Here is a 71,456-nt window from a genome sequence, read left to right as displayed (position 1 = left end):
TTATTAATTGCCGCAATGTTTGCATAAGTAAAACTTAGAAGTAACCCAAGAGCCCATCAATAGGATATTGGTTACATAATTCATGGTATATCCCCAGTATGGAAAGCTATGGTGAGGTTTTAAAAATTATAGGAACTGACTTGGAAAGACATCCAAGAGTATTATTTAAAAAAACACAGCAAGTTTCAGAACAGTTGTAAAAAACGTATGTTACAGCATAATTCCATTTTTATAAAGTAATATACATACATTACATAGAAAGTAATATAAAAATGATAGAAAGAATACGCATCATACTGTTAACGTTGGCCATCTCTGACTCAGGTCTGTGTGAGGTTTGCAAGGGACGTTTGCTTTCTAAAATAAATATTTTTGTGCTCTTTGATTTTTTGCATTGATTTTTGAAATCAGGAAAAACAAAAAACAAAGAAAGAAATGTTAAGAGTGTGTTGGCTCATACGAAGGGGGCAGGGGGAAGTACACTGGCACCTGGTTTAGCCTGACACCTCCCCCTCCTCCTTCTTTCTAACCAAAGTCAAGGGGGCCTCCCCTCCCTAAGGTTTGTGAAACGCCGACTGCTGAGCAGTACCCCCAGGATTTCTGATTCAATCCCTAAGGATTCCTAAAGGGTTTCAGTTTCTGACCTCTGGGCTCTGTGGACCCTGAATCACAACGACCTCCCTTTGATTACAGGCTCTTTATTGTTTATCAGCTGATTGTACCGAGCAAGGCGTGCACGTCCTCCTGACCACAGAGCTGAATGATTAGAAGGGAGTGGAGCCACCTGATACGATGAAGGGACACATACCCCTTGAGATCCCAGGTCAGGCCAAGGCAGACAGGCCCCCTGTCCCGCCCAAGGAGGGAGACTCAGGGGAGGGGGAACTCATGATCTGGGCCCTGGCTGTTAGCTGCCTCTGCCTGTCTGGACTGATGGCACTCTGTCCCTGCTGGACAGCTCCCACCTCAGCCACTGCTTGGGTGCCCCCCTCAACCACTGGAGGACTTTCCCCAACACCTGCAAGGCTCAGGGAAGCTTCCCTGGAGGCCTGGAGTTTAGATTGAGCTCAGCACACAGGGCAGTGGCTGAAAGATGAGATCAGTGGTTAGAGTGTCGTCGGCCGCACAGACGGGTCTCAGGTTTGATTCAGGTCAAGGGCACGGAACTGGGTTGCAGGTTTGATTCCCTGTGTGTGGGAGGCAACCAATCGATGATGTTTTTCTCTCCCTCCCTCCCTTCCACTCTCTAAAACCAATGGAAGAAATATCCTCGGGTGAGGATTCACAAAACAAAAGGATGAGGAAGAACACATCAGGATAGCTACAGTGTCCCTTTTCTAAGGGGACCAGCGCAAGCCCTCAGGTAAAGCCTTCCCTAATCCTCCCCCTGGGTTCTCTCAGCAGTGGGCACACCGTATCCACACCTCCGCCCTGCTCAGTCCTCAGTTACTGGGGAAGACAGACCAGCACCAAGCCAATGCTCCAGGACTCCCAACCAGCCAGAACTCCCACGCCGTGTCCCCAAAGTGGGTGCAGCTGTGCCTGGTCTGGTGCAAGCCCAGGACAGCTAAAAGCTGGAGGGAAATGCCATCCATGCCTGGAGAAGAAACCCCGTGTCCTACCCACCTGCTGCCCTCACACAAGCTCCTAAGCCCTGACTGAGGCCCTTGGGGTCCCAGGGCACCTTCAGCAGGTGCCCAATGCCTGCTACTTCCAGGAAGGGTAGACGTCCTGAGCCCCTGGCTGGGGGAGGTTTGTGAAACACAGATAACTGAGCTGTACTCCCAGGATTTCTGAGAATCTGTATTTCTTTTTTTAAAATTTTATTTTATTTTATTTTATTTTTTAAATATATTTTATTGATTTTTTTACAGAGAGAAAGGGAGAGAGATAGAGAGTTAGAAACATCGATGAGAGAGAAACACCGATCAGCTGCCTCCTGCACATCTCCCACTGGGGATATGCCCGCAACCCAGGTACATGCCCCTGACCGGAATCGAACCTGGGACCCCCCAGTCCGCAGGCCGACGCTCTATCCACTGAGCCAAACCGGTTTCGGCTTTCTTTTTTATTAATATTAATATGTTCTTATTGATTTCAGAGAGGGAGAGAGATAGAAACATCAATGATGAGAGAGAATCATTGATCAGCTGCCTCCTACATGCCCCCTGCTGGGATCAAGCCCGAAACCCAGGCATGTGCCTCTGACTGGAATCGAACCCAGGACCCTTCAGTCCCTAGGCTGACACTCCATCCACTGAGCCAAACCAGCCAGGGCCTGAGGATCTGTATTTCTAACAGGGTCCCAAGTCTTGCTGATGCTACCGTCCAGTGTGCCTGGTGACCAGACTTTGGGAACCACTGGGTTTGAAGATGGGGCAGGGGCAGGAAGGCTGGTCAGGGAGCTATGGCGGCTCCAGGCCAGACAGGACCAGAGCTTAAAGCAGGACAACGCCAGCAGGATGGACCGGAGGGGCCAGAGGAGGACACAGGCTGAGAGGCATTTCGGAGGAGGGCCACCAGGAGAGTGCCCAGGTGGTTGTGGAGCATGACGGGGAGCAAGGAATCAGACTGACTCGGGGGTTTCTAGCTTAAAGGCCGAGGGGAAGGACTCGGGGGTGGGGCACCCAGGAGGCACACCGGCACTGATGGGAGGGCAGGGCTCCATTTTGGAGCATCCTCTGCATGGGGGTGTCCAATGGGCAATTGGTCATTTTAGTCTGGGTGGGGCCTGAGGTACTGGGACTGTGGGAATGTGGAGGTGAAGGTAATTCCCACAGAGCTGGCAGCTGGTGGAGTGCAAAATGCAACAACTACCTGGGGAGAGTACATGAATTACAGACAAACAAACAAACAGAAGCAAGAACCACAGGACGGGGGAAAATTCTACAAGCTGTGAGTCTTGTTAGTTGTGCCTTAGCCCTAAGACAGCTCCCTTGGTCTGTAACTCCCAATATTCAGGGACTGGTAGGGGGTCCAGTAAGGAAAGGTGGAAGGCAGGGGACAGTGAAGCTCTGGGGGCAGCTGAAGGTGTCCTGGGGCCCAGGTGCCTTAGCCCTGGGCTGGGAGCTTGTGTGAGGGGCAGCGGGTGAACAGGACCCAGGGGATTTCTCCTTCAGGCATGGACAGCATTTCCCTTCGGCTTTGAGCTGCCCTGGGCTTGCACCAGGCCAGGCGCAATTGCACCCACCTTGAGGACACTGCATGGGTGTCCCGGCCGACCCAGAATGGCAGGCAGCAGGGCCCGAGGAGGAGGCCTGGAGGGAGGAGGCCCACTGCCATTCTTGGTATGGTTCTCCCTCCAGGAGCTGAGCTGCATCTGGCCTCACTCAGGGCAGCTTATAAGGCCTGGTGTGAGTTCTGTTTATGTGAGTACAGCATAAAAGGAACAAATCCACCAGCACCAGGGATGTTGCCACTCAAGTCCTTTTGCATACATTTTTCAAATGATAATTCACTCTTACCCAACCCTCCGTCCCCACCTCCCCAAGGCCGATTTATTGAAAAAAGCGCCTTATATGGTAATATTGCTAACACACCGTCAGCTGGCCTTTTTAGGGACTCTGTTTAAAGAAGATCCGCCTCTGGGGTTTTATATTGCTCTGGTGTTTATGCCAAAGACACACCAGCCCTCAGCCATTGGAAGACGGACCTCTCCTACTTTCGGTGAGTACTGTACAGCGTCGCAGGCTCTGCCTCCTGCAGCTGCCTGGCCCCCTGGGTGCAGGCGGCGCCTCCAGATTGGCCTGGCATCCATGACGCTGGCCCCGGTCGCACACGTCAAGGCCCTCGGTGGGCCTGCGAGCGCTCTGCTGACTGCTTCTGGCCATGGGACGTCCCGGGGCAGGGCTATTCCAGCCTGGATGGGTGCTCCCTGTCCTCGTAACGGGGTGATGGGTGGGATAGAACATCTGCGGTCTCTGCTCATCCTGCTGGCCAGGGCAGCGCAGGCCTACACTCTCCTGTCCTTTGTCACAGCTCCGAATGGCTGGGAGACTGTCTTAGGCGAGCAGATGCTTTTCAGAAAACCTGCTTCTTCTCAGGGTGTTTAAATCAGAGCTAATGATGACCCCTGTGTCTATGAGATGTCTGTGTTGGGAATAAGAATGTATTTACTTCAGTCCTCTGTGGGTCTCACTACCCTCTCTTGAGCTGGGTTGAGGAGAACAGAACATTTTATCCATCCCTGAAGGCTGTCGGGTCACTGGGAGAGGTGGAGAGTCAGGGGTGGGTAGGAACAAGTGTTCCATGGCATCGAGTAGTTTTAGGGCAGCGGTTCTCAACCTGTGGGTCGCCAACCTGGGGGTCGCCAACCTGGGGGTCGAACGACCCTTTCACAGGGGTTGCCTAAGACCCTCGGAAAACACATATATAATTACATACTGTTTTTGTGACTAATCACTAGCTTTAATTATGTTCAATTTATAACAATGAAAATACATCCTGCATATCAGATATTTACGTTACGATTCATAACAGTAGCAACATTACAGTTATGAAGTAGCAACGAAAATAATTTTACGGTTGGGGGTCACCACAACACGAGGAACTGTATTAAAGGGTCGCGGCATTAGGAAGGTTGAGAACCACTATTTTAGGGGGTGGAAGGAACATAGGGGCCCTCTAATTCATTCTCTGATAAGGACGCTGAGAAATTGAGCAACTTGTCCCAAAGACACACCCAGCTGTGAAACCACCTGCCAATGCTGTTATCCACCCCCACACGCACACGAAGATACACGTGTGCAAGTAATTAAGAGGAAAATGAGACCGAGGGGCTAGGGGCCGAGGGGTAGGGCTCTGGGGTAAGGAACCCAGGAGGCACACCAGGACTGAAGGTAGGGCAGGGTTCAGTTTTGGAGCGTCCTCTGTGTGGGGAGGTCCAACGGGCAGTCATTCATTTTAGTCTGGTAATTTTCCACTTTGCGTTCAGAGTCTGCTAACATCTCTTTATGGCTGAGGCAGAAGGCGTAGTGGTGCAGGCCGTGGATGCGGACGGCGGGCTACCAAAGTTACTGAATGACCGCAACGTGCTGTCCTGTAAAATGGGAGCAATAGCAATACTACCTACTTGGCAGTGCTGTTGTGAGGATTAAATGAGATAATACATGTATAAAGTGCTCAGCTCAGTGCTATCAGGGCCTGACCCTGATTGCTCAAACTTTAAAAATCACCTGGAGGGCTTATTACACTACAGACTGCACTTCACCCCAGTTTCTGATTCAGGAGGCTCGGGCAGGGCCTGCTAATTTGCATTCCTAATAAGCTCCCAGGTGGCGTTGAGCTGTAGGTTTGGGCTGCATTTTGCATAGGGAGGCTCCCAGGGTTTGCGTTTATGATTTGAATGGGTTATCGTATCCCCTGGGCTGAAAAGAGAGCTCCCCACCTCATAGCAGAGATGAATGGGCGCTGGAGAAACTAATGAGCAGGGAGAGTCTACATGCCAGGCCTGGGAAACCAAGGTGGGCAGCCTGACATCCTAACCTCGAGGCACGATTTCTTTCCTCCTGCCCTTTGTTGACTCCATCAATATTTATTGAGCGCTCATTAAGTGCCAGACACTCTCCTGGATCCTTAGAGACAGCGTAGGGACTTCTGCAATCACTGGGAGAGGCAGAAAAACAGATGAGAATGTTGGAGTGAATAAATATATAAAAGGGCTCCAGGAGGAGCCCCTCACTTGGCCCAGGAGTTATCAGGGAAGACTTCCTGGAGGAGGGATACCTGAGCTAGTTCCTGCAGTTGGGGTAGTCCTGGTAGAGAGGAAGCATGTTCTTTGGGATCTTTAAGTGGCTCAGCTCTACTGAATTTAGACTTCAAGGCAGAAAGCAGGGACAGCTAAGGTCAGAGGGGTGGGCAGGGCTGGATGATCAGGGCTTTCTATATTACACTAAAGCAGCGGTTCTCAACCTGTGGGTCGCGACCCCTTTGGCGGTCGAACGACCCTTTCACAGGAGTCACCTAAGACCATCCCGCATATCAGATATTTACATTACGATTTATAACAGTAGCAACATTACAGTTATGAAGTAGCAACGAAAATAATTTGATGGTTGGGTCACAACATGAGGAACTGTATTTAAAGGGCCAGAAGGAGGAGGAAAAGTAAGAGTGAAGTTGGCCTCACAGTGCTTACAGTCTGTGGGCTAGTTTCAAACAAGGAAAAAATAAAATAAAGGGCCAGAAGGTTGAGAACCACTGCTCTAAAAGATTGGGCAAAGGGGGACGGGAGAAGGGTGACAGCGAGAGATCTGCTCTTTGAAAGGGCTGCTCTGGCCGCTGTGAGGAGAGTGGACTGGAACAGGGCAAGAGTGCTACCGCCTTGTAAAGTGTCCGGGGTTGCTGGTGCAGGGTGGCATGGAGATAGAATCAAGACATCCTGGGGATTGGCTGGGAGGGAGGAGGGAGGAGTTGGGGTGTAGGGCATAGACTCCAGGGTGGGTGGTGCAATTCACTGAGGGACAACTGCAGTTTAGAGAGCAGTCCTGGAGGTAGAATTGAGGTGCCTGGGGGAGGGCATGGGGTGTCGATGCCCACAGTCAGCTGGCTCTGTGCATCTGGAGCCCTGGAGGCCCAGGTAAAAGCCTGCAGAGCAGGTCCAAGCCACAGAATCTGAGGATCCGAAATACCGCTAACCAGGAGTCGTTTTAAACTGAATGAACATATATCAACCACGTCCAGATACCCTGCACTTAATTAGAGGTGCTGCTAGGATTTTTCATGGAAGGAATGTTTTTCCTGGAGTGATTTCTCTCTGCCAGGCTCTTTGGTCATAGGAATGTGCATGTGCGGGCAAATTATGACAGGCAGCTGCTTACATGTCTTTTAAAGCTCCTACCCCCAAATATTTCCCCAACTATTCTTGGAAGTCTCACCTTCTCGGAGACCTTCCTTTAAGGATTTAAACTTGCCGCTAATTTCTAAAATGTCTTTGGAAACCTGTGTGAATTCAACTTTTGATAACCATTGATTTGTGAAGGGGATCATTCAACTCCTTCCAATATTCCACAGACTTCATCCAGGGAGCCAGTGCTGCTGGAGAAGGGTAGGAGAGAGAAGAAGAATGATGTTAGCAGCCCTTTAAAAACAGGGATGAGCAAACTTTTCCTGTAGAGGGTGAGGTAGTAAATATTTTAGGCTTTGTGAGCCTAAAAGTCTTTTGTAGCAACTACTCAACTCTGCCCCTATGGTAGCAATAGCAGCCATAGGCAGTAAGTGAGCAAACACAGGCATGGCTCTGTTCCAATAAAACCTTATTTACAGACACTGAAATCTGAATTTCCTATAACAATTCTCTTTGGCTTTTTGGCAACCATTTTAAAATGTCAAAACTGCCCGACTGGTGGCTCAGTGGTTGAACATTGGCCTATGAACCAGGAGTTCCTGGTTTGATTCCTGGTCAGGGCATTGCTTGATCCCCAGTAGGGGGCGTGCAGGAGGCAGCCAATCAATGATTTTCTCTCATCATCGATGTTTCTCTCTCTTCCTCTCCCTTCCTTTCTGAAATCAATAAAATTATATTTTTAAAAAATGAAATAAAATGTCAAAACCATCCTTAGCCTGTGGGCCACATACAAACAGGCCTTAATTGGCTGATCCTGGTTTACAATTTAGAAATCACTTTCATTCCCGTTACTTTCGTTGATCCATCACCTTGAGAGATAGATGTTAAGGTTGCCAGTTCATAGCTGAGGAAACCGAAGGCCAGAGGAGACATGGGCCTGGGCCCTGGGGCGGGGGTGCAGGGGGGAGGAGAAGGGCAAAGAAAGGAGCGGTGGAGGGAACTCAGGCCAAACCTTTCGAGTGGCCAGGAGGGGGATTACGCTTCTGTCTTCATATTTGCTTGGGCTGGGGTGGGAGCACAAGGAGATGAGTGAGTGAGCAAATTCTTTACATTCAAGTGTTTGGCTTTTGGAAAGGAGGGGAGAGGTGTGTTTCTAGGTTCGCGAAGTCCTCAATGAAGCCCAGATGTAGGACGTGCTGACGAAGCCAGAACACTTCCCTCAGCTTTCTGCGGGCGCAGAGCGGCTGTGACCCCAGGAAACCACAGTGCCTTTGGCTCCGGCTCCTCTGACATGCTCCCGTCTAGCCGCCAGTTACCAGCAGGCAGCTGGGAGGGTGCAGAATTTCTCCCGGCAGAGACTTTCCTGGAGAGTCGGGCTCCGTGGAAAACCCTTCTCCCCAGGGCAGCGTGCCCCCCCGCCCCCCCGGGAGGTGCCACTCCAGGCCAGCAGCCCTGAACCCGCCCTCACCTCCCCTGCTTTTCTTTTGGGCCTGCCTTCAAGAAAGCAGATTTAAACCCACCCCAAGGGCTGCAGAAGGCCAGCGTTGCTGACAGCTGGAAGTTGCTCTGTGGCTTGTCTCCGCTGCTGGGAAACAAAGCTCAATGCTCTCTTTCTGTGTGTGGGCAACTCAGGGGGAGACAAAAAGGTTCCCTGAAAAGCCAGACAGGCTTGAGCTATAAATTGAGAGAGAGAGAGAGAGAGAGAGAGAGAGAGAGAGAGAGAGAGAGAGAGGCTGAGGGGACCCTCCAGGACAGTCAGGGAGGTGTGGCTTTGCTAACACAGAGACACAGCTGCTTGCTGGACAGCTGTGAAGAGAACGCCGTCCCCGCCTGGTCCTAAATCAGGTCCCCGTGACCAAACTGTCATGACACTGGTCCGTGGGGACCTGAGGACACCAGGGGCAGCGCAGACCAGGTCTGGGAGGGGGCCTCTCAGGTGGGGGCTGTCATCCAACATTTGTCTTCGAACATTAATTGAGCACCTACTATGTGCTGAACACAGGCACGTGCAGGATCTCTAACCATAAATGCAGACATAATCCTGGCCTAGGAGGGGCCCAGAGTCTCAGCGACAAGAACACAGACCCTTTTGTTTTAGGGCTTTTGCTGCCAACAGTGCTAGAGAGACAAGAGGCAGAAGCGAAAGCACCAAACATGGAGAAGTTATGAGCGTTTCATTAAGGTGGTGAGGAAGGGGCAAGCCCAGGCTTTGGAAACTGCCTGGGGCGGATGCCAGCCGTGCCTCTCCCCGGCTAGGAGGCATCAGGCGACTTTCTTTCCCTTCTCAGAGACTTCGTTTCCAAATCTGCAAAATCAACATAAAAATACCTTCCCTCAGGGCTTCTGCGAGGATTCAATAGATAATAGATTTGAACGGCCCCATTAAAAAAAATTATTTTTTAAAAAATGCATCTACCAAAATTGGAAACAGGGAATATACTGCCATGTTTCACCTGACAAGGCCGCTGGACTTTTCCATTGCATCCGATATCCTGCTCTCTCCATTGCAGGGGGTTTCTGGCAATTAGTTTACAAACCAATTTATTGAGTAATAACTCAATAACTTTTTTCAACATTAAAATTGTTTCTCATTTTGGTTATTTGAATCAAAGCTGTGATGAGCTGGCTCTTAGTCAAATCTTTCCACTGACCCATGAGTGTGTCCCAGGGGTAAATCCCTAGAAGTGCCTTTGTGGCATCAAAGACACATGCATTTTTATATCAAGAGATATATACGGTAGCTCACATGGAAAGTATTACAATAATTAATGAATAATAATGCAAGAATAGCCCTGACTGGTTTGGCTCAGCGGATAGAGCGTCAGCCTGCGGACCAAAGGGTCCCAGGTTCGATTCCAGTCAAGGGCATGTACCTTGGTTGTGGGCACATCCCCAGTGGGAGGTGTGCAGGAGGCAGCTGATCGATGCCTCTCTCTCATTGATGTTTCTAACTCTCTATCCCTCTCCCTTCCTCTCTGTAAAAAAAACAATAAAATATATATTTTAAAAAATAATGCAAGAATACACTGTCTCACATACTCACAACTCTAAACCTACTTTTGTCCACCCTGGACATTATACACAAAAGATATATATTCATTTTAAGGCTTTTAAATAGTAGTTTTCAAATCACCTTCCAAAAAGTAGTGCAGTTTGACACGTCAGCAGTGAATGCAAGCGCACCTCCCCACACTTTGTCCAATAAGGGTGACCCCAGCGCCGGCCACAGCACCCCAGCCAGAGGTGGGTCAGCTTCTATTCCGGCCACAGTGCACTGCTGGCCGTCGCAAGACCCCGGGCCCCGCTCACAGATGCTGAGCGAGAGCTTCCACAGTTCGGTTACTTAGACCCACAGGCAGAACCCCATGTTTATCCTATTAACTTGGATCTGATTGGGGTCAGCGTGTCTTCTCTGCCTTCTGAGACCTGCTTTGGGGTTGGTTCTTCCATCCAGCATATTTAAAACCACTTCCCCCCAGCCTGTTTTATCTGGAAGTTTGATCAGCATGTGCTCTATATTTTTATCCAACTCATTTATTAAAATGGCACGTGGGAAAAAGGACAAGAGTAGACCTGAGGCTCAGGTGGGTGGAGCATCATCCTGTATACGGAAAGGTTTCGGGTTCGATTTCCGGTCAGGGCACATACCTAGGTTGTGGGTTCAATTCCTGGTTGGGACCCATTCAGGAGGCAACTGATTAATATTCTCTCACACCAATGTTCCTCTCTCTCTCTCTCTCTCTCTCTCTCCTTTCCCCTTTCAGGTGAGGATTAAAGAAAAAAAGAAAAGAATAGAGCCTGAGGCCAATCACTGTCTCCAAGTTGAGCTGATCCATCAGTGAACACTTTTCAGTAGCTACAGGCAACTACACATATGCCCTGGATTTATTGTTCAGCCCACTTGGCTTTAAGAACAGGGATCTCACAGGAGACCTTGTCAGATGTCAAGATCAAGTTAATTAAGCTCAATGTCTCCCACCTTCTCCTGCACCGCAGTCCTGGGGAAAAAGGGAGGGCTGTCACACTGACATTTGCTCTTGGTAAATGATGACAAATATAAGAAATCACAGCTTCCTTAAAAATGCTCTCTTGCCCTGGCCAGTGTTCTCAATGGTTAGAGCGTCGGCCAGTGCATGAAAGCATTTCCGGTTCAATTCCTGGTCAAGGGCATGTACCTGGGTTGCAGGGTCGATCCCTGGCTCTCGTCTTGGCACGTGTGGGAGGCAACCAATCGATGGGGCTCTCTCACATCAATGTTTCTCTCTCTCCCCCTGTCTCCCTCCCTCCCTCCCTCCCTCCCTCCCTCCCTCCCTTCTTCCCTCCCACTCTCTCTAAAAATCAATGGGAAAATTTCCTTGGGTGAGGATTAACAACAATAATGCTTTCTGGGACAGTGCCTCTGGAAACCTGACCCACGTATCAAGAGTATCTAAGGTTTTAGAGCTCTGCCTTCTTTTCCTTTTGATGATGGAACATTTATGTGCCCATCTCCAGTCTAACATCCCTTCACTTCTCCATTCTTCCAACATGGCAGGAGGCTGGCAGGTCTTCTCTGCAGCCCAGAACGGCTCGGCTCCAGAGACAGCACTGCTCTGAGCAGCGAGGTGCTAACCTCCACTTCACCTCAGACCTCAAGTTCCTCTTACCCATGTTTGTCCTACTTTGTGGTTCTGAAAACCTTTCTCCTCGACAGTCGTTGGCTCATTCGCTCATTCATTTGGCTAACAAACATTTAGGAGCCCCCTCTGGCTGCCTTATGTCGGACACACTGAAGAATCACGGGGAAGAAGGCAGACCTGGCTGCTGCCTTCACCGAGCTGGCGCGAGCCAGGATATGCAGAGTTGATCACTGCTCGGGCGGGTTCTAGGTGCTGTGGGGCAAAGAGGGGCCACTCACCAAGACCAGTGGCCAGAGAGGCCTCCTGAAAATGCCGTGTCAACACAGAGGCCTGACAGGTGACAGGGGTGGGGAGAAGGCCCTTCCAGACCCCAAAGGGTCAGAAGAGAGAGGAAGTGACACAGCTCAGAGAATGGAAAGAAACTCCGCATGGCCCAAGTGAGGAGGAGGCTGGGAGGGGGCAGGAGGGAAGATGAGCCTGGAGATGCAGGCAGGGGCCAGACCCCGATGGGCCCGGTGGGACAAGTTGGGGAGCTGGGACTTGATCTCCTTGGCCATGGGAGGTCACGAGGATCAACGCGACAGAAGCAGAGCTGGACTCAGCAAGCCACAGGGGCCGCTCTCCTAGTGCGCTCCGTGCTTCAGACATAACGGGAAGGGGCTTCCTTTCAGCCTTAACATGCTGTTAACAGCTTCTGCTCAGTCTCCACTTGGCCTCTCTGACCTCGCGTCCACAGGCCTGTGGCTCTGTCCCCTCTTTGTTTGGTCATCGACTACTCCGTCCCTCTTCAGCATAAGGCCATCGGCGGGCCAGGATCAAGGCTCCCGTAGCACCCATCCTCTTCCCCTCCTGTGGTCCCACATCCTGAATGCAGCACAGTTGGGGCTCCTTCCACCGCCACCTCCTCTTTCCGCGCCTCGAGCCTCTTTTCTCTGGACTCCTGAAAGCTGGCCTCCTAACCCCTCAGCGAGGGCCTTCCACTTCCAGCCACGCTGTCCCACCCAGGGCTTCCCAGGCTCGAGGGCCATGGTTCACTGCCTCCTGAGTGTCTGTTGCTTCTCTTTCATCACGGAGTGCCAAGAACGGACCAGATGTTGTCTTGCAACCTCCCCCGATAAAAGAAAACCTGCCACAGATGTTGGAAAAATGAATTCCCTCCCCAGTTTGCAGCCGTCCCAACCTAGGTTTCGGCATGGGAGGAGGACTTCTCTGTTTTCTCCGTCCGAAACAGCAGGGGGCAGTGAGTCTCATCAGGAACCTCCTGCTTTCCTCTCCTCTCAGGCTGTCCCTCCCCCTCAGGTGCTTCTACCCTGAGGATTGTGCGTTTCCCCTGTACCTCCTGCATCTTTCTCCCTTAACGATATGTTATGTTGATTTTAATTATAAGCTATTCATGAGTACAGTCTCCTTGTAAAAATGTAAAACATTACAGCTGGCACCTCTCCCAGCCCCTTCCCACCTCCAGAGGCAATCACTATGATCAGTCTTAGACTTTTTTTTCCCCCCGAACTTTTTGCTGTGTTTATATCCACAAATAGAAATTTTTGGAAAATGCACCATATTGTTTTTATGGTTTGTTTTTAAAAAATAGCCGAAACCGGTTTGGCTCAGTGGATAGAGCGTCGGCCTGTGGACTGAGAGGTCCCAGGTTCGCACCATATTGTTTTTATGGTTTGTTTTAAAAAATAGCCGAAACCAGTTTGGCTCAGTGGATAGAGCGTCGGCCTGTGGACTGAGAGGTCCCAGGTTCGATTCCGGTCAGGGGCATGTGCCTGGGTTGCGGGCACATCCCCAGTAGGAGATGTGCAGGAGGCAGCTGATCGATGATTCTCTCTCATCGATGTTTCTAACTCTCTATCTCTCTCCCTTCCTCTCTGTAAAAAATCAATAAAATATATATTTAAAAAATAAATAAATAACTTGCACAAATGGTTTCATGCTATTCAGTCTATTCTGCAACTTGCTTTGTTCACTCAGTGGAATGGTTTAGAAATCCAGCCACATGGGCCCATGGAGACCGGCCCGGAACTTCTTTTAATCTCAGTACAGGATCCCATACCCTGGACTTTTGGGATAGTTCCAAGTTGTGTGCCTCTCCAGTTAATGACGCCAGCTTTTCCACACCTTTGCCAACATCTATTATAAAACTTTGAATCTTCACACTCTGCTGCCTCTTATGCATTTGTGCTTCCCTGGTAACAAGTGAGGCTGTGCGTCTTTTCATGCAGTTGTTGGGTGTTTGCATCACCTTTTCTGTCAATTATCCTTTCATCATCTTTGTTTTTCTTTTGAGCTGTTTACATCTTTCTTACTGATTTGTGTCATACATATATATATATATATATATATATATATATATATATCCGCTGTTATATGTGCTGCACATTTTTTCAACTCCTTTCCTAACCTTTAAGTCTTTTAAGATTCTCTCCAATGGATTATAGCTTTGTAGCCATTTGGGGTTTTTAAGAGGCAGGTAGGTGAGTTTGCTAGAATTGCCATAACAAACTATCACTGACTGGGTGGCTTACACCACAGAAATTTATTTTTTCGCAGTTCTCAAGGTTTGAAGTCCGAGACCGAGGTGTTGGCGGGATTGGTTTCTTTTGAGGCCTCTCTCCTTGGCTTGGAGATGGCTGCCCTCTCGGGCCTCTTCGCACTCTCCCCTCTGCGTGTCCCTGTCCCAATGTCCTCTTCTTATAAACACACCCATCCTATTGGGTTAGTTATATTGGACACCATCATATTGGATTCATGACCTCGTTTTACCTTACTTACCTCTTTAAAGGCCCTATCCCCAAACACTCACACTCTGCCTGGAGGTTAGGACTTCAACATATGAACTTGGGATACACAACTCAGCCCATGTCAGCAGGGGAGAGGGAAGGGGCCCGATTGCCAGGGACTGGGAGGCCAGGTCCACACGGTGCCTCCTGGAACTGGGCCCTGGCTGCCGGTGGGCTCAGGCCCCAAAGTCAAGAAGACCATCTCCAAATGTTTTTGACCCTCAGTTGACTAGTTCTCTTCTCCCTCAACCCCAAAGGTGCTCCAGCCCCCGGTTCACTTGGCCACACGCACCATGTGTGAAGAGGAGACCACTGCCCTCGTGTGTGACAATGGCTCCGGCCTGTGCAAGGCTGGCTTCGCAGGAGATGACGCCCCCCGAGCCGTTTTCCCTTCCATCGTGGGCCGCCCTCGCCACCAGGTGTGTGCTCGTCTGGACACAAGGCTTTGAGGCATTAGGAGGAAGCACTGCATTGTGGGGACTATGCTGAGGTGTGTGTGTGTGTGTGTGTGTGTGTGTGTGTGTGTGACTGACTGAGGATGAGTGTGCGTGTGAGAGGGTATGTGTATGTGTATTGAGGGTGGGGTTCTCTCTTCTGATTAACTAATAGAACAGGACCCTGTAAATAGAAATATGCAGAACCAAAAACATCTGTCAGGCATGCACTGATGACATTATGTCTGGCTTAAGTCTTTGAGGTTGCTAAGTTTGGAAGAAACCTTTTAAAAAATGCAATTAAACCCCTTGCCTTTAAGAAATGTATAGTCATTTAAAATAATTTTTCTTGAAATAAAAAAAAAGACCTGAATAAAAAGAAATGTATACTCCATGAAGATACACCCACAACTAATTTGAGATCACAGGCTGAAATAGAGGCAAAATATTTCATCAGGAGAGGGAGAAATTAAATCTAAATAGAGGCCTGGCCAGTAGCTCTGTTGGTTAGAGTGTCGTCTGATCCTGACTCTCAAATACCCCATTGAGCACGGCAAGGTTGTAGGTTCGATCCCCGGCAGGGCACATACAAGAATCAACCAACAAATGCATAAATAAGTGGAACAACAAACTGATGTTTCCCTCTCTCTCTCTCTCTCTCTCTCTCTCTCTCTCTCTCTCATCCTCTTTCTCTCTACATTTAATAATTTTTAAAAATATGAATGGAGGAACAAGGGAAGGAGAAGACTTTTTACAAAAAGGGACAACTGCCTGGCCAGCTGGCTCAGTGGTTGAGCATCAACCTATGAACCAGGAGGTCATTTTCCTGGTTGAGACACATGCCCATGTCGCAGGCTCGATCCCCAGAACGGGGAGTGCAGGAGGCAGCTAATCAATGCTTTCTCTCATCATTGATGTTTATATCTCTCGCTTTCTCTCCCTTCCTCTCTAAAATCAATAAAAATATATTTTAAAAAATAAATAAAAGAAAAAGGGATAACTGAGGCTAAGGAGGATTTTAGCATGTGGAGAGAACACACACCAGAAGCAAAAATTTGGAGGTTTAAAGTGTAAACGTAGGGTATTTGAGGAGGACAAGTACGTGTGTGTGTGTGTGTGTGTGTGTGTGTGTGTGTGTGTGTGTGAAGTAAGGTAAGGAGAGGAAGTGTGTGGAGGAACTCTGCTCTCTCTCAGAAAATGACATTGTCTTAGGAGAAAAAAGAGAGACAAGCTCACAAGAAACCCTCCACCTTCTCTCCTTGTCTCCCTCATTCACTGGTGTCTGCCTCACCCTTATCGCCTGCTGTTCTGTTTCCTGGGGAAGAAGGACATTTTCCTACCTTCATCTTTCTTCAGAAACCCTCTGATGACTGAGTCCCTCCGAGGGGAGCCCTCAGGCAGCTCACATCCGTCCTCTTTTGTGTTGCAGGGTGTAATGGTGGGAATGGGCCAGAAAGACAGCTACGTGGGGGATGAGGCTCAGAGCAAGCGAGGGATCCTGACTCTCAAGTACCCCATCGAGCACGGCATCATCACCAACTGGGACGACATGGAGAAGGTACTGGTGAACTCCCCCTTTAGGGTGCTCATCTTAATGATAAGACATCACCGTGACCCTCGGATCTCACAGTCCTCTGTGCCCTGTCAACTCTCCCTCTAAAATGCTTCTCACAGCCGCCTTTCCTTCCTGTCCTTCCCCATGGCCACACCCAACCAGGGATGCTGACATCTCCCACAGAATTATTGCCATGGCTTCCTGACTGGTTCCTTTGACTGGGTGTCTCACTCACCCAATTAATTCTCTACACGGCTGCACAGCTTCTCTTTCTAAAAGCAGGTCAGATCCTGGCATTCGCCTCCTCAGGAATCTTAGGAGCTCCTCACTCACCAAGAGAAGGTCCCCAACTTCCCGTCTGTCATCTGAGGACCTGCCTGGTCCTGCCGAATTCCCAGCTCCATCCCTTACACAGCCTTCACTCCGCACCAGCGCTTCCTCCTTCCTTCCAATGCTGATGCTGCCTCCTTCTAACAGTCCCTGCCATCACCTCAGATAGGCGCACTGCTGCTATATTATGATGATTATCTTAGGTAAGATTCTCTCGGGGGGCTTTAGAAGCCCTTTTTGTGTGTAAGAAGGTGCGGGGAAGGAGGACTTTTTAAAATGTAGTCTGTGATCACAAAATCATGTGTGCAAAATGCTAATAGAACCTTTTTAATATTCCTTTGATAAATTCTGCTGACAGTTGTCTCAGAGTTCTTGTTTTGCACTGACTGCCTTTTGAAATGTAATAGAGGGCTTATTGAACAGGCTGCCACTGGGAATAAAGAATGTTGATTTGAAATCTGTAATTCACTGTACATTTCTCCAGATCCTAGATTCAGTCACTCTGGGTGTGAGATAAATAGATAAAATACAATAGCTTTTGCTTCACACAGTGGAACCATTAAGAACACAGCCAGGGACAGAGAGATCCGGGAGCAAATCCATCCCTTAAGGCTCAGTTTCCTCATTTGTGGAGATAAAAATACTTTCTTCCTTAGGCTGCTTGGGAGATTGAATTAGGGGAATACTTAGTATAATCCCAAGGTAGGAAACATACTTAATGCTCTATAAATGGCACATACTATTTGTATATACCTAACAATATATAAATCAAAAACATAACAGACAAAAACAGTTTACTCGTAGTAGTAACAATATGAACTCTTTTTTGTTGTTGTTAATTATCACCAGAGGATGTTTTCCCCCCATTGCTTTCTCAGAGAGAGAGGGAGGGAGGAGGAGTAAGAGAGAGAAAAAAAACCATCAATGTGAGAGAGACACATCGATTGGCTGATTCCCACACAAGCCCTGACTGGCGAGCAGGGAGTGAACCCACAAGCCAGGTACATGCCCTTGATCGGGAATCAAACCCACTACCATTTGGTGCAGGGCGGGGCGGGGCGTGGGAGCAGAGACAATGCTCTAATCACTTAGCCACACTGTCCAGGGCAACAATATGAACTCTTTAAATAAACTACTAAAAATATAGCATGTGTCTTAGAAGAAAAACGGGCCTAGCCTGTGTGGCTCAGTTGCTTGGGCATCGTCCTGTGCACCAAAAGGTTGCTGGTTTGATTCCTGGTCAGAGCACATGCCCGGGTTACAGGCTCAGTCCCCAGTAGGGGGTGTGCAGGAGGCAGCCAATGGATGTTTCTCTCTCTCTCAAATCAATAAAAACATTTTTAAAAACAGAAGAAGATAAAGCTGTCAAATCTTCTAAAATTAATTTATGGGCTCATTGCCATTCCAATAAAAATCTCACAATTTTTAAATTGTATACATTTAAGGTATACAATTTGATGATGTGATATACGTTGTATAACAGTCATCACATTCAAGTCAATTAACATACCTGTCACCTCCATAGGTGTTTTTTCTCGCAGTGAGAGCACTTGGACTTACTTTCTTGGCAACTTTTAAGTGTACAATACAGTGCTGTTACCTATGGTCCACATGTGTACACTAGGTCTCCAGAATTTACTTAGCCTACATAACTGAGACTTCGCTCCCCTTGACCAACATCTCCCCATCCCCCAACCCCAACCTCCTAGTAACCACTATTCTACTCTCTGCTTCTACCAGTTTGACTAAAAAGAAAGCACACTTTTTAATTATGCAAGATAATCATAAAGTATGTTTGAAGAAAGAAATAAGGCAAAATTTGTAAGAACAAAATTAATAAAAAAAAAACTGTTAGAGGAGACTTGCCATATCCAAATATTAAAATATAATATAGAGTTCTAAAAATTAAAACAATTTGATACCAGCACAAAGGTAAAAAGAAAATGTATGATCAATGAAACTTGCAATACCAGAAAAGGATTTACTCAGTAAATTATTCTGGGACAACTGATTACTTATTTGAGAGGTGAGGTATTTTTGATTATTGCCCTTACTTCATTCTATTTCACCAAACACATATCGATTGAATATAAAAGTTAAATATAAAAACTCAAATGATAAAAAAAATACAATAAAATAAGTGTGAGTATCAAATTTCTGGTGTAAGAAGTCATAGAAAAAAAGAATGACAAATCTGGTTTCTTAAAACTCATACTTCTAGCATGTCAAAAATAAAGCCAAATTTAAAAGGTAAGCAACTAATTGCAAAAAACATTCACAAGTGCAATATAAACAGGTAGTGCCAATTGATGATTATAGACACAAAGTCCACCAGGCAGGTAAACAAGGGATGTGAACAGATACTTTCCCAAATGAAAATTATAAAAAGTTGCAAATCTGAAAAAGTTTAAACTCATTTGAAACAAATAAAAAATTTCAAAGTGAAACTAGATATTATTTTTATCTACCAAATTATTTCCTATTTTAAGAGCGAGAGCACTGGATGCAGGTTAGGGTAAGATGGGCACTTTCTTATTCTGTAATTCAGCCTCTTTGTTGGTAGTAAAAATAAAAACAGTCTTCCAATTGCCATACTCTTTAGGCCACTAATGCCACAGTTAGAATTCTTTTCTTTGGAAAACAACCTGAATAGAAAAAAGAAAATGTAATATGCACAAACATAGCTATCACAGGATTACTTATAGATAAAAATGCAAGATACCATATGAGTAGTAATATGATTAAATATATGATGGCATATGATGCAATATTGTTTAAGCATTAATTAAAAAATAAGTGTTCAATGTATTAAAAATAAATATTTACTATGAAAAAGAAAATTATTTATATTGTATTAACTGAAAAGTGGCAAGAAACAAAACTGAATATGAAAGTATTATAATAATAATAGTAAATAAAACAAAGTATATGAAATAAGTAAATGGTGATAGTGATAAATTTGAAAATTGATAAGAGCGAAAGGTTAGGAAGAAGAAAAAAGTCAATTTCTTGTTAAAATACGGGAGATTTTTATTCCTCTTAAAAATCTTTTCTAATTTTAACATTATTGGTATCTTTTGTTTTTAAAGTACATTATAAAAACTCCCCCCCAAAAAGAAATAAAAGGAAGTGCAGATGTTTGCATTACAGGATGTTTTGCAAAGTCAATTTTTTTTAATAATGTACTTTAAAGACTGTGTGTTGTGGGTCTGAGATATGCCTAGGAACCTGCACCTGTCACAGCTATCCCAGATGATGCTGATAGAAGGGATCTGGGGACCACATTAGAAGAAATGCTGACATCACCTCATTCAGACTGATCGCCACCTGCTCTGTGTCACTGTGAGACTTGGGCCTCTGCTTGTGCCATTCCCTCTGCCTTGGGTGCCCTTCTCCGCCCCTGCAGACTTCCTTTGCCTTCAGGGCCCACCTAAACCCTCCGACTGAACTGCCTCTGCCTCGTTCTCCACTTAAAATGTGGGTGTCTTTGTCTTTTGTCATTTTTGCCTGTCTTTCTCCTCTCTTGAAACTAAAATCTAGGGGCCGTGTCTGGTTCATATCTGCTCTCCTTACCTTGAGCATCGTCCTGGCGCAAAGCCAGTGGCTCGTCAGTATGTGGGCACAGTGGAATCCAATGACCCTGTACCCCATTTCTGAGAAAACCCAGGCCTTAGGCCCCTGGCTCTCTTGGCCAAATGCCTCTGAAGGTAAACATGAAATCTCTCTGAAATGAAGGAATAAAACACTCCTGTTTGTGGGCCTGGATCACAGAAGAGGGACCTAGACACAGAGAGAAAGAGCTTCCTTTGGAACCGGGGTTCTCCGCTGAGCGACTTGCCTCCCAGGGGGCCTTTGGCGATGTCGGGAGACATGTTTGCCTGTTTCAAGATAAAGAGAAGCTCCTGGCATCTGGTGGGTGGATGCCAGGGATGCTGCTAAACATCCTGTAACGCACAGGTCAGCCCCTGCAACAAGGAGTGTCCAACCTAAGGTAAAGTGCCGAGGTTGGGAAACCCTGCTCTAAAGGTCACAATATACAAGGAAGGCTCAAGCATGTCTGTCAGCTTCCCAGCAGGAGACAGCACACTCCCAGTTGGGGCTTGAGAGTTAACTTAAGGAAGCGCTGCTTACAGAGATGTGCACAGAAAGGGAACCAGCAAGGGATGTTGAGGCACCCAAGTACTAGCAACAGAGGGAAGCTCTTCCTCCCCTAATGCTGGGGGTGAGCGGGGTAGGAGGCGCACAGGGAGGGCAATGCCAGTAAAACTTCGTGAGAGCTGGAGCCCTGAAAGAGGGGCCACTCAACAGGAGCTGTGCTCTGAAAGGCCACACTGTACCGGGAGAAACACACTCCTTCCCTCTCCAGCCTCTTGCTGGTATCTTCTATGAGCCAAACACAGGCAGAAGCCAGAAAGCAAGGAACGCAGAGACGCGGTGGGCCTGGCCCCCAAGGCACAAAGCAGGGGGGGAAAGGCATTCCGGCGGACATAATCGACATGCTAAGTATGCTGGCCCCAGATCTGAGTCCTGCTGAGAAGCAATATAACCTCTGCATTTCAGTCAGAACTTCCCGGGGCTGACCGTTCTCTCCAGATCCAAGAACACTAGCCATACTCCCGCAGCACAGCATGTCAGCTGGAGTTTTCCAGCCCCCTGGGAGTCTGCTGGACTCATCTGACTTTTGTCCCAAACAGATCTGGCACCACTCCTTCTACAATGAGCTGCGGGTAGCACCTGAGGAGCACCCCACCCTGCTCACGGAGGCACCCCTAAATCCCAAGGCCAACAGGGAGAAGATGACCCAGGTAAGAGGCCAGCCAGACCTGAGCACTGGCACAAGAATGGAACGTGGATGCTACACATGATCCTTTCTCCCATTCACACAACAGGGCAACAGAATTCTTTGAGAGCCTGCCCTGTGCATAGTCCGTGCCAGGCCCTAGAGGAGGTGGGAGTAGGGTAAATAGGAATATTTCCTGCCCTTAAAAAAGATTCCAAACCATTCTTTGGGCCCAGAGGTGCTGTGATTTCTGCCAGACCGTCTTTAATTCTGCATTGTCCTTTCAGATCATGTTTGAAACCTTCAACGTCCCTGCCATGTACGTCGCCATTCAAGCTGTGCTCTCCCTCTACGCTTCTGGCCGCACAACAGGTGAGTCGCCCTGATTGTAATGGCGCCCTTTCTGACTTTAGAGCAGCGGTTCTCAACCTGTGGGTCGCGACCCCTTTGGCGGTCGAACGACCCTTTCACAGGGGTCGCCTAAGACCATCCTGCATATCAGATATTTACATGACAATCCATAACAGTAGCAACATGACAGTTATGAAGTAGCAACGAAAATAATTTTATGGTTGGGTCACAACATGAGGAACTGTATTTAAAGGGCCAGAAGGTTGAGAACCACTGCTCTAGAAGGAGGAAGGGATAGAGATTCCTGCTCAGAAGAATCAAAGCAACAGCCAAAATCCAGGGGAAACCTTGCACTGGGCTAACAGACGGGAAGCCCATGTGATGGAGAGTGTGCCCAGTATAGATGGAAAGGGTTCAATGAACAACTATGACCGGTACACCCAGCAAGGGCCGTTCCCCCACAGCAGTCTGTCTGAGAACATATACACACTTTCCAACAATACTGGGATGTTTCTGCTCATGAAGCAGGAATAGTAAAATCTGAGATGGCGGATATGCAAGTATCCTTGGTGTAGAAAGGTGCTCAGGGAAACAGAGGGGGCTTAAAAATAAAAGTTTTTATTAGGGACTTGACAGCTTGAATATCATTCACACATTGACTCGTGTATTCATTTCTGTGGTCTTTTGTTTGGTTGGGTTGGGTTTTTTTCCTTACTAATATTCATTCATGTATTCATGGATATGTTCATTCATTCATTCATTCATTCATGCATCATCAGATATTTTCCAATCCTGCCTACCATGTGCAAACATTGCACCACTGGCAAACAAGGTAGATCCTGCTGCTGTGGAGCTAACAGTCTAGTGGGGAAAAGACGGAGTAAGCCATAATTTCACTACAGGTGATAAGGACAATAATAGGGAAATAGGGGTATATACAGTTTTGTACCCTGTGCTTTGCACTTGATTTTGTTGTAGGCATCATGTCTAATGGCTACCTGGAAGCCATTGTATGATGACTCCATTATTTATTTACTTATTTTACCATTTGTCTATTGCTGGGCCTTTACATTGTCTCTAATTTTTCTTGTTTAATATATGCTGTGATGAACATCTTGTATAAGAGTAAGCTACTGGTCCCTGGGTATTTATTTTACTTCTGGCCCTTATTAAACCATCTTATTTGCTCTAATCATTTTTCAGTTGATTCTCTTGTAAGTATACAACCACATCATCTTCAAATAATGACAGTTTTGTTTCTTTTTTATAATAATACCTCTTATTTCCATTTTGTGTCTTATTACATTGGCTAAAGCACCCAGGACAATAGTAAATAATAATAAAATAATGCTATTATAAGGTTGCCCCATCAATTATGATGTGGCTGTAGGATCAAGTGAGATTACTTATGCTGAGAAAGCTTATTTCCCTTCATGGTTTGCATAAAAATTTTATTAGTAGAGAATTTTATTTTTTTCAAATGGTTTTTATAGTTCCTATGAGATCTAAGATGCTAATTGCTTGTGCATATGTGTTAGTTTGATGCCTGAAAGATGTACAAATTACCCAGTCTCAATTAAAGAGTGTGCAGTCTAGATGGAAATTGACAAGTGTGCATTGTCATAAAAGTTTTCAAGGAATACAAGAAGAGGAGACATTCTACTTGCTTTTCATAGGCTATAGTCTCATTTGGGAGAATAAATTGATGTGCACACAAAAATATGATTGATTGTTCTTATGGTGGGTGAATTTTCTCAGCTACTAAAGAAAAACATGGTCGTTGAAAATCATGGGCAAATGGTCCCAGAAAGAGACAGATGAAAGACAAGAAAAGTTTTAACAGGTCCTATCCCCTCTGTCTATAGGCATCGTCCTGGATTCAGGGGATGGCGTCACCCACAATGTCCCCATCTATGAGGGCTACGCACTGCCTCACGCCATCATGCGCCTTGACCTGGCGGGCCGCGACCTCACGGACTACCTCATGAAGATCCTCACAGAGAGAGGCTATTCCTTTGTGACCACAGGTATCCAGCCCCTTTCCTGATTCTGAGCTCAGCTCAAAACCAAATCTGATCTAGGACCAGAAGTTCCCCGGCCTGGTGAGAAGTCTCTAGCTATGTGTCCTCAAACTATCTTGGGGTAGATAGGAAGGCTCTACGTAGCCAGAGGCTGCGCCTCTGGACAAGACCGGATAGATAGTTAAGGCAACCTTATTCAAGAGAAAGGTTCCCAATCCGTACACCCTGGGGAGGGAACAGCGCTTAGACCTACTTATCCTAAGCAGCACTCCCTGAGCCCTCCTTAAGTGCCTTCTTCCCAGGGACCTGCTGCCTCTGTCCACGTTCACACCAGGATCAGAGCTCGTTTTCAGTAATGCTGAATGGCAGTGAGATCTGGAAATGCATGTCATTAACTAGGAGCATTTATAGTTCATCTGGAACAAATAAGGTCTGAATATCTCAGGGGAAGATATCATGCCTCAGGGGCCACCCTGGGAAAGAGAGTATTTAGGTAGGGGCCTTCCTAGATTCTGTAAGATCACAATGTATAAGCCTACATCTAGACCAGAAGTGTGTCCTGCAAGGCCCTCAGGAAGGCCTGCAGTGCTGTCAGGGCAGAGCGAAGACAGCAAGGTGAAAAGCCCATGCAACATTTTGCTTGGGAATTAAGACTTTGAACTCCAACTTTAGGAAGAGGAATAAAAAAAATTAACTTTAATCCTAAGACTGAATCCAAAGCAGAAGTACGAAGGTGTTCATAGAGATCAAAATGGGACAACCCAACTAACAGAGCTGAGTACCTACTTTCTGTCATTTCTGCTTCCAGCTGAGCGAGAAATCGTGAGAGACATCAAGGAGAAGCTGTGCTATGTGGCCCTAGATTTTGAGAACGAGATGGCCACGGCCGCCTCCTCCTCCTCCCTGGAGAAGAGCTACGAGCTGCCTGATGGGCAGGTCATCACCATTGGCAATGAGCGCTTCCGCTGCCCCGAGACCCTCTTCCAGCCTTCCTTCATTGGTGAGGTTCTGCCCACAGTCCCTGCCAATCAGGAGGGCAGGGTGGAGGGGTGGGCGCGGGATGGAAAGAGAAACACCAGGAGTCACGCACTCTTTGTTTATTGTTTATACATAGCCCATATTTTTCCAGGAAGTGCCCAAAATACATAAACAATACAGCTAGGTAAAATCTAATTTTAAATAAAAGGAAATCAAGATAAAGGCAAAGCAGGAGAGGGAATATAATATGAAACTAAGAATGAGGTTAATAAACAAAACACTTCTTGGACCGCTCAGCATTTAGGTCATGAGGTTGAAATTTATAGCAGTAAACAGGATGGGCTTGAGGCAGACCTGGTTTTAACCTTGGACATGTTACCATCCTCAAACTTCAGTAACCTTATCTGTAAAGTGGAAATAATGATAGTACCTACTAAGTAGGGTTGTAACAAGAATTAAATAACAAAATAACACAAGGACAACTCTTTGCTGAGGAGTGTATAAGAAGAGGTGGGCCTGTAAGCAAATGTTGATATACAGTGTAGTGGTAGATGGCAAACTGGACAGAGTGCTATAGGCCTAAGAAACCAGGGAAGACTTCTTAGAGGAGGTGAGTATTTGGACAGAACCTTGAAGAAAGAGTATCATTTCATGGTATCCAAGGATGGAAGGAGTGCAGAATAGGGAATGACATACAATACTGATTGTGGTATGTGCAAAGGCATGGAGGTGTGAAAAGTCCTGTTCTATTTGGGACACGATGGAAGAGTTCTGTGTGCGTGTGCGTGTACGTGTGCGCATGTGTGTATGCATGCCTGTTGTATGTTTTCACACAGGGGAGAATGGAGAGAATGGCTGGACCACACTAAAAATGTGGGGGTTAATCATATCAGCAATGGAGATCTCCTGAAAGTTTTTAGGCAGCAGTGTAGCAAGGTCAGGTTTGTATTTTAGGAAGATTCTTCTACCTACTATGTGAAATTATAGCATAAGGACAAAAGACTAGAGGTGGGAGGCCAGGTAGGTAGGTGTGAGCTGGTTTGGCATGTGCCAGGCTAAGTTAGCTAAATGTCAACCTGTGGGCAATGGAGGGCTATCAAAGCTGATATGATGGGTATATGTACACAATGGAATATGAAAGAGAATAAAGTACTGACACAAGCTGTAACATGGATGCACTTGAAAACATGGTAAGTGAAACAAGCCAGACACAAAAGGTCATACAGTGTATGAGTCCATTTATATGATATGGGAAATCTATAGAGACAGGGAGTAAATTAGTGGCTGCCTAGAACTGGGGAAGGGTAAAAGGGAAAATGGGGAGTATCTGTCTGCTAATGGGTATGGGGTTTCTTTTGGCGGGGGTGGGGGGGCGGTGTTAAAAATGTTCTAAAATTACATTGTGGCAATAGTTGCACAACTCTGTGATTATACTAGAAACTACTAAACTGTACACTTTAAAAAGGGTAAATATATTGGCAAGTGAATTATATCTCAACAAAGCTGTGAAAAAAGATGATGCAATGAAAGCGTTCCTTTAGAAATATATCTCAGGCAACAATGTGGAAGATCCATCAAACAGAGGGAAACTAAAGGCAGGGTGATGACTAGTTAGAGGGTCTGATCTGAATACATTTGGGAGGTAAATAAGAACCTGAACTACCATTAATTGCAACCACAGAAGGGGGTCACTTGAGGAGCTGAAAGTGAGCGTGTTTATGTATGATGGATGTTGACTAGAGACCGTGATCTCTACTAGGCATGGAGTCTGCCGGAATTCATGAAACAACCTACAATTCCATCATGAAGTGTGACATCGACATCCGCAAGGACTTATATGCCAACAATGTCCTCTCTGGGGGTACCACCATGTACCCCGGCATTGCTGACAGGATGCAGAAGGAGATTACAGCCCTGGCTCCCAGTACCATGAAGATCAAGGTGGGTCTTCACCCAATTCCTTCCATCCCGTTCTTTGTACAATGACCTGTCTACCTGGGAGATGCTCAGAGTCCAGTTGCCAGGCCTGTGGCTCAGTGGCCTCCTGGGTTCAGCATCATCCTGGTCTGGGACAAATTTCATCTCGGGGGATTATGTTCCTTGGGCACTGATGAGTTGGAGACACTTTTCGCATGAGCTCTCAGACATAATCACATGATGTCGTATGAGAAGGGGGTGAAAGAATTTGGAATGAAGAGAATATTGAGCTGGTTGAGGAAGAAATCAAGCGGAGGGATATAAAGAAATAAAAGAGGAGGGAAATAGAAGGGAAGAAACTTTAAAAAGGAGTTGGGTGTTACCCCAAAGGAGGGTGAAAGTTTTAAAAAGAATGTTTGGCCATGGGGCAGGCTGCTGGTTCGAACTCACGGGGACATTCCTTGATTCCTGGATAGGCCATTTGTCCCAACTTGGCCATAACCCTCCCCACACTGCTTCTTACCAGGGCTTAGCACTTCTTTGGCCTCGGCAGGATGGGAGCCCACTTGTCTTTCCCCCACTCTGGTCCCAAGCAGTCAATAATGCAGTCCTTTTTTTAGGGCTTCTAGGTACTTTGATGCTAATGGGTTTAGAAGGAGTTGGGAATAGAATAGAGATAACAAATAGGTTGAAAGTTACCAAGTCTCACAATAAAGTTGGTCTCTGGGGAGTAGGCCTGATCTAAGGAAGTATATGCTCTATGTCAGTATTCTAAGAACCTTCTTCACAAAGGAAGGCTGCCCAGCCCTTCCTTCTGCCTAGCAGATGGTGTTCAGCACAGGGAAGCAAAGTAGGACACCAGAAAACAGGTGAGGACCTGTGGTCCCTTCTCAGCTGGAGCCACTGGAACAGCCACATTACTGAGGCCTGCCACATGGGGCTTTTTACCAAGACCCTGTGTCAGGATACCACACCCAGCCTCACCCCCAGATTCTAGTTCATCAGGTCTGAGGTAGTCCCACCACCTACAGTGATAAACGAGCACCAGTGATTTGATACATGTCCCCATTTGTGAGCCCCTGCCCTGAGTTTAACAATATGTGCCAGCCTTCAAGGGGCCTAGGATCTAATTAGTGGACATAATCTATGAAAGGAAACTTAAATAAGGCAAGAGGAGGGGAAAGGGCACTCCAGGGAGGGGAAATAGGATGAGCAAAGGTGCTCAGGGGTGTGTGTGCACGTGTGAACATCCCAGACAAGTTGGACAGCAGGATTTGTATAGAGGAATTGGGGGAGATGAAGCAAGCCTCAAGGATATGGAAGAAGAGATGTGGGTGGGGGTGGGGCTGAGATTGAGGACTTCAAACCCAAGACAGCCCAGAGTTTTCTCACAACCAGAACTGCCCAGCAATAAAATTTGCTACCTTCTTAGTGGTTCTGCCAGTCCTTGAGGTATCTACTCAAGGAGTGATGGGCTGACTTTTGTCTGCCTAAATAAGATAACTTCTAAAGACCATTGTTATCCCTCAATTCTATGATCTCTGTAATGTAAGAAATCTGTAGAGAGGTTTTAAGGAGACAAAAAAAATCAATTTAGTTTTTAGTTTGTTCTAGCACTGAATTCTTAGACCCTTCAGATTCTGAGAAATTAGTTGAAGAATTGCAGTCCTTCTAAATCTACTTTGAGGTGGAGTTCAAAGTTGTTTGCCAGGACAACCAATTTCTAAAGGCTAAGCTCAGTGACAAGAATGAATAATGTATGAATTTAAGAACTTCTCACTACAAGTGGCTGTTGATAGATGAAGTTTAAGGGTCTGAGTAGACAGGCACATACTCAGAAATGGAGGAAGCTGCTCATGCATTCAATTCCAGGAAAGAACAGAACAATACTGCCCCTGTAGATGTTGGTATTGGTCAGCTATTGCTGAGTAACAAGCAACTATGAAATCACAGGGCACATAACCATTAGCATTTATCGCTCATGCATCTGCAGGTCAGTTTGGAGTCAGCAGATCTAGGTCAGGCTTGGCTAGGCAGCTCTGTAGGTCCAGCCAGCTCAGGTCAGGTCCATATCTCTCACTCACTATGGGACTTGGGCTGAAGGGCCAGCAACTCCTTGGGGATGTTTTTTTTTTCGTGAAGATGGCAGAGGCACAAGAGAGTATGCCTGTGCATGCCTGAAGAACATTTCAAGATCCATGTCTGCTAACATTTCACTGACCAAAGCAAATACAGAGCCGAGCACGAAGTCACCTGGTGGAAGAGTACAATCTTCCTATGGAGGGGTGGGAGTGAAGATTTGAGCAATAATCCAATCAACCACAAGGTTTACCCTGTTTCTTTTTTGACCATGGAGGCAGTCCTTTTCTGGGGCAGCCTGGCAGTTTGATGAGATGATTCTGGGACCACCTTCCTATTCCCTTGGGGACTGATCGTGATTCATCACGTTTGCTCTTTGCAGATTATTGCTCCCCCGGAGCGGAAGTACTCCGTCTGGATAGGAGGCTCCATCCTGGCTTCTCTCTCCACCTTCCAGCAGATGTGGATCAGCAAGCCAGAGTATGATGAGGCGGGGCCCTCCATTGTCCACAGGAAATGCTTCTAAAGTCAGAACAGATTCTCTGGGGATCTCCTTGAGACTGCTGTTACAAATCATGAACCATTAAAACCTGCAAGCCTTATTTCTCTGTGTGGAGCTCTTTCCCTGCCCCCTCCAACCCCACACACAGTGCGAGCATTTTTCACATTTTATTCTAATTCACACATAACCCTGTGAGATAGGTACTATTATTGCCTCCATATTACAGATGAAGAAGCTGAGGTTCAGAGAAGTTCAGGACTTGTTGAAGACCATCAGAACCAAGATTAAAACCCAAATGTAGCTGACTCCAGTGTTAGTACTCCTACTACACCACTTTGACTCCTTTTCCTTGAGCATGAGTAAGAATGAGGGCTGGATGACTTGTTGGGGGTGGGTAAGAAACAGGGCTTTCAGAAATGTGCGTCCTTGTACCCAAGGGTGATGCACAGAGAACAAGAGCAGAGAAATACAGGCTTCTAGGATGTGACATAATGTGACCAAAAACACAATGTTATTTGAATTGAAGTGAAGAAAGTTTATAGTGGGCTTAAAATCTCTGTGAGATCTTTTGCCATTGAGGGTTAGGTTGTATTTTGCCCCAAACTACTAATCAAGAAAGTAGTGCCCTCTCTCTCTCATTTGCTCCCCACTCCCTTGGTCAATTCTATTTAATTTCACAAGTATTTATTGAATTTTTGGTAAATAAACCTACAATTACTGGGTAAGGCCACATGAAGTTTATATACCCCACAAAGATGATTCCTACCCATCAGGGTTTCATTGCAGAAAGTGGGAGACAGACACAAACATATAAGATAATGATTTGAGGTGAAACAGAAGCACCCACAAAGTACTATGAGAAAATAAGGGATAAGGATAATGGCTAACACAGACTGAGTGTTTACAATATGCTAGGCACTAGTTTAAGAGCTAGCTTTACATGGATTTCCTCATTTAACCCTCACCACAGCCCTATGAGGCAGGTACTAGTATGATTCCCATTTTATAACTAGTTTACTAGTTAACTCTATCACCCAGCTAGTTAATGGCAGAACGAGAGCCTCAGTTCTGCTGGGTGTACCCTTCCCTCTCTCCACCTATCCCAGTCCCACGCCTGATGCTCCTGAGCAGACCTCACCTGGCCCGCAAGCTTCCCAGAAATACCTGTTTGGAGACAGTGGACCCCATTAGAAGTGCAGGGACCTCAATGTCAGACATGCCTCCTCCACCATCTCTGCATTTGCCCTCCAGAGGTGAGGTGGAGAACTGTTTTCAAAATCCCCCTAGAGGATTTATGTCTTAGGGTTTCCCAGAAGGAGAACCTAAAATAAGGACTCACATGCAAATAATTTATTAAGGAAGTGCTTGCAGGGGAAACCCTTGAGCAGATGGAAGAGGCAGGACAGGAAAGGGGAGGCAGCCCAGCAGGGGACCTCTGGGCATAGCTTCAGCCTGGTCCCCAGACAGCTCTGGAGTCTAAGGCTGACTGCAGGCAATGAGCTGGGCTTTCACAGTCACCTGTCAGGGTAGGTGCACCCTGGACATAAAGTCCCAGGCTTTCCTCTTGTGAAGGGAAAGGGCTCCAGTAGGCTGAGGGCAGTCCTGCAAAGAAAAGCCACAGGCACTGGTTGTTGGGAGAGAAATCACAGGGAGGAGGTTAGAGGGCACATGCACGCAGCCAGGGACCCATGGAGATGTGAAGTACTGACACTCCCTGCTAGAGACGGGCACGCTGGAGTCTCCATATGGGGGAAGAAGGGAAGGCCAATTGGTCATTCCCTTCCCTGCCCATCCAGTCTTGCTCCACTTCAAGAAGTGCTGTCCTAGAATTCTTCAGTAGGTTGGTTACAGTGGCTTGAGGAGAGTGGAAATCCAACAGGAAGTCAACCAAGGATAAATAGAAGTTATGTCCCAGGCACTGAGGGCCACGCTGAAGGAGCCATTGCCTATTGTATAATGTCTATTGGATGGTGGCTGTGTGACATGCCTTGTGTTAAAAGCTGCCTATGGATTAGCTTTCTTTTTTAAAAAAAAATATATTTTGTTGATTTTTTACAGAGAAGAATAGAGAGAAACATCCATGAGAGAGAAACATCAATCAGCTGCCTCCTGCACACCCCCAACTGGGGATGTGCCCGCAACCAAGGTACATGCCCTTGACCGGAATCAAACCCGGGACCCTTCAGTCTGCAGGCCGACGCTCTATCCATTGAGCCAAACCAGTTAGGGCTGGATTAGCTTTCTTAATCCTCTCCCCTAGCCATCTGAATCCAGACCCCCCTGTGTGTCTCCCTCTGTAATGAGGTGTATCAGTCAGAGTTCACTCAGAGGAGCAGAGCCACCATTCACATTGCAGAAAGAAGAAAGTTATTAGGAATGAGACTACCCAAAGGTGGGAGGAGCTGGGGAAGAGAAGGTCTAACAGTGGTTCTCAACCTTCCTAATGCTGCGACCCTTTAATACAGTTCCTCATGTTGTGGTGACCCCCAATTTCATTGTTACAAATTGAACATAATTAAAGCATAGTGATTAATCACAAAAACGATATATAATTATATATGTGTTTTCCGATGGTCTTAGGCCAGTGGTCAGCAAACTGTGGCTCGCGAGCCACATGTGGCTCTTTGGCCCCTTGAGTGTGGCTCTTCCACAAAATTCCGACTTCTGTGCACGGGCCACGAAGTTTCAATTGCACTGGACATGCGCACTCGCACATGGTATTTTGTAGAAGAGCCACACTCAAGGGGCCAAAGAGCCGCATGTGGCTCGCCAGCTGCAGTTTGCTGACCACTGTCTTAGGCGACCCCTGTGAAAAGGTCGTTCGACCCCCAAAGGGGTCGCGACCCACAGGTTGAGAACCGCTGGTCTAGAAGGAATTGTGAGATGATCGCAGAGGAATCCCTGTGGCCTTGAGGACTAGCTAGTATCTATTTGTGGGCACATCTGTCTGTCACAGTATCTGACTATGGAGTTGCTGATGCTTCCATCTGCTTTGTAAATTTCACACTAGGTCCTCTTTTGGCCAACTCTAACTCACAGCCCCGTCAGGAGGGGATTCCAGGAGTGTACTTCCCAGCTTCACCAACTTGAGTCAGCATAGTCCGCACATCAAGATGTCCTTGATGTAGAAAGAATGTAACTTCAGGATGTCCAAGCAGAAGAAGAAAGTCAAGGTTACATTTGTGGGTATTTATCTCCCCATTTTTAATGGCTGCATAAGCATTTTTGTAATATAAGTTGTATTTTATTTGTCACAATAGCACTTAAAAAGCATTTGAAAATAGTAATGCCTTCAGAGCTGCACCCCAAGGACTAAGCAGAGTGAATGGTGCATAGTAGATGCTCAGTAAATATTGAATGACGGAATGGATACCGAGTGGCTAGAGTTTATGTAGGGCAGTGAGCTCTTACTCGTACACTCCAGCAGATAACCTGACAATCACCCAGGAGCAAAAAGTGGCCTCATCCCTCCAAGCAACTGGGACATAATTCTGCTCACCAAAATGCCACTACTTTCTGTCTCTGGCCAACACCTAAGGTGGGATGAAAACACCCTGTTTACTACTTCTAGGAGGAACTGATCACCACCTTTTTTAGATGTCGACCTTGCTCACAACGATCCCTTGATAGCCCTCCTTCCTGGTGCACAAGGGTGGGGACCTAATACTCATGTTTGTTCTCTGAGACCCTATCTTTTGGGCACAGCTGGGCCTATCAGATCCTTTCTTCTGGGAATTTGGAATTAAGACCAGAAAGATACTGAATTTTTAGGCATAGTATAACAGAATAAAGCAAGCATAAAGAAATAAAGGGGATAGAAGAGTCATCATTAGTATTGAGATAACTGACAGGCAATTTAGGCAAAAGACATTTTTGTTTCTTACGTTACACTATACATAAAAAAAACTGAGAGCTTTTAGGAGCAAGAAACAGAGAGAAAATATTCACAAAGGACTCATATGCAACATATATAATGAACAATAACAATAAGTAAAAGACAGCCAGTAGAAAAATGGGCATAGGACTTAAACAGGCCCTTCTCAACAGAGGTTTCTAAAATAAACATATGAAAAGGTGTTTTACTTCATTAGTCATCAGGAAAATGCAAACTAAAACTATAATAAGACACCATTACATACAGCAGAATGAAACAAAACAAAACAAAACAAAGCAAAACGAAAATACCAACTGTTGGTAAGAATGTGGAACGACCAGAGCTTGTGCTTACTTATTGCTGGTGGTAGTGTCAACAAGTACAATCAAACACTGTGGACCTATTTATTATTTAGGAATACTTACTAAAACAGAACATGCAAATAGCCTATCACATAGCTGTTGGTATCATAAGTATTTACCCAAAAGAACTGCATAATTAACTTTACTAAAACACATATTCAAGAACATTCATAGTAATGCTATTCATAATAGCCCAAATCTAGAAATTTTCAAATGTCCATCAGTAATAAAATGGATAAAATACATTGCAGTAGAGTGACATAGTGAAATACTGCACAGCACTGAGAATGAATGGACTACAGCTACACTCTCACAGATATTATGTTGAATGAAATTAGTACTTACTATATAATTTCATTTATATATAGAACAGGCAAAACTAAAGTCTGCTGTTCGAACTCAGGCTATTGTTTTCCTTTGGGGCAGTAGTAACTGGCATGAGAAATGGATTCTGGGGATGCTGGTAATGCGCTCTTTATCTGAATCTAGTAACAAGGATATATTCAGTTTTGTGAAAATTTTCATTAAACTGTAAACTTACAATACATGCGCTTTTCTTCACTACATACTATACTTCACTAATGTTTTGTAAAAATAATAACTTTTAGGAGCTTCAACTTTTAGGGGCAGGTTAGTTGCCTGTCTGCGGATAAACCTGCTGACAACTTCCTCCTTTAGCCTTCACAGAGACCCCGAGGGCAATGAAGCAGCGAGAGCTCGAGGGCCCAGAGAACCTCTCAAACATTTTTTTGGATGAATATTTTCCCAATCTGAGTTTACATAGACAAGAAATGTAATTTATTATTATTATTTTTTTATAATCCTCACCTGAGGATATTTTTTATTGATTTTTAGAGAGTGGAAGGGAAGGGAAGAGACAGAGAAAAACATCGATGTGAGAGACACATGGGTTGGTTGTCTCCTGAACATGCCCCGACCAGGGCCAGGGGATCCAGCCTGCATTGAGCCTGCAACCAAGGTACATGCCCTTGACTGAAATCGAACCTGGGGTCCTTCAATCTACAGGCCAACACTCTATCCACTGAGCAAAACTGGCCAGGGCAAGTAATATTTTGACACAGAGGTGGCTGTGGGAGTAGGGGTCAAACAGACTTTAGCTGTTCCAATATTCATTAGTACTCCACCCAGGTTATCCTAAATAAATGTACAATCTATTTTTTAAAAATAATGTTTAATATACCAACGTCACTTCGACCATTATATAAACATCAATAGAGGGAAAAGGGCTTGTACTTGCTATGCAAACAGCCTCAAGACAGGTGTCCCAGGCATCCACCCTCCCCACCCCCTTGCAAGCAGGTCTCTGCTTCCTAAAAGCTTCCACCTCCAAGAGCGCTGCCTGAATGCGGTGTTGCCTGTTGACTCTGAGGTTAAAGCGCAGAAGGTGGAAGCACCCCCTGACGAGCCATAAATCTGAGGTCGTTGGGACGTTTGGGGGTGGCAGGGCGAAGCCAGTCAGGGCCGCACTCAGAGCAGCCGCTCAGAACTGTCCCCGCTCCCTGCAAAGCAGTTCTCCGTCGACGGCAGGACTCGTTTCATACACCAGCGTGAGTCCCTCTGTCCCCGGCTCTTCCTTTTACAAATCCCATTCGGAATCCCCATCACCCTCACCCCTCACCCCCACCCCGCACGTCACCCCCACCCCCACCCCCCGCAATTGTTCTCCCCCACAGAACCCAATCTACCAAGTTTAAACCAGTTCCAGTCACTTCCAAGCCTCCACCCACTTTATCCTAATGGGATTTTTGGCTTCTACGCCAATCGGTGGAGCAAACGTTTATTTATTCAAGAGACAAAGTTAAGAGGTGGGATGTAGTTGAACTCATTTGTTGATTTATTCCATAAAGTGCCAGCATTGTGCTGCCGCGTTACAGGGAATAGGGAAAAAGTTAATTTGTGTAAATTATTAGATTGCATCATTTTCCTACTTAAAACCGTCCAGTTTCATCCCATTTTAGAATAAAAGCCAGACCACAAACACCTGGAAAAAAGAAACCTCGTTTAAAATTACAATTACTCTGATTTGTCTTTTGTTATGAAAATTATTTTTAAGTTATACAAAAATGCAAAGGCGTTGGAATTGTTATGTCTCTTTTAAAGTGTTGTTTTCCAATAAGCAAATGCAAAGGGGTTAATCACGCCCTTGGTATCAGCAAACTTTCCCGCATCCCAAAACCGAACTTGACTTTCTCACAACGCTTCTCGACAAACATCGCGAGAAGAGAGCGGTCCCTTTGGCCCCACCCTCTCAGTCAGCTCAACCCCGCCCACTTCCTGCCGGGCGATCTCTGACGTCAGAGGTGCGCTGTTGTGCGCGGACGACAGTACCGGGAGCGGAAGTGCTCTTGGCGGAAGTGCTCTTGGCGGAAGTGCTGGTTGCGCGAATCCTGGGTGGGATGGCCGCAGGCAGGCGCTTTCTAAGGCTGGTGCGAGCCCCCTGCAGTTGCATGGCTCAGAGCCCCCTCCCGGGCGTGCCCCCCTCCAAGGGCCTGCACGCGGGGCACGGGCCCCGAAGGCTCTCCATCGAAGGCAACATTGGTAAGGGCCGGAAAGGGGCTGCCAGGCCTTGGCCTCCGCTAAGCAGATGTCTGAGGGGCTGTGAAAGGGATCTGGGCCCAGAACCCCTTCCCTACCCCCTTCTCTCCCGGTCAGTGCAGCGAGGCTGCTAGTTCTGAGGACCATTCCCCTCCCAAAATGCACTGCGAATCCATCCCTCTCTGGTTTTTAGGACGTCATTCCTCAGGACTCACCCACAGGGACATAAAAGCCACGCAGTCTGTTGGTAGGACAAGAGTTCAACCAGCTTGTTATGGATAAATCTAAATGGAAGCGACAGGGCGCTTGGTGTGGTTTCTTTGTCCTAAGAGAGTTGCTAAATTTAGGGGGAGGAAAAAGGATGCTCATTTAAAACAGGATTTCAGATGAGTAATTTCTTAGTGCCGTTGGGTGCCATGCAATATTTGGGGCATACACTAAAAATACCATTTATTATTTATCTATAACTGTACTTGACCTGGCTACTCTACCCTAAGAGAGTTCTTAAACTTCAGGCATTCAGATACCACTTGCACTATTTTTGTCATGTTTCTTTGCTAGTCCCACTATAATTTATTAATGTTTTTCTTAGAAGAGACTCGCTTTTTAAACTTAAAAACATCTATTAAAAACTGTTATAAGAACAAATAGAAGCCCCGTGTCTTAAATAAAAAGCAATTGAAAAGAGAATACAAGCAAAACATTTTAATTTAATGTTACTAAATTCTGACTTTATACTTTTACCTCATAAGGTGATGAACTCTCAAAGAGGATTAGCCATGTTGAGGGTCAAAAGACATGCTAGCAGTAAACTGAGAATTTCTCATTTTATTCATTCAACAAATAACCTTTTGAGCCAGATCCACAGGTCAGCGCGGTTCTTGGCCCTGAGGCTACAGCAGTGAGCAGAACAAATATCTCTGCTCTCAAGTCAGGACAGATAGACAATAAAATAAATTAAGCAAAGTAAACCATATGTTAGGTAGTAATGAGTGTGATGAAGAAAATTCAGGGATGAGGGATTGAGGGAAGTTGCAATATTAAATAGGGTGAGCAAGACAGTCAAGATTGGGAAGGTGACATTTGAGCAAAAACCTGAAGGCAAGGGAGTGATCCATGTGGAGAACTGGGAGAACTTTTCAGGCAGAGAGAAGACCAAGTGCGAAGGCCCTGAGATGGAAAATGTATTCAGGGAACAGGAGGGAAGTCATTGTGGCAGGAATGGAGTGAGCAAGAGGGAGAGGGGTGCGATAAGGTTAGAAGATAAGGGATGGCCACATTGTTTATAAGCCTTGTAGTCCATGATGGGAAACTATTGGAAGGTTTCATGATCAGTCAAGTGATATGATCTGACTTAAATTATAAAATGATCACTTTGACACGTATGTTGAAGGTAGAATGTGTCAGGAATTTATTGTAGTGATGAGTTCCGGTGAATTGGACCAGGGTGGGAAGTGATTGGATTTTAGTTACATTTTAAGGTAGAGCTAACTAGATTTGTTAAAAGATGTGGAATGAGATAAAGAGAGGGGTCAGTAATGACTCCAGTCATTTTGGCCTGAGTAACTTGAAAGATGGAGTTCTGAATTTTCTTAAATGGGGGAGAATGAGAAGAACATATTTGGGGCAGGGGATGGTTTCAAGATTTTGTTTTTAGGCATGTTAGTTTTTATATGGTTATTCAATATCTATGTGGAGACATGGAGATGTTGAATAGGCAATTGACTGTATGAGCCCAGAGTGCAGAGTCTCCCTGGACTGGAGTTATAAATGTAGATGGTATTTAAAGCCAGGAGTCTATGTATGTTGATGGAAAGGACTAACCCCTGGGGCATATGTTAAAGAGATTGAGGAGATGGGGAAGGAACTAGCAAAATAGACTGAGAAGGAATGACCACTGGAAAACCAAAAGAGAATGATATCTTGGGATCCAGCTGAAGAACCTCTTTGGGGAAGAGAAAAATCAACTGTGTAATGCTCTTTAATGGAGCTCTTTGGTGAACTTGAACAGCTGTTGGGAGCAATAAGAGTGAGAGTCTGATTGGCGTAGGTTCAAGGAGCATAGGAGGTAAGGAATTGGAGACAGCAAGGTAAGCAATGGTCTGGAAGTTTTCCTAGAAAGGGAAGACATTGGGTGCTAACTGAAATGGAAAGACGGTTTGAGACAGTTTTTATTTTTTGGTTTTTGTAAGAGAAATTAGAAATAGTCTCCGAGAGAGAGACAAAAATGGTGAAATAGAAGAGAGGATAGAATTGCTGGGGTGATGTTAGTTAGCAAGAAGGAGTGGAATCTATAGACCAAGAAGAGCAAATTTGGTCTTAACTAGGAGCACGGTTTATTTCTAATAATGAGGAGCATGGCAACTAAATGAGTCCTGACTTGAGTGAGTAAAAGGGAGAAATGTAGAATTTCGGGGAAGCATTAAGGACTCACTTGGACTTAGTTGTCATGAATTTAAAGTGAGGCCAGTCACCATGGCTGTGTGTGTTTCTCGGGTCAAATCAGAAACACTGAGAGGAATGAGAAGGGAGGGTCCTGCTTGTCTGCCTGATGGTGTACAAAGCTGTTTTGTCTTGTACTTTGAGAAACATGCCCCCAAAGGAAGCTCTAGCCTTAGAGCCCAGAGAGGTACAGAGTACTTCACAAAGCAAGTACTTTGCACAGGCCATCAGCTGTCTTTCCCAATTTTCCTGACCTTTGCCTCTTAACCTTTCCAGATTGCTAGGCTTCTTCCTTGCTTTTTCATGCAACCAAAGGTCACTGAATGTCTACAGTGAAGGTGGACTCATGTGTGATACAGCTCCTGTCCTGTAAGGAGCTCACAGCCAAGTGGAAGAAGCAGGCTTTTAAACATGATTTATATACTATGTGATGAGTGCCACGTTTGGGCAGGGAAATTTGGAATCTCTGGGGTAAGAATCCCCAAGGGGGAGAAGAGGAAAGAGTGTTACAGCCGTGGGAAGTAACATTTGCTAAAGCAAAGCCTGAAGAAACATGAGGTTTTAATAACAGGGAAGTAGCTGGATGTGCCTGGAGTTTAAAGGGCCTGTGAGAGGATACAAGAGGTTGGAGGGGTAGCATTTGTCCGATTTTTGAACAGCCTTGTGGTCCATGCTAGGAGTTTCTCCTTTAGGTAGTGAGAGGTTACTGAAGACTTGAAGCTAGTATGTGTCAAGGCCAGATTAATTTAAAAAAGAAATTTGGCTGGAACGAGCAAATAGGAAGTCAGGCACATTCTTTGCATGTCTTGTTTGCTGCAGTGCCCACAATGCCTTGCTTCCAGTTGAATGGATAAATGGAAACAGTTTGGAGAAGATAAATTTTGTGGCTACCATAGTAGTTGGAGGGAGGAAAGTTGTAGGCCTGCACAGAAGGAATGGAGGGACAGAGAAGAAGTGATGGTTTGAGAGAGATTTGGAAGTAGGATTGATAGGACTTGGTGGCCGCTGGGAGGTAAGAGCTAAGGAGGCATAGAAAATGACAATGAGGTTTTATAATTTGGCCACTGACTAAAAACTGCGGATGGGAATAAAGGAAGAAGTCTGGGGAGGTAAGAGAGATGTCTTTTATATGAGATACTCTGAGACATACAGAGATAGGTGTTCTGAGGTAGATGAGAATATGTGCCTGGAGTCAAGAGAGAGATGGGAGCTGAGATTTCATAGGTGGAGGTTGTTGACCTGGGGAGTTGTTGAAGCCTTAGAAGTGAATGCAGTTGCCCAAGGGAAGTGAATAATGAGACGGTGATTAGGGTTCTTTAGTCTGGCTCTCCCTAGTTGTATCACCGGTTATTCTCCATCACCCCACACTGATGACTCTCTCCAGACAGAATTAGTCACTGCCTCCTCTGTGTGCTTTCAATACATTTTGTACCCTGTAGCACTTGAGTTCTGTTGAGATTGTTTGCGCATTCAACATCTTCCCTGGGTTGGCACTTAGTGTCTTATTCATCTTTGTGTCATGAGCACCTAATCCCCTGCCTCATCCATTGTACTCATTCAGTGTTTACCAGATGCTTGAATCCTGTGCTGTGATATCCACATGGAACTTAGTCATTGGTACCCACAAAGGAAGTATTTTAAACTGCTCATATAATCAGATCAAATAATTTTTTGGTTCTTTATCACAGGTGACATCTTTAAACAAATCAGAAAAAAAGTACCCATTCAGGAAACCTGAACAGGGCAAGGTGAACGCCTGTCTTAAATGAAGTTGGATATCTTTCGAGTGGCTTTTCTTACAGGCCTGCTGCTCTAAGTCTTGTTATTCTGATCCTGTAGGTGTAGACAGCAGCATGTGTAGGGGAAATAGATAAGTAAAGTTACAATTAATGGCATCTGGTTTGAGTTGTGAAGCCATATGCCATGTGTGATTGAAAGTGAAAAGCCTGGGCCCTGTCTGGGTGGATCATTTGGGTCGGTCATTGTGTCATACACTGAAAGGTTGCAGGCTCGATTCCTACTCAGGGTGTGTACAGCAAACTGGTATCTGTCTGTTTCTATCTCCCTCCATTCCTCTCTCTGAAAAATCAATAAAAACATATCCTCAGGTGAGAATTTAAAAAAAAAAAAGAAAAAGTAAAAAGCTTGATACTTAAAATCCCTTAAAAAATAAACTACCCAGCCTATTTATTAATTTTTTATTATTATTAATCCTCACTTGAAGATATTTTTTCATTGATTTTTAGAGAGAGTGGAAGAGAGAAGGAAGGACAGAGAGAAATATTGATCTGAGAGAAATATACTCATTGGTTGCCTCCTTCACGTGCCCTGACCAGGGAAGAGCCTGCAACCAAGGTATGTGCCCTTAACTGGAGTTGAACTCGGGATTCTTTGGTCTGCAGGCTGATGCTCTATCCACCCAAAGTGGCTAGGGCTAGCCTATCTTTTTAAATATATTCATCACTAAAGTGATATATTGAATATATCAGTTATTTTATGACTATAAACCTAAATTGAAGAAAGGAGTGATATTTGAAATTTGTGAGTCATCTCAGACTATTCTTACTTTGATTTTAGAGACCCTACCAGAAAAGAGGGAAGTTTTTTACACTTTTGCAGTCGAGAGACTTGAACATAAAGCTTTCCTAATAACATGTTTCCTCTGGCATTCAAGATTAGTAATTTAACGCATTGTGTACCGCATAGAAATCTCTAAGACATACGCCAGGGACCGCACATTTTTGGGCAAACTGCACGGTATTTAAATCATCATAATGCACTTTAGGTGTTGTTTTTCAATAATTATAACATTTTTATTTACAAAAACAATTAAACAATTAAAGTTCCTAGTACTTCTTTAATGTATGGTACTGCGTAAAACATTTTCCTCTATGAAGAGGGACCAAACAAAATTTACATAAGTATCTAGATTCGCTCCTTTTTCCATGGGTATGAAAAACGAGAACACTCGTGAGGGGTCCTTAACAGATGGCACGCGAAACACGAGAAAACTCCTGAGCGGTATGAAATGTGTTAAGATTACCAATATGTATCTTTAACTTTTTGCTGCTGTTAATTCTCACCCAAGGATATTTTTTTTCCATTGATTTTTAGAGAGAGTGGAAGGGAAAAAGGAAAAGGAAGAGAGAGAAAAACATTGATGTGAGAAAGACATTGATTGATTGCCTCCCATATGTACCCTGACCCGGCAGGGATTGAACCTGCAACCCAGGTCCATGCCCTTGACTGGGAATTGAACCCAAGACCCTTCGGTGTGGGCCAGTGCTCTAACCACTGAGCAACCAGCCAGGGCACATCTTTAACTTTTATTGAGTATAAACAATTGGGCAAAGAATCTTAGGGGGGAAGAAGACCTATTTATTCCATACATTGTAAATTGGAGTCTGTTTTATATGATTCACTTCATTCCATCTATCCATCTCCATTCTTTGTACCTGGCTAGATACTCAGGATGTAAAGGGAATAGGTGAGTCTGTGTCTTCAAAAAGTGAGCTGGTTGGAGAAAGTGATGAGTCACAAATAATTACAGTGTAATATCTTGGTAAACCAGAGCAGGCAGTAATTAACTCTGCCTAGAGGTGAAGGAGCTGGAGAAGTTCAAGGAGAAGGCGGCAGTGAAAGGACAAATCAACTAGTGGGCAAATGGGGGGGAGGGAAGGACATTTCAGATCAGTGAGGTTCTCAGGCAGAATGGAAGATTTGGGGTTGTACTTTGAAAGCTGTGAGGAACTTTATTTTTATGGTAAACATCGTTTACCATGAAAATAAAAGGAATCGGGGCAAAAATGTACTGAATTTCTTTTAAGCCGCTGAGCGGTTTTTTGGAAGTTTCCCCAGAATGCCTATAGGCTCAGACCTATTCAGTGATCGTGGATAACGTTCCTTTAGAGCAGGGGCTCAGCCTAGGCTATCATTTTAGTTATAGTACCTACCACTTAGAAGCTACATCTCTTGATTGAATGACTGAGTAAATGAATGCAGCATCAAATGAAGTTCCTGAAAATAAGGCTTTAATTTTCTTTGAAGAACTTTTGTTTAAAGATAGATGGTTTTATATTTACTGCCATTGTTTGCTTTTTGGTAGAAAGTTTTAAAATGGATTTTTTACCCTGTTTTTCGTTTTGTTTTGGAGAAGAAAATGCTTGAAGGTGATGATATACTTAAGAGTCTCCCACGAAATACAACTGCATGAAATTTAAACAAATACATTATTTCGGGCATTACATCAGATACTATCTTACTACTAGATTTTAGCATAATGTAGTAATAGCAGGCAATGTAGTTTATAGAAAAATTTGTGGGAGGAAAATAACCATGACTTAGGAATAAGATGAGCATTAACAATAGAACTCTGGTCCAGCTTGTGAAATGATAATCCTGGTGCCAATAAAAATCAACATGTTGAAGTAATATACGCTAAGAAAATAGCTCCCACCCCTTTTCAAGTCATGGCACATATAATAAAGTACAAGGATATCCAAGGCCCTCAGGAAAGGTTTGATACTGAAATCTGATACCTCCCAAATTTCGTATTAAAATATTTTGAATGGTAACAGTTAAGCTGAGATATAACTAAATTATGATAATGATATCATAAGAGGCTGATGCTCTGCATAGAGACCAAAGAAAGAAAGGAATTTGTCAGTTTGTCCAGTGCTGCATGAAGAAGAGTGGCTTTCCGTAGACACGAGTGTTCTGGTCACTAGGAGCAGGGCAGTGTAGCCGTGGAGAGCCAGCCAGTACCACTGGGAAGCCCCTGGGAACACTTTAAAACATTTGTCTTAAAAAAAAAATCAAAACCCAAGCAGGAAGAAGAAACTATTAGTGTCAGGTATCATAGCACTAAAAATAATTATGCTGTGTCTGGTTTTAATATAAACATATAACCTTTAATTATTTTTTTAAATTAATTTTTCCATATCGATGGGTGGTGCCTAGCACAACGAGTTCTGTTATAATGCACGTTAAGGACTAATGCCCTGTGGTAAATGACCCAGGTTCTCCAAGCCCTACAGCAACATAGATGGCACAACTCTTAGGACCTGTCTTTCTTTGCTGAAACCAGCTTCTGATTACTAGATGGGCTTTCCAGAAGCTTTGGAGTGGAGAGTAGAGCACAGGGTGGAGGCGTTGCCCTGGTGTGATTGTTCCAGTAATTGGAACTGTGTATTTCCCATTACATCTAATTTGTTGGCATTCCGGGTTTTGTGTGTTTAAACGGCATGAGTCGGTTTCTGAGAGTCCTGACTGCTTTTATTTATTTATTTATTTATTTTCTTTGTGTCTGACTGCTTTTAAATGAACTTATAGTGTCTGATCTGGGAGGTAAAGTTGGCACTCCCTGACCCATAGGGCTCTTTCTTTCCATATGCAGCAGTTTCTTACGTAATTGTTTTTAACTTTAAAAAAATTTAAGTAATTCTAACAATCACTCAGTGTCACCCAGCTAACAAGTACTTTCATCTTTCATATTAATTAAAATAGCTTTTCAGCTGAATAGCAGAGACCATGTTTCAGATTTAATCAACAACTTGCAATCAAAATGTTGATCATCTTTGCCAGATATTTTAAAATAGGAGCTACTCGGGGCAGGCAAGTATCTGATAATATTAAACTCAACCAATTTGTAATTCCTGCCACTCTTAGGTGCTCCATGGCAAGCACAGAAAGTTGTGTTTAGTAGTTTAGTATGTAGTTTCGGAGTCTATGTATTTCTTGTTTGACTCAACTGCCCCAGTGTGGTATGAATTTGGTGGGAGTTAGAGAAGTCCTGAGCTTATGGAAGAGGTGGGACCTTAGACTTGGTGAGGGAGAGGATTTAGACAGGTTATTCACTGATGTGTGGGAAGAGCAGAGGCTGAGTAAATGTGCAAAAGTGGTGACGGGGCTGAGAGAGGAGCATGACTGTACAAAATGCATAGATTCATAGTGTTTGTTCCTGCCCTGTGTGTTCAGAGAGGAGTGGAGTGGGGTGTAATAAATGTCACATTGGATGTGTGGGCTCCTGCTGAGACATCTCTTTTCTCCTGTCAGTAGCCGTGAGTGGCTGATAAAATTGGCTGGAAGGGCATCTTCCTCTTTTCTCTGGGTTCCATTTGGGTTTTTCCTAAGGGTAGGAGTCACTTGAGAAAGACCAACTTCAGTAGAGGAGATTAAGTTCCAAAAGCACTCTTAAGGTTTTTTTATTTTTAACAAATGTGGGTTTTAGAGGGAGCTAAAATTAATAATGTTTAAAGTGTTTTATTCATTCAATCAGCTCATTAGGCTAGGCTTTGGTTCCTGCCCTGGAGGAGCCCCATCTTCTACCTGGAGAAATGCAGTTACAGTGTCAGTAATGGAGTCTTACCCAGCATGCCAGGGCAAGCACAAAGGAGGATTAGCTAATTCAGTTTAGGGGTGTCAGGGCCAGAAAGGCTTCACACAGGAGTTAAATCTAAGCAGATTCTTGCAGATTGAGTTGGAGTTAGGCAGCTGCGGGGAGGAAGTGTACCAGGAAATGGGGAAGCGTATGTATGGTCACATCTGCAGAGAACATGGCATGATAGGAGTTGTACGGAGTTTGGTCCAGAGGGAGCTCAGGATGGCTAATGGGAAGCTGAAGCCAGAGAGGTGTCTGCAGGGGCTATTTCATGATGTGTCTCCCAGGCCATGCTGTGGGTTGGGTTTTGTCATGAAGGCACTATGGAGCTGTCAGAGAGTTTAAAGCAATGTTATTTGTGTTCACTGTGGCTCCGGTATGAATGATGGACTGAAGAGGGCAAGGCCGGAGTGAGAGAGGCAAGAAATGTTGAGAGCCTGGTCTTGAGCAGGAGATGGGAATAGAGAGAAAAGGACAGACGGGGGAAATTAAAAGGTGGCCCCTTGAGGTTGGGCAGAGGAGGAAGTTCTTGCAGTGAGTGGATGGTGCTGCCATACTTGAGGTGTGGAATAGGAAAGAAGTCAGTTTGGTGGTGAAGATGATGAGGTCATTTAGGTAATATGTTGACTGTGAGGTGTTTGTGGGCCATCCAATAAAGATGTCTGGAGGGCTCTTAGACAGTGAAGTCTGGAGCTCAGGAAGGTGCAGGCCAGACCTTGGTGTGAATGGGAAAAGATTTGAATGTTGTAGCACTAGGTTGATTTAACCTCCGAAGTATTTCTCAAAGCACCTTGGTTCCAGCTACTGTTGCCTTCTAACTGGTCTGCCTACTTTCATATCAGTCCATTCTTACACAGCTGGCAGAGGGACCTTTTAAAAATTAGTTGGAAATTTGACATTTCCCTGCTTAAAACCCATCATCATTGACTTCCCATTGTCTTTAGAATAGATTCAAATTTCTTATGATGGCCCCAGGCCCTACCTGACCTCGCCCCAGCCTGCCTTTCACCTCTCCACACACACATTTTGAGTCACACTTCTCCCTCACTTCATCCCAGTCTAGCTGCTCTGGCTTCTTCAAGGTCACACATAGACTTCTCTCTGTCTTGCTGCACGCCTAGTTCTTTCTCTTTTCCCATGCTGCTCTCTCTGCTTAGGTTGCCGGTCCCCTCCCCTTGTTCTGGCTAACTCCTTGTCCTTCAGGTTTTACCTCAGGTGCTTTCAGAGCCTTCCCTCACCTCCTGACTATATTAGCGCCTCCTGCATTTTTCTTATCTAGCACTTAACACACTTTGTTAGTAGTTCCTTGAGTGTTTGTTTAGTATCTCTCTCCATACAAGCTCTGTGAGGGCAAAGTCCATCCTGTGCTTATCATTATACCCCAGTGTCAGACAGTCCTGAGCATTCGTCACATTTGTTGAATGAATAAGGGTCATAAATTATTCTGGAAAACTTGCAATTTTTACACATTCACAGAATAAATAGGACTGTGATTGAAGCTTTACAACAGCTGATTTCATCAGCTTTTGACAGTCTATTACATTTTTTTAAAAAATATATTTTATTGATTTTTTACAGAGAGGAAGGGAGAGGGATAGAGAGTTAGAAACATCGATGAGAGAGGAACATCGATCAGCTGCCTCCTGCACACCTCCCACTGGGGATGTGCCCGCAACCAAGGTACATGCCCCTGACTGGAATCGAACCTGGGACCCTTCGGTCCACAAGCTGACGCTCTATCCACTGAGCCAAACCAGTCAAGGCAGTCTATTACATTTTTAACTCTTATTAAATACTCTTTGCTTCTGGGAGGTTGGGGCAGTAAAACTTCAAATCAAATGTTAGGGGTATTTTTCCTCCCTGTTGCCTGCATTCATTATGGTGACTCTGGCCCTAGCTGGTTTGGCTCAGTGGATAGAGCCTTGGCCTGTGGACCAAAGGTTCCCAGGTTTGATTCTGGTCAAGGGCACGTACCACATACCTTGGTTGCAGGCTCCTCCCTGGCCTGGGCCCAGGGCCCGTGCAGGAGGTAACCAATTGATGTGTTTCTCTCTGTCTTTCCCTTTCTCTTCCACTCTCCCAAAAAATCAATGGAAAAATATCCTCAGGTGGGGATTAACAAAACCAAAACATTGTGGTGACTGTGGTTAGGGTGGCCTTGGCCCATTGTCAGTCTGACAGTGGTAAGACTGCTGTTGAATTTTGAAATTAGAAAAACTGGCAATTGTTCCCTTAAATTGGGCAGAATTTAATAGCCGCCTTTTCCTTCAGCCCTGGTGTGGGAAGTGTCCCAATACATGCTGTTTGCATTGCAGCTGTGGGAAAGTCCAGCTTTGTGAAGTTACTCACGAAAAGGTACCCAGAGTGGCACGTAGCTACAGAACCTGTAGCATCATGGCAGAATGTCCAGGCAGCTGGCCCGCAAAAAGTAAGTTTTCAGTTGTGCATAGGTGGCAGGCATGGGTGAGTAACTAATCGTAATAATCTAATTTGCTCTGCGTAGGTGAAGTAGCCCAGTTTGAGTCTCCTATTTAAAATATCTTCCTTCCAGAAAGCAGACCATGTATACCAGGGAGGATATGACTTGTTTGAATATGTTAAGCTTTGATTTTTGTGGTTTTTACATGTCTGCATAAGTGACTGCTTCTGTTCTGTGTGGGTTCCAAAGCATGTCCAGCTGTTCTGGCTTTGAAGATTAATTTTGTCATTCCTACCCTTAAATATATTACTGAAGCTGACCATCAGGATTAATAGTTAATTGTAGTGATTTTAACTTAATTATGAAGTCTTAAGAATTGGAAAGGACCTTAGAGAGCACCTTGTCACATTTTGAATGAATGCAGATATAACTAACATGTATACATCACATACTGTGTACCAGGCGCTCCATTATGTTAGGCCAAGCACTGTACATTTCATTGATGCCTCGTGGCTTAGGCCTTTGTATTAGGTCTACTGCTTTTGGAAAAGCTGTAACGTTGGTTTCACACCTCACTCAGTGTGAGTAAGGAAATAGACGTTTGGACACAAACCTTAGAGGTAGCGAGGGCGTGGCAGCACCATGCTCAGTTGCCACAGACCCCTGCAGCCAATGGGAACATCCACTGAGTGGCTCATTCTGATTTTTAACAACTGTTAGAAAGTTCTTGTATGAACCACTTTGCATACCTGTGACTCTGAGTCATTGGTTCAAGTTCTGCCTCTTAAGTCCTTTTAACTTTTCTACGTGGCAACCCTTCATATAGTTGAAGGCAATGATTTGCCTGCTCTTTCTCCCCTTCAATTCTTGTCTCTTTCAAGCCAAACACCATTTTCTTCCAGACTGTTCCTCATTCTGAAGTAACTTTGTCTAGGTGATGAGCTAGTTTGTTAGTTTTCCACCGAGAATTTACTAAGAGTGGTACTCAGAGCTGAACAGGACATTCTGGATATAACCTAAATGGTCTACAATATCATAGAACTTGTTCTGGGTGCCATTATTCCAACTCAAGGATTGTGTTACCTTTTTTTGGCAGGCACATCGTGCTTAATGAGAATATTTGTTTTTTAAATTGTCTTTTTGTGTTGTGTATTTGTGTTTGTGAAATTAACTTCCACTTAGAAAATAAATTATGTGTCTTTTTCTGAGTATGCCACAGGTCACCTATTGTGGGATTTAAAACTATGTCCACACATTGTTTGATACCCTTCCCTTCAAGACATGAATCTTACCTCCCTCCTTTAGTGTGGACTAGACTTAATAACTTGTTTCTAATGACTAGAATGTAGCATGAATAACAGAGTATGATTTCTGCAGTAGGCCATAAGAGACATTGTCTCTTTAGTCTTGTTCTCTCTTAATCACTTTTGGCTCTGGGGATGCATCCAGCCAGCTACCATGTCATGACACATACCCTCTTGTGAAGAGGCCCACAAAGCAAGGAATTGAATCCTGACAACAGCTTTATTGAGTGAACCTTCTTGGAAGAAGATCCTTCAGCCCTAGTCAGGTCTTAGATGACTATAGCCTCGGCCAGCATCCATTCTAAACCTCATGAGAAACCCTGAGGCAGAACTACCCAGCTGAGCGGGGTCCCAAATTCCTTGCCCACAGAAACTGAGATAATGAATGTTTTTGTTTAAACCACTAAATTTTGGCATAATTTGTTATGCAGCAATAAATAACTAATACTCCCATATAATGCCATTATCCAGAGGTAAAATGAACATTTTGTCCTTTTAGATTTTTTTCTACAGAGAAAATGCATATATTTACATATACTTACATAAATATATAAAACATATGCATTTATTCTTTTTAAACAAAAATTGTGATTGTCACCTGCACATCACTATATACAAGGTCTTCCTTTCATGGTAATGTCATTTTAATGGTGGCATATACTGCATAGTATATTCTATTATTTACTTATCTGGTCTTTTTTAAATATTTAGTTTTCTTATTTCTCCCTATTATAAGTGTTACAGAGATGAATAGCCTTGTAGCTACATCTTTATTCTTTTTAATAGCTAAATTTTGTGCCTCCTTCTATTTTCTTCGGATAATCTAGAACTGGAATTTTGATATACAAAAATTATGTGTTTTGTTGATACTTTTGTTATAATTTCCAGTTAGAAAAGTACCAATTTCATTTTGATATACAAAAATTATGCATCTTGTTGACACTTTTGTTACAATTTCCAAAATTTTTCTTCAGAAAAGTTGTATCAATTTCCTCATGCTTTCTGCAACACTGGATATTATTCTTTTTCATCTTCGCTGATGAGCGTGGCAATAAAACGGTGTGTTGTTTTATTTTACATTTCTTTGATTACAAATGAGCTAAATATCTTTTTATGTTTATCAGCTATTCTTTAGTGAATTCCCTGTTCAAGCCTCTTTGGGTTGTTTTTTTTTCCTTATCAAGATCTTTACAGTTTTGTAATGGCTTTCCTAAGAACTTATCATATGTTAAGTATCTTAATTGTTATATACTGCTACTTTCCCTAGTTTGACATTTTTTAAATCTTTATATATGATGTGTTTTGCAGTATAATACTTATAAGTTTTTATGTACTCAAATCTGTCTTTTTCTTCATAGTTGCTGCCTTTGATGTTAAAGTTTAGAAAGAACTCTCACAGACCAATATTATAGCAAATGCACCTATATTTCTTACTCTTGCTTTTTTGGTTTTCCTCTTTATGTTTATTTTTAAAGTTATAAGAATCTAGGGAGTGCCCTTCTACTTGCTACATGGGATGCTGCCTGATTCATGATTGCTAATAAAGCCAATTAGATCTTCAAAAAACAAAAACAGAAGTTATAGGAATCTGATTTTCTCCAAATGGAATTTACTTGTCCCAATAGTATCCTTGTTTAGTTTATGCCTACGTGGTTATACATTTTGTTGTTATTGTGACTGTGATCTGTTTTCCCATCATCTTTTTTAACCTATTGCTTTTTTATTTATTATTTTAATTAATTAAATTTATTGGGGTTACATTGGTTAATAAGATCATACAGGTTTCAAGTGTACATTTCTGTGATACATGATCTATATATTGCATTGTGTGCCCACCACCCAAAGTACGATAATCTTCATCACCACATATTTGTCTCCCTTCCCACTACTCCCCCACCCGCTTCCCTCTGGTAACCACCATACTATTGTCTGTGTCTGTGAGTTTTATATTCCACATATGCATAAAATCATATGCCTCTTAGCTTTTTCTGACTGATTTATTTCACTTAGCATAATATTCTCAAGGTCCATCCATGTTTTTGAAAATGGCAGTATTTCATCTTATGGCTGAGTAATATTCCATTGTATACATGCACCATATCTTTATCCAATCATCTATTGAAGGACACTCGGTTGTTTCCATGTCTTGGCCACCATGAATAATGCTTCAATGAGGTGCATATATCTTTGCAAATAAATGTTTTGAAATAGTTTGATACAGTCCCATTCATTTATTTTTGCCTTTACTTCCCTTGCATTTGGGGTCAAATTCAAAAAAATCTCCTCTAAGACCAAGGTCCATAAGTTTAGTACCTGTGTTTTCTTCCATGTAGTTTATTGTTTCAGATCTTGTATGTAGATCTTTTATGAATTTTGAATTAATTTTTGTACATGGCGACAAACTAGTCTATATTCATTCTTTTGCATGTGGCTTTCCCATTTTTCCAGTACCATTTATTAACGAGTCTTTCTTTTCTCCTTTATAACAATTTGCACCAATAAACTAAACATCTTTTTGTTTATTTGCCATTTATTAGTATTCTGTAGGAATTCCCTATTCAAACTTCTTGGGTTTTTTTTCCTTATCAAGATCTTCACATTTTTGTAATGGCTTCTTTGTCAAAAATTATTTGCCCATATACATGTGGTTTTATTTCTGCTGCATTCCTATATACTAACAATGAAATTTCAGAAAAGAAATGAAAACAACAATTCCTTTTGCAAGTGCAACAAAAAGAATAAAATGCCCAGGAATAAAATTAACAAAAATATGTGAAGGACCTATAGTATACTGAAAACTACTAAGCAATACTAAAAGAGATTGAAAAAGACACAATGAAATAGAAAGATATTCCATGTTCATTTATTAGAACAGGGGTGGGCAACCTTTTTGTGAGTGCGTGCCAAAACCAGCAAAATCTCTGACTCAGAATTCTTCTGCTTGCCAACCCTAATTTTTTGAGAACATGTTACGCCTACTTGATATCTCTTAAGGTGTACGTATGTGAAGAACCTTGAAGAAATAATAAAATTCATTCGAGCGACAAAAACACAGTATATGATGATGAAAAATACATTTATTTTTAAATGTATACATATACACTGATAGTCCAACAGAAAACTTTATGACTCCATTTGATATTATCAGTGGGACTTTTGCTGCTGCATCACTGATGACAGAGATTTTACATCAGGTTTATATATCGTGGCCTTCAGAGATATGCATGAGCTACTACTTTCATCTGTCAGGCTACTCCTATTACGAGACTTAACAAAATTCATCACTGAGAACAAAGATTCACAAGCTTTTGTGGATGAAACCAAAACACTGGTCCGATCTAGGAAGGCAGGGAGAGTTAAGGCAGAGGCATAGAAATTGCTCTTCCCCTCTCTCATCAATCCCGTCTGTGGTCTTTAAGATAACTTGTTATGTAAAATTATTTATCTAATATGCACCTACACTGAATTTATCTGAAAAATCAAAAAGTCGATATTAAGAAAAAAATTGTAAATGGAAGATTATAAGAGAGGGTTTTGCGTGCCAGCAAAAGTTACTGGCGTGCCATGTTTGGCACACGTGCCTGGGGTTGCGCACCCCTGGATTAGAAGAATCAACATACTGGTAACCACCATGCTATTGTCTTGTATTAAGATTTTCAAATTTAATACAGTAAAATTAGCACATGTATTCTTTTATACTTTAAACTTCTGAATCTAGAATTACTTTTGCCTAATGTTTATTTGAATATTTTTGGGAGGGATAGATTTGATAGATTTTGACTATTTGCCTTGCTTTATAAAGACCTAATTAATGGGTTCAATTTTTTAATTCTATAGGGGCTTGTAGTATTGTTTTTACCTTTAAATTTATTTGTTTCTTTCTCAGAATTTCCTGCATTTTTAAAGTTCTTTGGTTTGAATGATTAGTTTGTGTATTTTTCCTTTTTTTTCTGCTTTAATGATAAAAGCAGTTGCAACTGGAAATATTTTCATGGGATAAACTTTGGCCCTATCTTCTAGATTTTGACATACAAGATTTAAACTGAAATTTCTAGAGTTTATAATTGTAGTTTTGACTTATTTTTTTGTCCAAGAATTATTTTTAAAACATTTTACATTTTCTGAGTAGATTTTGTGTGAGCATTCTTTTGCTATTCTAACTGAGATTTTCTTTATGGTTTATGTATGATCAGTTTTTATGTGTGAGCAATTTTCATAAATGTGCCATGAACTTGTAAGAAGAATGTGTATTATCTGTAAGGTATGGAGTTTGATGTGACATATTTTGTAAATTCTAAGATGCCATTGAATCCGTGCACCGGGACTCTAGTATATTTATAAGGTGTCCCAAAAAAATGTGTACACACTTAATAGCTGATAGCTCAATTGATGTTTCTCTCTTTTCAGATTTAACCCATTGGAATTAATTATTCAAAGTGTATATACAATTTCTTTGGACACCCCGTATATGTAAAATCTTTTCTGGTACTCAGTGGATTTCTCTGGTGGAAAAATCTTGTGTCAAAAAATTTCTTTAAAATTTTTTTAAGAATTTAAACAATTCTTTAGTTTTTTTAAAGAAATTTTTTAGGGTAACTGATCAGGTTTTTTCATCTGATCAGTTACTTCTGACTATAACTCAGAGTTGTACCATGATTTTAAACTTTATTTCTGTTCTTACATACCTAGAGATACAAAGGGTTTCTATTAGACAGTGATTCTCAGTGATGGTGACGTTTGATGTGGAGACACACGCCTCATGAGGAGTGGTCTTCTCTGCAGGTGACTCTCTTGTTGTTATTGAGGGTTGCATTTCATCTCTCTGTATTGGGCTCTTGTTTCCTTGCTTGGGTAGCTTTGTCTGATCTACAGGTACTGTGGATTTGCAGATCATTTTAGCCCCTGTTTGAAAAGTTGTATGATTCGCAATTTAATTAATTGCTTGAGATGAAGCACAGGTGGCATTACGTGTTGATGCATCTTTTCAGAGTAAAGAAAGAACAAGAAAAACCTACCCTCCCACGATTTGCAATATACACTAGATGTCCTTCTGACCTTCATGCTTATTTTAGGGAGAATTTCTTGAGCTGATACTCTATATGACATTCAGTCATCAGGTTTACTGCAGTCTTCACTGGGTGTTTTGTTTTGGAAATTGTATTTTTCTCCTCTAAGTCTAAGAATGTTCTTTTCACATTGCCCCCTTTTTTATGACAGCCTGTTTTTATCAATGTGGCCATCTCTTGAATCTCAATGAGATTCTTCTGTTTTTTCCTGTTCTTGGCAACAGCTGTCTCCTAAGAGGCTGCTTGTCTTGAGCACACTGATTGATCCTCTCCTTTTGAATTGCTGAATATTTTTATATCCAATGATTATTCCTCTATTTGTTTATGTTAGAAATGATGTTTGCATTTGTCCTGTAGCTGAAATGTTTCTTTCAGAAATTATATAGGCCTCTGTGCAGATTTTTGTTCTGGAACGGTCTCCCTTTGGTGGCCCAAAGCCCGCGGGTGGAATAGCCCCCTCCCCGTCAACCCAATACATCTGTCAGCACAGCGCCCCCCTCATTCAGGGGGCTTCCCTGCCGGCCCAGATCTGTGCCACACCACAGGCTAGTGACATCAGAGACACCAGTTGATTCAGATTTGTTCCCCTGCTTCTACCTCCAGCTCTTAGCCAGGGACTGCTTGTCAGGCTGGTGTGTGTTGTGGTTTGGGGGGACTGGAAAGAGGGGAGATCATTTTGTGACTCACTCTGCTCTACATGTATTGCTCCTGCTGAAGCCTTCTGAAGGTCTGGGACCCTTTCTGGAATGTAGGGATGATAATAAGCCAAACTAGACCACTGTGGTTATCCAGCCTTTTCTCCCCTCTTGTATCGTTGTCTCTACCTGAAATGCTTTTCTTAATCCCCATTTCCATCTATGAAAATTCACATATCATTCCACATAACTTAATGCCACTTTTCCCCCCCAGAAACTTGCTCAGATTCCTTCCACCATAAGTGAGCAGCCCTTCATCACATGTTCTGCCTTATATTCTAGCTCTTTGTGTCCTTGTCATCCTCTTTCCTTTTGCATTCTGAGCTCCTTGAGCTTGGGAATCATGTCTTGCTTGCTCCTATATAGAAGTTAGAGGAAGCCAGGTTTGATACCTCATTCAGTACTTACTCACCATGAGACCTTGGACAAGTGGATTTTCTCCTCAGGAAAATGGGCATAATAGCATACCTACCTCATGAAGCTGTTCTGAAGATTAAATGAGATAACATAGCATAGTGAACATGGAAATAAATCTTAGTTATGTTTTCTATATCCCTTGTAGCACCTAGCTCATGTAATGCCTCATTCACATAGGCCTTCATTTAATGGTGATGAGTGAATTTGGGTCCAGAGTGCTTTGTGCAAAACTCACTTTTGCCCTGAGTCATGCCAGAGCTCAGGAAAGAATCCAGGGCTCCTGAGTGTCCCACACATGCCACCTGCACATACTGAGTAAGTGGGTCCTTCATAAAGTCTGTAGAATGGAGGAGGAAGGAGGGTTTTGTTTGTTAAAAACATGTAGCCCGTGGGGGCGGGGGGGGGGGGGCGGCGGCGAGGGAATTCTGTTTGGTTGGTCATATTTTCACATCAAGCCATCACTTGCTTTCCTCTCTGGGCTGAAGTTTTATAAACAAATAGTGACAAAGGGAGCTCCAAAGGGAGGTAATAAAGTGTTAAAATAGAAAACATTGTTTCCAAGTAGAGTTTTAGATGCTTATTAACTATTAACTCACAGACTCCACAAATCCACCAATCAGTAAGTACGGCTCTAATTCTCTATGTGGTCCTTCCTCTGCTCTTCTCTAGCATGTTGAACGTGACATGTCATCTCCCTCTATCAGATTCTTGTCTAATAAAGTAGGAAAATCTCTTCTTTAATTATGTAGCATTGACTAAAGGAAACCTTTGTAATTGCTTCTCGCATTGATTATCAAACCTGCGGGGGTGGGAGAAGGTAAACACCATGAAGTAAACATGGCTTCTAGGAAATTCTCTCTTTTTTTGTAATTTCCCTCCAGGCCTTCAGTACTCTAAATCCCGGAAACTTGCTGGATTTGATGTACCGGGAGCCAGCACGATGGTCCTACACATTCCAGACATTTTCTTTTATGAGCCGCCTAAAAATACAGCTGGAGCCCTTCCCCGAGAAAGTCTTACAGGCCAAGAAAGGGGTACAGATCTTTGAGAGGTCTGTGTACAGTGACAGGTAAGACCCTGAAACCGCCCCTCGCTCAGCGCTGCATGTTTTCTCTTCTTGCTCCGACTCTGCACCACTGTGGTCATTGAACATTAAACTTTAAAAAATCATTGCCTTTTTTAAAGACAACACTTTATAGATTTGTTCAGACTTACAGTTCCACAGGGCTGTCATATATATCAAGAGACGAAATTATATTTTTCATAAACTACATGCACTAAATTTCCCACATTGCCACTGATTATTTTTCCTATTTTTTTCTGGCACAGAGGCCTACCTGGTAGATACCTAATAAAAACATTACATGTTAAAAGGCACAGAACAGACAATTAAGAAGCAGTGTGAGAAACAAAAAAAAGGAAGTAGTGTGTGTTCTAGGAAACCAAGTGAGTCAGTGGTTGGTTTTTACTTTGAAGAAGACAGCAAGCAGAATTAAAAATGTGTGTTTCTAAAATGACGGCAGAGACATATTCATCCTTTTTTTTATTCTTCAAGGAAGGATTTCTACGAAGAAATAGCACAACTGTGAAATTGACGTCTGTTTTAGATTTCTCCTTCTTTGACCCCTTGTTATGTGACAGGGCTTATAGTGCTGGCCCGAGTCTATAGTGGACATACACTGCCTATGTCAGGTCACGGGAAGGGCATTGCCCTGACCACCTGAGGGAGTGAGGTGAGGAGTCACTTTTAATGAAGGCCAGCAGCGAACTTGGGGACTCAGCTCATCTGTTCCAGAGGAGGCAGTCCATCCAGGCTCCAGAATTCCTGGCTGCGACTTAAGCCATTTGGAGACAAGCGAGGGTGCCTTGATCTGGATACTGCTGTTTTGCTTTGTTTTGTTTTGACCTGAGGCTCTGAATGACCTGTGTCGGTGTGCAATGGTGGTTTAAACTTTAAAGCATCGTGTTCTATCTTAAGCCCCTTTGAGTTATCAAAATGGAAAATGCTGCATTGTCATTGTGCAGTCACTTCTGAAGACACTATTGGTTACCCTTTAATTCCAAGTTAGACAAACTTGTTCTACTTTTTAGAGCCCCGTAAAGCCTCCTGGAGGGAAAAATAGGCTATGTTTGTTAATATGATGTGATTTGTTTTAATGTTACTTAAAATCACACAAGATATGTAAAACAAACCCTGTGGGCTATGCATTCCCTTGCTGTGTACTGCAAGGGAGAGCCCACTCTTCATAAAAGCTAAATTTGTGAATTACAAATGGTTGGGCCCTAGATTTTTGTGTTGTTTTCTTCACCTGTTGAGTATACTGCTTCCTGTTTTCCTCTCCCCTCTCTCAAGCTATGCCTCCTGGACTAGGAAGATGAATTGCATAGAACCACCTAGGTTACTTGGAAATGTACTCACCATCATTTCTAGCCCTTTAGTGAGGTAGGCATGTGAGAGACCCCTCAGAAATAGAAATACTTTGTTTAAAATAGATCCAGAAACACAGAAGCATGGAACAGACCGTGGAATCTCAGAGGGAAGGCAGGAGTGGGTGGGTGGGTGGGTAGGAAAAGATCAACCAAAAAACTTGTATGCACATATGCATAACCCATGGCCATAGACAATAGGGTGGTGGAGGCCTGGGGGTGGGGGGAAGGGGCGGGCAATAAGTAGTCGATGGGGGGGGGGGGGGAACATGTGTAATACTTTCAACAATAAAGATTTTTAAAAATAAACATCCTAAAAAAGAGAAAGAAATATTTTGTTCAGAAGCTACAAGATCTTACCATTTACTGGGAAGAGATGAGAACTGATTGCACTATAGGCAGCTACCACATCTTAGAAGATGTTTTCTTCACAAGGAGCATTTTTGAGACAGAAAGGATAACTAATTACACATTCTAGTCCTGATGGTAATTTAGAGCCTTTTCACTCTTAAACATTCATTCATGTGTGCATTCACTCAGCACAGATACATCAAGTGTCGCCTGGGTGCAGATGCCAGGCCAGGCCTGGGGGCTGCAACAGGAAGCAAAACACAACCCCTCCCTGCCTTCACAGTGACCTTAGTCCAGCAGGGAGCTCTGAGACTGCACGTGTGATCGCATGTTATGTGTGTTTCAAAGGAGGAGCACGGGTTGTTTGGGAGAGTGGTTGACGGGGAGGAAGAATTTGAAATCTTTTCTGTTCGAGTTATGAGAAACAATAGCATGTGTTTTTAGAGCAGGTTCTTAAGTTGATTCTTGGCAGCCCCTGCACTGAGTCAGCTGTGGTACTCTCTCCCCCCTTGGCACTCAGCACCAGGCCCTTCTCCTCACCCCCCACCACCCCTCGCTTTGGAAAAATGAAGTGCTCTTCCTCAGGAATGGGGAGGGCCCCTTTATAGGGCTTATTAACCGAAAGTCAGTTTCTCTATATAGATCTTAATTTCCATGTAACCTGTGAAGAAGCGGAAAAGATTTTTCAGAAATTGAGTTATAGAAGTCGCCTCTTTTTACCTGTAGCTCGGCTCTATCTAAAATCCAGCTTGGAAGAGTTGACTCTGGAGCTCTCAAATTGGCTTCTTCACAGAAGTAAAGTGCAAAGAAGTAGTTACAGTACGGTTAAGACGCCTGGAATACTAGGTGCCACTCACTCCTCTAAGTACTTGTGAGTTATGTACAATCCTCACAACTCTGTGAGTTAGTTCCTACTGTTCGCTCCTTTTTAAAATATGATTTTAAAAATCATATTTGGTTTCAGAGAGAGGAAGGGAGAGGGAGAGAAACATCAATGATGAGAGAGAATCATCCATCAGCTGCCCCCTGCACACCTCCTACTGGGGATCAAGCCCACAACCTAGTCCTGTACCCCGACCAGGAATCAAACCGTGACCTCCTGGTTCACGGAGTGACTCTCAGCCACTGACCTACACCAGCCAGGCCTCTACAGTCCTCTCTTTAAACAGAGGAAGAAACAGGCTGAGAGAGTTTGATGATGTGCCCACGGTGACACAGCTAGTGAATATCACAGGAATGAGAGTCTGCAGCCCAGTCTCTTAATCACAACACACAACCATGCAGTGTATGCTTCCCTGAGCCATTCGTACACAAGAATTCCAAATTTCATTTTCTCACAAGTGGCCAGTTGCTGAGCGTTGCCTTAGAAACGGCAATTCATTGTTTAGGATGTAAGTTGTGTTTTGTGTCAAGATGCCTGAGATTGAAAGCAGAACTGACCCTTCTGAAGCCATGGTTTCTGGTTGGCTCTGTTTTCCTATTCCCCAGATGCTCCTTTAGTAAGTAAGCAAGGGGCAAAGCTAGTCGATTTTTAGCTTCAGCTTTCCTATATCTAGGAGGCTCAGCAGCAAATGAAGCAAGGAAAGAGCTCGTGTACTTTGGAGGAAAGTCTGCTTCCTTGGTAATCCCGCAGTTAGTAGGAAAGGCATCTCCTGCTTCATGGGTGATGCCACCTATGGAGATCCAGCCCCTTCTCCATTTCTCAGCTAAACAGCAGGCTGACTCAGCAGCCTGGAGACGCAGAAGCCCTCAGTCTTTAAATGACTTGTGGTGGGTGCTTTATGCTAGGTTGGCTTTTGTGTGAGGGCTGCTACAGTAATAATAAGGAAGTCTCAAACGTTTGAGTATACATGCACCATTTGCTGTATGTTCTGACTGGTTTCCAGCAGGAAAAGTGGTTAGTGACCAATGATAAATACACTCTTCCAGGGCCCTCTTTCCTCCCGTGGATTCGTCTGAAGAGTTGTGATTTGGGCTTCTAAAGTCTAAATGCTGTTTTCCATCTTAGTGTTGAGCAGGAGCGGGATATATATTAAAAATTCAGATTTCTTCAAAATTGAAAAGGGTTCATTGGTTTGAACAGACGTGGAGCAAGTTGGTTATTGATTTTTCTGCTTCTTTCTCTCTTTTGCCCATTCCATTTCCCATTCTTCTCCCCTCCCACAACCCCGCTTACATTTCCAACCAGGTATATCTTTGCAAAGAATCTGTTTGAAAATGGCTCCCTCAATGACATGGAGTGGCATATCTACCAGGACTGGCATTCTTTTCTCCTGCAGGAGTTTGCCAGTCGGCTCCAATTACACGGCTTCATCTACCTTCAGGCTACTCCCCAGGTAATGCAGAACCCATAGCCTTTGACTTAAAGGCCATATGAAACTTAAGAGGAGACGTCCCCTAAGCCCCTGATGTATTTCCTGGTTGGAGAAATTAGACTGTGGGTATTATCTGGAGCACGGAGAGCGGTAGGTAAACCCCCTCCCATTCTAACATTCAGCGCCCCATTTCCCGCAGGCTTTCTGCAGCAGAGGGCTGAAGCAATTAATTGCATAGAAAGGGTCTCTCTTGATGTAACAACAACGTAGTCATAGAGCAAGGGGCAGGGGGAGGGTTATCTTTATCACCCAGGGTTTACAGGTTGGACCCTCTGACTAGGTAACCTATAGCCAATTGCCTCCACTTTTCCCTCCCTCTGTGCTGGTCTTGGTGGTTTTCTGAATGGGAAGTGGGGAGGAAGAGGACGGTTTCCTCACCTCATCCTGGTACTGCCCTGAGCTATAGCCCCATCTTGAGCCTTGAGGATACTGCCGGTAAGGCAGGATGGAGTACAGAAGTTGCTTTCCATGATTCTCTGGCTTGGACCATGGTGCCAGCCCAGCACAGAACAGGGTAACATCAGAGAGGGAGCACCAGAGTCTCTGCAGATGGCAGTGATCTTGGCCTCTGCTGACTGGCAGTGACCTTGGGCAGCCCCTGGAAACCTTTCCCTGGAGGTTCTTGTCTCTTAAATCCAGTGGCTCAGACCAGCAATCTCTAAGGGCTTTTCTGGAGTGGGATTCTGAATCAGACAGGAGGTTTGCTTTTTAAAAATATATTTGCATTGATTTCAGAGAGGCAGGGAAAGAGCAAAAGAAACACCTATGATGAGAGAGTTATTGAGGCAGGAGATATTTTTGAGTTGTGTTGCTCTCAGCCTTGGAGACATTTTTGTAATGTATAGTCCAGTTCCAGATAGCCCACATAGTCTTAGGAGGGAAAGCTCTCTTCAGGCTGGAGGCCTTGCTTCTTAGAGACAGGACTGAGCCGTGTGGACAGGAGGAAGCCTGAGAACAGGCTGAGTAGGGTCTGAAAACAGGTGGGAGAGCCCCATCGCACAGGCTCGTCGGAGCCAGAGAGGAGAGGATTGGGAAGAAGGAAAGGACTCACCTTGTGAAGTGGCAGCCAGGAAAGAGGCTAGGAGTGTGATGGGACCAGATACTGGGGCCTTTGTGTCAGGAGTTTCTGGAGATTGTGAGGCAGAAACTAGATCATAGAAGAAAATAAAGAGATTCCACAGAAATAATAGGGTCTACGCTTTAAAGTGAAACTGCACTAAAGATTCAGTGAGGCCACAGAGCTAGAACTTTCAGGGATAAGAAGCAAGCTGAAATTAGATGCACTCCTTGCAAGTTGACTGGCTGGGTCACAATTATGTGACTTCTCTCAGTCCTCATTGCCTGCGAGTATTAATAGAAGAGGTGTGTTATGAAAGTGATTACACTTGGGTGGCAGGCTGGGGCATTGGTGTCGGTGATTAGGGGAAAGAGACCTTGCCAAAGAGGATGGCTTCAAGTAGCCGAGAATGGGTTCACAGTGGCAGGAAAGTCCTGGTCCCACGAGGGCTCATGGCCAGGGCCAAGGAGGAGTGAGAGGCTGTGGACTTGGGACTGAGTGAGGATTGTGGTTGGAGTTTGAAGGGGTGACGGGTTTCTAGTAGGAGTCATGAGATGGCCGGCTGCAAGAAGCAGTGGGCTGGGGGGCTGAGCATGAGCAGGATTTGCTGACCTAACCTTTTCCAAGAGAAACAACTTCCACGTAATCAGCTCAGTGCCATGAAGTCAGTATTGATGACAGGGAAGCGGGTGGACTCACTCCCTAGAGTGAACCAGGGCGCTTGGCTAGCTGCAGAGGCTTTGTTTCCGGGAGCTGAGGTTGAACTGGGACCCAGCAGGGAAAGCAAGAGAGGCTTGCTCCCTTCTGGTGCACCCGGATGACTGTGGGAAGGGGCATTGATGTGGACGGTGGTGGTGACCACTGTTATGGTGGTGGCGTGACTAATGGAGAGACTAATGGAGATATTTCAGCTGGGAAGAATGAGGGGAGTTGAAAGATTATTGCAACCTAATGGTAGAAAAAGAAAAATAGTTTGTTTAGAGACTGGCTGGTGCTGATTTGATGGCATTGGAATCAGGGACCCAGGAATTCTGATAGCCTTTCCCTGAAGTCACCCTGACCTCTCCTAGGAGATTAAGAAGTAACTATATCCAAGAGAAGGGCAGAACAGAGGCTAAAACATCCAGGTAAAGAGCTGCACAGGGATCCGTGTTCCAGTGCAGAGCCCTGTAAACATGCGCTCAGAGCACGGGAGATGGCTCCAAGTAGGGCCTTCTGCTCCTTTCCACCTTCTCCCCTAAATGCCAGAAAGCAAGCAAGCCAACAATAAAATAAAATAAAGTAACCCCACACATTAGAAGAGAAATGGCTGGGCCTCAGTGTCCCCACCCAACCCCAGGACTCAGGAAGAGAGTGCAGCCGGCCAGCGTGCCGCAAAGAGCCGGCCCTGCCGGGCACTGTTCACAGGGAGACCGCGTGGCAAGGCTGGGAACGGGCACCTGCGTTTGGGAAGCAGTGGGCTGGCCCACTAGCAGTCACCGTCAGTGTCTGCCTCTGCCTCCAAGCAGCGTAAGCAGCAGCTTTTCCTGAGGGTGGAGGGGGAGGGGACGGGGCAGATGGGCAGAAGGGTCTCGCCCAAGCTCATTTGAATACACACTACCTTTCCCATTTACATTCAGGTGTGTCCTCCCCATGGGACTGAGGTGAAGAGGGACCAGACTGAAGCACTGTTTGTGCGGGGTTTTCTTTTTAATAATTTTTGCAACCATGTCAGTAAAGCAAGAATTATGCCAAATGCTCAGAATAGTTTACCTAGACTTCTGCAGGATAGAGTTTGCTCTGTTAAGCAAATAAATAGTCAAAAAGGAAATGTTAGCCTTTTAATAGGAGAGACCTTAGCATCAGTGTTGGCCTGCCAGCAATGAATGAGTAAATAAAGCTTTTATAAAAATTGCTCTTCCCTTGTGTATAATTAAAAACATAAAGTCACATTTTTTAAAAACATGCATTTTCATGAGTTCTGATAACATTTTTCTCTCAGAGAGGAAACTTAGGGAGCTTTGCTATGTTTAGAAATCCTGAAGCTTACCTTGCTGGCGGGCATTTAGAGTGGTTCGCCTCTAAGGAGGCAGTTTGGCAGTGTATACCAGCAAGTACACATGCCTTTTGACCTATTAATTATGCTCCTTGGAACTTACTCCATGAATGTACGCCCACGTGGGCAAAATGTCTCATATTCAAGGCAGCATTGTTTGTAAAAGCAAGTTAATGGAAACAATCGAAGTGAACAGAATATATAGTAGGACACTTTTTAAATATATATATTTTTAAAAAAGATATATGTAGATATGTGTATGTAAATATGGGGGTAAGAATACATATGTGTACAATATTTCTGAAAGTATAAAAAAAGTCAGTAACATTGGTTGGTTGTCAGTGGGGTAGAGAACTGCGTAGCTGCAAGTCGGGTGTAAAGCTGTGTGATTGGGGAGGGAGGAGCATAAGGGGAAATGTCTTGAGCTATTGGCTGTAGGGTGGAGATGAAAGGGCAGAAAGGTAAAAGGAAAGCAAAAGAGGCAGGTTCAGAGTGAAGGAAAGTAGAAATGAAAAAGATAAAAGTAGGAGGAAAAGGGAAATGGACGGAGGGAGACTACGTCAGATATTAAAACATTAAATGAATACCTGCAGCAAATACTTATTGACCTCCTACTCTGCCAGGCCCAGGGCTCAGCCCTGAACAGGATGGACTCTGGCCTGCCTCCTAGGTTCTCCCGTCTCCGCGCCCCGCCCCTGCCCCCTCCTCCCCCCGTCACTGTGCCGTTGGAGCACCTTGTGCAGACCTCCCTCTGTCACCCGATACAGCCAAAATGCCACTGTGTTTGCCCAGGGCCTCGCACAGCAGCCGGCTCTCAGAGTGGTGCTCAGTGAGCTGGTACCAGAGATAAAGGGGGAGCTCCTGCTCCTTCCAGGAAACACCTGTCGGACTGTTGGGGCCCAACTGCTCTCTCCCTTATCTGACTGCTGCACTTCAATCCTAACCTCACAGTTTGGCACTTGAGTCCCTATTTTGCATATTGTTTTCCTTATTATATAACTACATTATAGAATTCCTGGTACAAGGACTTCATCTGAGTTTGGGACAATTATTGATTCAGGAAGAGGGAGAGACCAGAAGGCATAAGTCCTAAGAGTATTAACATGTTAGTTCTTTCTCTGTTAATCAATTTGAAAAGTTGGACATAAGATCGTGAATGAGATCTGTGTATGTGACTTTATCTCCTTAGAGCAAGCACATCAAACTCAAAGGCTAACACGGTCCAAATAAACAAGGTTTAAGTTTATGTGGGCCGCAAAAAAACAAAAGCTTCAATTTTCATAGAAACGTAGGTTTATTTCAATAGAGGCATGCTGAATACAAAGGGCTGAAATAAATGAGTAATCGTTAACATAAAATAATAGAAAATTTTAATAAAAATTAATATTTTTACTTGAACATTAACTTACCAGACACTGAATAGCTGCACAAATTAATAATTGTAACACAAGTAAACCTATTTTCCTTGTTCTCCAAAAGCAAAGTATTTCCTGTTGCACACACCAAACCAGTCAGTCCAAGACTAGTGACGTGGCATTCGGCTGCTAAAATATTCGCTGCTAGTATTAGTGGAGAGAAATGGTGCACCTGCGCATAAGGCGCGTAAGGGAAATGAATGCAACACGATTATAGTAATCAGTCATTAGTGAATGTTGTAGTTTGTTATTAATAACGGGGTGCCCAGTGCACGAATTTGTGCACCTTGAAAAGAACTGTGGGCTGCAAGACTGCGGTAGGCACAGGGGTGGGTTTCAGCCCATCCGCTCGGCCTCTCCTGCCGCGGCCCTCAGCCCCTGGTCTGCTGGCTGCCCTGCTCCCGCCACCGCTCCCACTTGCTGACGGCTCTGGCCCCAATCGCACCCAATGATGGCATGGAGCGATTGGGGCCAGCACCATCAACAAGTGCAAGTGGTGGCTGCTGCCCCGATCGCCCCTCAGGAGCAGGGGGAGGTGGAAAAGCCCTCAGGGCAATCAGGGCTGGCAGCCACCACTGGTATCGGCTGATGGCGCCAAGCACCATCAGCAGGTACCAGCAGCAGCTACAGCACTGGCTGCGGGTGCGAGCAGAGCTGGCGCTGGCAGCAGGTGTGAGCACCGGGCAGGACCGTGGCGCGTGGGAGCAAAGAGCTTTCAGTAACCAGCAGAGGCTCACCCTGATGACAGCGACTGGCGCCCTGCCTTGGTCTGGCGCCCCCACTCACCTGCTTCACCATCCCAGCATGGCCAGTGCCTGCCATGCTCTGCACACACCCCCTGTGGTCAGCGCATGTCATAGTAGCCAGTTGTTCAGTTGTTCCGCCATTCGGTCTATTTGCATATTTGCCTTTTATTACGTAAGATTATGTATAACAGGATATTGTAAAAATTAAGTTATGAAATTGTTATTGTTTCTTACATACCGTTATATTGGCTGGGCTGCAAAAATATTCATTGTGGGCCTCATGTGGCCCACGGGCCACAAGCTTGACATGTTTGCCTTAGAGCAGTGGTTCTCAACCTTCCTAATGTCATGACCCTTTAATACAGTTCCTCATGTTGTGGTGACCCCCAATATCATTGTTACAAATTGAACATAATTAAAGCATAGTGATTAATCACAAAAACAATATGTAATTATATATGTGTTTTCCGATGGTCTTAGGTGACCCCTGTGAAAGGGTCGTTCCACCCCCAAGGGGGTCGCGACCCACAGGTTGAGAACCGCTGCCTTAGAGAGATGATAGGACAAGAGGGAAACAGCAAAGACTACGTCTTTGGGAATATTGTGCACTGTATTTGGGGATAAAGTTTACATTTGGGGATAGGTTTTTAAATGTTTGGGAGAGGGTAGTCCTGAATCAGTGGGTTAATCCACCTGTCCTTCCAGGGCAGATGACACTGAGTGGTGAAATGTTTGCCAGGCAGAGAGGAAGGAAGGCAGGTCAGGCAAAGCAGACATTTGGAGTAGAAGCGTGGAGGGGTGAAAGCTGGCCTGCCTGCAGGCAGGAGTTCAGCTCTGGCTGAAGCAGTGAGTCCAGGAGAGGAGCTAAGGAAGTTGAGAGTGGAGACATAGGAGAGGTGCCCAGACTCCAGGAATAGCCTTGTGACAGGTAAAGGTGACATTCTCTGAGCCATTGTGCTTCAAACTTTTCTACCATGTGAGAGCAGAATGGAAATAGCACACTCTGGAAGGAGGGAGGGAAGGAGAGTTAGTCCCAAACCGCTCCCCCCCCTTTTTTTTTTGCTTTTTATCTGACCTATGCAGATTTTGCATTCTGCTGCAGTGAGTGCTGTTTGAAAGAGATGTTTCCGATTACTTATTCTTTCGTAAATATAATGCTACTCATATCTGCTCCAACCCAGGGGTGGTGGCTGTAGGTATGCAATGAGCCTGTGAAGTGTTTTAGGCAAGGAGAGGAAGGCCATTATTTTGGAGTCCTACGGAAGAGAGGACTGAGCGACAGACTGGGAGGAAAGAACAGCTGTGACTAGGAATGTGGCATGCTTACCTGGGTGAGTCCTCACAGCAGCTTGTGGGAGAGTGCAGGTGAGGAAATGGAAGCCCACGAAGATTGCACTGCTGTGCATGGTGGAGACAGGAACTTTATCCTGGACTTCCTGACATTAGGCCTGGGCCCTCCCCATACACATCACCGTCGCTAGGAGGCAGAGAGCCAGAAGGCTCTTGCTGTAGTTCAGGTGAGAGCTGATAAGGACATGACTGGGGTAGAGAAGAGAGAGACAAGGAGAGAATGAACTGGAGAGAGATTAAAGAACATGCAGTGACTTCCTGGGTGTGGTTGGGAGGAGGAAAAAGAAAGGTGATTCCAGATTCACAGGTGGATAATGTTTGCCCTTAACCTGTGATTGAATGAGAAAACAAGACCACAGGAGGAAAGTCTTGGCTTGTAGTGCCCATGATAGAAAGCTTGAGTGGGTCTGAGAGTCCCCGAAGACTGCATTGTAACAGCCAAGAAAACAAATGAGCTCAACGGGGCCCCGGGATTATTATCTTTTAGGTTTGTTTGAAGAGACTACACCGGAGGGGCAGGGAAGAAGAGAGAGGAATTGAGCTGGAATATCTTGAGCAGCTTCATGGTCAACACGAGGCCTGGCTTGTTCACAAGACCACCAAGTAAGTGGAGTAGAGAGCAGCAGACAGAGGCCTGCCTCTCCACGGCCAGCCCTTCAAATACAGTTCAACATGCAGCCGCAGAGGAAGGTTCAGAATGTCCTGGAAGTGGTTGGAAATGTCTGGCGTTATCCAACTCAGAAATTTAATAGTGGGTGTGATCTGTATATTCCAAGAGACCTTATTAGAGTCTATTGCCCCAGCTTTCTGTTTTTTTAAAGTTCCACTGGGTTGAACATGGTGATTGGTGATGATGATATAGTTGGCTCAGGGTGAAGGGCTAAAAAATTTTAGAGAAATTAAGTTGACATTTCTAGTTTTGGCCTTTCCTCCCTTCAAGTGTGGTATGCTGTCACTTAAAATGTTTGGGGCTCTCAAGAATAAAGAGAAATTTCAGCCTTTGTCTTTCCAGCTAATTTTACTGAATTTTTTAATGACTAAATGATATTTCTTTTCTTTTTTATCCTCACCCAATGGTATGTTTATTGATTTTAGAGAGTGAGGAAGGGAGAGAAACATTAATGTGAGAGAGAAACATTGATTAGTTGTCTCCCTATACACTCTGACCAGAGATCAAACCCACAACGTAGGTATGTGCCCTGACCAAGAATTGAACTAGCAACCTTTTGGTATACGAGATGATGCTCCAACCAATTGAGGCACCTGGCAAGGGCTAAATTTTATTTATTTATATATCTATATCTATATGGATATAGATATAGATATAGATAGATATCTATCTATATATATGTTTTTATCAACGTTTTATTTTATTTATTTATTTTTAAATATATTTTATTGATTTTCCACAGAGAGGAAGGGAGAGGGACAGAGAGCCAGAAACATCAATGAGAGAGAAACATCGATCAGCTGCCTCCTGCACACTCCCCACTGGGGATGTGCCCGCAACCAAGGCACATGCCCCTGACCGGAACCAAACCTGAGACCCTTGAGTCTGCAGGCCAACGCTCCATCCACTGGGCCAAACCAGTTAGGGCTTTATCAACGTTTTAGAGAAAAAGGGAGATGAAGGGATAGAGGGAGGAGGGAGGGAGGGAAGGAAGGATGGAGGGAGGGAGGGAAGGAAAGAGAGAGAGAGAGAGAGAGGGAGGGAGACATCAATGTGTGAGAGAAACATCAGTCAGCTGCTTCCTGTATGTCCCCTACTGGGGATCGAGCCCACAATTCAGGCTTGTGCCCCGACTGGGAATCGTACCAGAGACTTTCTGGAGCATGGGACAGTGCTCAACCAGCTGGCCAGGGCTAAATGATGTTTCCTTAGGTGACAGAATTTCTTTGCATCTTTGTAACAATTTAAAACATATTAATTGGTTTATTTATTTATTTTACTTTTTATTGAATTTATTGGGTTGACATTAGTTAATATCATTATACTTGAGGCCCAGTGCATGAATTCGTGCATGGGTGGGGTCCAGCCAGCTGGCCTGGCTCCAATTGGTGGATCGGGGCCAGGCCTGTTGGGAGGAGGAAAGGATCAGGGCTGAGCCAGCTGTGGGGAGGGGCCATGGGCGATTGGCTGGTGGGCCCCGCCCCCACTTGGGGTGGGGATCCGATTGGGGGCAGGGCCAGCCGTGGGGAGGAGCTGTGGGTGGTGGGGCAGTCAGCCCCACCCCTGAATGGGGTGGGAGGGCTGATCAGGGGCCAGTGGCCTGTGGGAGGGGCCATGGGTGGTTGGCTGGCCGGTCCTGCCCCTGATCAGAGTGTGGGGGGGGGGGGGGCCGATTGGGGGCAGAGCTGTCTGGGGGAAGGGGCCGTGGGCCGATAGGGGTAGTAGGGGCCCATCGGGGGTGGGGGCAGGGCCAACTGGGGGAAGGGGACATGGGGAGGTTGGCCAGTCTGCCCCTACCCAATCGGGCTGGTTCGCTGGCCACAGTAGGCATCATAGCAACCGGTCATTATGGCATTCTGGTGCGTGTGTGTGTGTGTGTGTGTGTGTGTGTGTGTGTGTGTATGTTTCAGGTATACAATTCTATAATACATCATCTGTATATCATATTGTGTGTTCACCACCCTAAGTCAAGTCTCCTTCTATTACCTTTTATCCTGCCTATATCCTCTTCTACCTTCCCTAACCCCTCTTTCCCTCTGGTAATCACCACACTGTTGTCTGTGTCTGAGGTTTCTATTTATTTGTTTGTTCATTTGTTTTGCTTAATCCCTTCACATATTTCACCCAGCCCCATATGAATTTTTTTTTAATATATTTTTATTGTTGATAGTATTACAGATATCTCCAACCCCCCTGCCTTAACCTCCTCCTCCCAGCCTCTATCCAGCCCCCCCCCCCCCCAGGTCTTCACCACCCTATTGCCTGTGTCCATGGGCTATGCATATCTCTATCTATCTATCTATCTATCTATCTATCTATCTATCTATATATATATATATATATAAAAGTCTATGTGACTGTTATGACCAGTCCACTGCTCAAGCGGTTGACCAGTCGCTATGACATGCACTGACCACCAGGGGGAAAATGCTCAATGCAGGAGCTGCCCCCTGGTGATCAATTTGCTCCCACAGACAACCTCCCGCGGTTCCTCCCCTGGCTGGCCGGTCCCAATCGCCCCTATCAGGACTGGGCAAGATGGCCCTGATCGCCGGCCAGGCCGAGGGTTCCCACTTGTGCACGAATTCATGCACCGGGCCTCTAGTAGGTATATAAGTTCTTTGGTTTAGCTCTTCTTGTCCCCCTAACCCCACATTGAGGTATGTTCCATGCCTCCACGTGAATTGTTTTTCAAATGCTGTTTACATGCCATTTCATTGAGGAGCCATGTGACTTTGGATCTGTTCTCTGAATTATTAAGAGGGTGTGAAGCTTGGCTCAGCTTCCTCTTTTCTGTTCCCTAAATGCTCACGTTTCGCACAGGCTGCACTTTGAGACTCTGCTGAACATTCCAGTGCTGGTGTTGGATGTCAGTGATGATTTTTGTGAAGATGTAACCAAAGAAGAAGAATTCATGGAAAAGGTGGGGAACTGCTTTCTAATGGTTTTCCTTTTTTTTAGTATGTTTATTGATTTTTAGAGAGAGAGGAAGGGAGAGGGATAGAGAAATAGAAACATCAATGAGAGAGAAACATCATCAGTTGACTACCTCATGCATGCCCCTACTGGGGATCGAGCCCACAACCAGGGTATGTGCTCTGACTGGGAATGGAACCAGCGACCTTTGGTGCATGGGTCGATGCTCAACCACTGAGTCACACCAGCCAGGTCCCTTTATTGCACTTTTCTCTCTACTTCAGACCTTAATATAATGGGTCTTGTGCTTTATGCCTCGAATTGCATTGCACATTCCAAAGTCTGTAGAGCCTTATACAAGTTACAAATATAATCCTGATTTTCTAAAGTATTTTGGGCTGATAATTGTTAAATAATTGACTTGCAATACATGCTTCCCAGCTAACTGCCTCCTCTAGGGTGTTGTAGAACTAGGGAACTGGGACTTCTCAATTCTGTTCCCGGCTCCGCCACTCGATACCGTGTGGCCTTGGGCAAGTCACATTTCCTCTCCGTGCCTGTCTTCCCTTCTTCACAGAAGCTCATGGGCTTAGCCACGTCCTCCTGTGGGTGGACTATTGGATAGTCTGCTGAAAATGTGAAATTGAACTTTGGGCTTCCTCTTTCCCACAGGTAAACACCTTCGTAGATACTTTGTAACCAATACTAGGATGTTGTGGCTGTGATCGGGGCTTCTAGGACTTTCTGAAGCTAGAAAAACACGGAGCCAACCACCTTTCCATCCCCACCCCCATGGCCTTTTGCTCTAGGGCTCTGACACTCCACTGTGGTGTCTGTTACCTAAGATTATGCCATGGTCTTCTTTTGTATCTCAAAGTCTTCTAAATAAAGTTTATTTTAAGTTTTGTTTATTTTGCTAATCCCGTTGTTCATTTATTTCAGCGTGTGTCTCTTGGTGCCTGCTCTAAACTTCCCTCCAAACTAGCCATTTTCACCTGGGAAAGGTCTTAGCTTTTTTTCTTGAATCCTTCACCAACCAGACATGCCAGGCAGGAATTGCTCCCAGGACCCTAACCAGGCCCTGCCATGGGCATGAAGAAGGTAAGTAAGTGGCTCAGGAATGGGTGGGGGCTCAGGTGTGAGGCCCCAGAGCCAGGAAGTGGAGCCCGAACTCCAGGAAGCCCCCTTCTCTCTTCCCATCCAGCACTCGGTGTGGAGAATGGGGTGGAGCTTCAGATCTTTGTCCTGGAGTTGAAGAACATGACGAAAGAAAAAGAGGGAGGCGGGGAGAGAACACATCAGGAGCCCAAAAGCTCAGCATCTGATATTGAGGGTTTGGTCATCCTGTCACTGTGGCCTGCTCCAAACACCTTACCCAGTGAACTCCAGGTGACCCTAATGGAGGGATCCGTCTGCTGGAAAGAAAGAAAATGTTTTACGTTGCACTTCCAGCTTCAAGGACAA

At 44.6% G+C, this 71,456-nt stretch overlaps 2 protein-coding genes across 6 annotated transcripts; both read left to right on the top strand.

Annotated features, from left to right (window-relative positions):
- Positions 1-3,518: 3,518 nt before the first annotated feature.
- ACTG2 (actin gamma 2, smooth muscle) lies at positions 3,519-29,235 on the top strand (the record flags this gene model as incomplete). Of its 3 annotated transcripts, XM_081101614.1 has the most annotated exons (9): positions 3,519-3,666; positions 14,447-14,608; positions 16,053-16,181; positions 21,203-21,313; positions 21,576-21,660; positions 23,505-23,666; positions 24,469-24,660; positions 26,398-26,579; positions 29,017-29,235. In XM_081101614.1, 8 exons carry the CDS (start codon positions 14,483-14,485, stop codon positions 29,158-29,160), a joined length of 1,131 nt encoding a protein of 376 aa, XP_080957740.1. In that variant the 3' UTR covers positions 29,161-29,235. The 3 variants fall into 3 exon arrangements, with proteins under 3 accessions (XP_080957740.1, XP_080957739.1, XP_080957741.1); XM_081101613.1 differs by lacking the exon at positions 3,519-3,666 and having other exon boundaries at positions 13,864-14,608; XM_081101615.1 differs by lacking the exon at positions 3,519-3,666 and having other exon boundaries at positions 14,520-14,648.
- Positions 29,236-35,749: 6,514 nt separating this feature from the next.
- Positions 35,750-70,903, top strand: DGUOK (deoxyguanosine kinase). Of its 3 annotated transcripts, XM_081101084.1 has the most exons (7): positions 35,750-35,931; positions 47,065-47,177; positions 55,532-55,719; positions 59,617-59,764; positions 66,894-67,009; positions 69,900-69,999; positions 70,665-70,903. In XM_081101084.1, exons 1-7 carry the CDS (start codon positions 35,790-35,792, stop codon positions 70,689-70,691), a joined length of 834 nt encoding a protein of 277 aa, XP_080957210.1. In that variant the 5' UTR covers positions 35,750-35,789; the 3' UTR covers positions 70,692-70,903. The 3 variants fall into 3 exon arrangements, with proteins under 3 accessions (XP_080957210.1, XP_080957212.1, XP_080957211.1); XM_081101086.1 differs by lacking the exon at positions 47,065-47,177 and having other exon boundaries at positions 35,756-35,931; XM_081101085.1 differs by lacking the exons at positions 35,750-35,931; positions 47,065-47,177 and adding an exon at positions 53,162-53,254.
- The last annotated feature ends 553 nt before the right edge of the window (positions 70,904-71,456 follow it).

Source organism: Myotis nattereri (assembly GCF_964212035.1).
Source record: "Myotis nattereri genome assembly, chromosome: 10".
Taxonomy (NCBI): domain Eukaryota; kingdom Metazoa; phylum Chordata; class Mammalia; order Chiroptera; family Vespertilionidae; genus Myotis; species Myotis nattereri.
The sequence above is the reverse complement of the archived record's forward strand: the minus strand, read 5'-3'. Positions and strand labels throughout refer to the sequence as shown.

What these genes read in the sequence shown, in the direction of transcription:
- DGUOK (XM_081101084.1), top strand. Translation starts at nt 35,790, where the DNA reads ATGGCCGCAGGCAGGCGCTTTCTAAGGCTGGTGCGAGCCCCCTGCAGT. An exon ending in ACCTTCAGGCTACTCCCCAG is followed by an intron (nt 59,765 to 66,893) that starts GTAATGCAGAAC and finishes ATTATCTTTTAG; the next exon opens with GTTTGTTTGAAGAGACTACA. An exon ending in CTTGTTCACAAGACCACCAA is followed by an intron (nt 67,010 to 69,899) that starts GTAAGTGGAGTA and finishes CGTTTCGCACAG; the next exon opens with GCTGCACTTTGAGACTCTGC.